Source organism: Alligator mississippiensis, chromosome 5 (genome assembly GCF_030867095.1).
Source record: "Alligator mississippiensis isolate rAllMis1 chromosome 5, rAllMis1, whole genome shotgun sequence".
Taxonomy (NCBI): domain Eukaryota; kingdom Metazoa; phylum Chordata; order Crocodylia; family Alligatoridae; genus Alligator; species Alligator mississippiensis.
In genome coordinates this window covers 60,934,727-61,006,815 of record NC_081828.1, presented here as the reverse complement: position 1 = coordinate 61,006,815, position 72,089 = coordinate 60,934,727, and the positions used below count along the sequence as shown (strand labels likewise).

At 42.6% G+C, this 72,089-nt stretch overlaps 1 pseudogene; it reads right to left on the bottom strand.

Annotated features, from left to right (window-relative positions):
* Positions 1 to 63,780: 63,780 nt before the first annotated feature.
* LOC102563551 (large ribosomal subunit protein uL10-like) lies at positions 63,781 to 64,719 on the bottom strand (annotated as a pseudogene).
* Between the last annotated feature and the right edge of the window lie 7,370 nt (positions 64,720 to 72,089).

Sequence of the window (72,089 nt, the reverse complement as noted above, 5' to 3'; positions counted from 1 at the left end):
GCATTAAATAATCATGAAAAAACAATCATATTTTGATTATTAATACATTTTAATACACACTTTGGTTAAAATACACTCTCTCTGATGGGTTGCTGAATTATTAATACATGATTATATAAATTTACCCTCATGCCTCATTTTATCAATACTCTGGCTACAAATTATAAAATAGCAATAAAAATCCAGGTTATTAAAGAAAAGCTATTACATGGCACTTAAGTGAATCCAACAAATAAAAATTGTCTTGATTTGCACCATTATGGTATTTGCAAAGCAGACTTGCTGTGAAATAGGCAACCTTGCAACATACTCTAAAGCATATGCTCATTTTGTGTTAAAAACAAGAAAACTTAATGTGCCTAATCATATTTGACAGCACGTATAAATTAATTGTACTGAAGATAAAATGATCTGTTCAGCCTTAGGATAAATATTGCATAGAAGAACTAGAAGCTTATCTTAACAAGAAAAGAAACTAACTGTGGATTAGTGGGCAGTCAAACTCTTGTATGCACTCCCCTATGAAATTGTAGCAGGTTATCTTGCAGGACTAGACTATGATCATGTGAAGTTATTATTTTCCCCATTAGTTCTACCTTGTTGATCCTGTACACATCAAGAAAGAGGTGGTGGTGAGATCCAAGGTTGTTGCTAGGGAGTGCACACTCAAGTACATCACAGATGCTAGCTCCACAGGAAGTCCATCTGCATTGATAATATGTCATGACCAGCAAGATGCTGTCTTGTAAGCATTGTTGGAATCCATCTACTGTATAAAAAAGACATACTGCATTATAGGATGAGACATTTTCAAAATTCTGTCATTATCACCTTGGCCACATGAAAGTCATTATACACCAAACTGAAATTGTCTTCTTAATTTACCATCACCTTACACTGTGCATAATCATTCCCACTTGTACAAGCAACCAGTCCAAAATCTCATTTATCCTAAAAAATGCTTTAGCTCTCTTCAGGGCCTTAAAGTGGGTGTACACTGATTGTAATTTAAGAGTAATCATTAAGTATTTCATTCTTCATGTAGGAAATGAGGAAGATCAAAGATCTATGTATTTTTTGAGGCCTGGCCTACTGTTATATTATTTGCTAGCATTTATCTCACCTAAGGTATAACTTCTTACCTGACAGCTACACCAACAAGACTCTAGGTGTAGATGTAATTATGCCAGCCAAATAAGCCCCTTTGGTAGGATATCTGATTTCACTGTGCACCTCACATTAGTTACACCAGCAAAAACAAAAAAACTTCCTGTAACAGAGGGCTCCTAGTGCCTGTTACTTTAAGAGGGAGAGAAGGCAATAGTATGTGTCTTCAATATTGTTGGCGGCTAACTTGGTGCCTGCTGTAAAAAGTCAGGCAACAGGAGGGAGTTAGGAGTCATAGCTCTGCCAGCCACTTACCTGAAACAAGCAGGGAAAGAATAGGCTGCTGAACTCCAGGCATCTATTTAAGTAGCAGCAATGGCAGAAATAATGAGAAAACCTGTGGGCCTGGTTAAGAGAGCAAGGGTGAGGGCAGAGCAAAAGGCTCTATAAACCTGGTTCCTGAACTGGAGAGGGTGTTCAGCAGGGATCCTGGTTTTCTGTGTTGAAAATTTGCAAATTTTCTGATTAAAAAACCTGAAATCTGTGATTAAAATGAAACACCACTATATATAGGTATCAGTTGAGCACAATATTTTATTTATATATTTACAAATTTAAAGCAGTTTGGAAGCCTACTAGTGCCTCAATCACTATAATAAAACAAATTATAAATACCTATAAAGCTTGGTGTTTGATTTTGGGTTTTTTTTATCATGGAAAATCAGAGTTCCCCTGCCCCCTTCATTCACTGGGATGCAGGTCAAAGTACGCCATTCCCAAGCCACAGGCCCCAGCTCTCTTGTTCCCCTCACTCCATTCCCAGACTCCCCTGGGCCTGCTGGTGCCCCTCAGGCCCCACCCACTGTCCCCCCGCAAGCTTTGCCAGAGGGGGACCCTAGCTGCCAGGGCTATGGGGCCTGGGGACCCAGGTTCACAGCCCCCACAGTAGCACCTGAGCCCTGGCTGCCACCTGCAGGAGTGGAGCCTGTCTTTCTCTCTCCCATGGGTTGCACATTCAAAGCAGAGCCTGTGGGGTTGGCTGGTGCAGGTTGTCCACTGCAGGCTCAAACTCCATGCCCTGCTGCCCTCCCCTGGGGCCTCCATGGCCAGGCAAGCAAGACCCAGTGAGGCAGGGCAGAGCGGGGCCAGGTGAGGAGTTTCATGCTGCCCCTGGGAGCTCCACACCACCCAGGTAAGGTGCCCCTGCCTGCCCAGCAGCAGCAGGGGTCACAACTCAATGCTGCCACCCCCACTGCTGCCGGGACAGCAGGGGACATCTCACCATGGCAGCATGAGGCTCACAGCAGTGGCACTGAACTTCTCTGTCCCACTCTGCCCTGCTGCGCTGGGTCCCACCCACTGAGCCATGCAGGCCCCAGGGGAGGGCAGCCTGCACCTGCCCCAGCCCCATGCACAAATCTGGGGGCCTTGTGCCCTCCATGTCTCCTCCAGGAGTGTATGCAGTGGTGGAGAGCCATCCAGCTTCTCCCCACCCTGCCCCACCCCAGACAAGTGACCCATGGCCCCATCCTGCTTCCCACCAGAGCCCTGTGGCCATGCATTCTAGCCTTGGGCCCCAAGCCCCATGCACTACCTGGGCTAGGCAGCAGCCCTAGCCCCAGCCCCAGCCATGCCCAACTCCCTCCCTCCTTCATTATGGGGACTTCAATCCCTCCCCCCTCACCCAACTTACATGTGAGGAGCTGCTCTCCAGGCTGCCTAGCAGCCATGTGCATGTGTGCGTGTGCACATACACATAGCACTCCCTGCCTGACCGTCCTCCTCCCACTCTCCCCAGCCCTTTGCAGGCTGGAACTCTGCCATCCTGCAAAGTGAATCCCACTGTCTTCTGCATTTTTGACCTTTAAAGGAGAAACATCTAGGTTTTTGTCCTTAAAATTTGAAAATCTGGGTTTTTATCCTTAAAATTAGAAAGTCTGGGTTTTGCCATGGTTTTCCATGCTTAATAGAAAACCTGGATACCTGATATTCAGACTCATGATATGGAAGAGAAGATCTTCCTGAAAGCTTGTTCAGAGTTGTCCTTTCCACCCTTGGTGAAGGAGTCCCTGAGAGTGAAAAATATTAATGGCCCAGAAGGGATTGAGACTGATGAGCTGGCACCAGCCAGCAGGCAGGAAACCAGGAAGGCTAGATGCTAGGTAGAATTGCCTTAGTGAGGGCAATAGGCAGAAGTGGGTAAGGGCCCTGGGAAAGGGAAACCCCAGGCTATAACTGAGTGTGTGGGAGAGCCTAGGGAAGGGCAAACCCAAGGCTTCAGTTGAAGATTAAGATGACAACCATGAGACATGGGGTGGCTTGTAAGGGCTGAGTGGGGACTACCAAGGGTGCTCTAGTAAAGGTGCTGTAAAATGTTTCTTTCTTCAGGGTTTGGTAGCCCTACAGAACCACTCCAAACACTCAGTTGCGGGGATGGCATTACAAGAACTGGGGGTAGTTGATAGCAGGCATCTGAGCCCAGGGGCTGCACTAGAGACAGCTGAGATAGAGCTAGGGGCCCAGTAAACGAAAGGCAGGTCTGACGAAGATGTCCAGAGATATCCAGAAGTTTTGAAAGGGAAGCATGCTCCAGAGATGCTGGAGGTCACAAGAGCTCTGAGGACAGTGCTGAGAGAGCACAAATACTGGGTCTACTCTGGCTTCTAAAGGAACTCTTCCCAAATTGATCATAACATTTAATGCCAAAGGCATGGCAGATGAGAAACAGGATCTGTTGACACGGAGGCAGAGGTAGAGGCCCGGTAACATAAATGTGCCTTCATTCTGCAAGTAAGTGGGTGATCTCTGGGATTTAAGCTGACCTTCTAATCAGTTTACTGTTTGACCAACATGAAATTCACGGCTTAATAAATTGGATTGCCTGATTCAAAGAGCTTTGATGCATATATTTTCACTCCAATATAAAATATACAATTTACTCCTTTGCAAATCAGATAATTGTGTTTCTTTATATCCTTATAAAGCATGTACTTCCTTCACTATGAATCTCATTAAATTGTAAACTATGAAGGATGATACAATTAAATAAAGTACACACCATGTTTGCTAGATTTCAAAGAATTATTATAAACCTACAATTATAAGTAAATGGGGCTAAGAAAACTAATAACAATGGTAGAAAACTGACTGATACAATATTTTACTGCTTTTCTCAAAAGTTCTCCCTTGTAATTCATTCTCCTTACTGCCCAGCTTCTCCACCCAGACCCTGATTAATCTGAATGCAGTATGCTAATTAACTGCTTTATCAGCAGCTCATTATCAACTCAGAAATTCATTACTTTAAATGGTAATTGAGCTTTTATGAATGAATTTAATCTGAATTAATACTAAAACATACAGGAAATATCTCAAATGAAACAGACAAGCTAGTCATTGAATGTTAGAGTTTCCTTTGTAAAGTGGAATTGAAAATTTCTGAAAGTATTTCATTATAAATAGAGTTAAGTCAAGCAACTAACTTACTATTAATTATAATGAATAATATACAAAGTGAAGACTCATCAATATTGGTAAATCTGTAGTGAAAGCTAAATCTAAAATTTTAATGAACATTTAATAAACTAGATATCCTATTGCACAGTTCAAGATAAATTGCAATGGAAGGAATATTTTTTTGTCAGTAGATAATGTTTATCCAACTACAGTATGTAGCTTTTTGTAAAAAGGAGATTCTATGTGTTCACTTTCACCTCTTGAAAACTTACAAGGGCCACCACAACAGGGTGTAATATTCATAATTTTATTTTGAATGTACGTAATTACAGTGCTTAATTAACTGTGAGGAGCTGGCCCTAACTCTCAATGAAATCAGAGTGAGGTAGATGCCTAATTGCCTTTGTGGATTTGGCCAGAAACTCTTTGCCTCAGCAGTGTTTGTGTGATGAGGGCCTTTTTAGAGGGGAAACATAGGGGGCTAAATAAGCTGAGCTGCTACTTTCATATCTTATATGACTTGTAGATCAAATGCAAAAACTCATGGGTGCAGGATTACGTTCCAGGAAAGGCAAAAAAAAAAAAAAAGAAAAAAAAAAGAAATCTCATGGGTTAAGGATGTACATGGATACTTGCAGCAAGATATATGAAAAATAAATAAAGTAAGGGAATGTAATTCCTATTTATAAGACACTCAAATTGTTCTATTTTGCTCCAAGTATTTGTTTCTTCTTGTCAGAGAGAGATAAATCACATAAAAAATAGCATGACTTTATTCTACTTGACTATATAGTATTGCCTATATCTGAAACCTATTTTTTTCTGACTGCTGTAAACTATACTTTTTAAATATAGTATCCTACATCCTGAAAGTTTCCAGCAAATTATTTTCATATAACTAAGAGGGTTGTACTACTGGGTAAGTCATTTTCTGTTCAAATGGTGCAAGTGTTCCTGTAGCACAGATAACACAAAGTACTCAGAAGTGAACAGGGTATGACTAATGACATCAATTCATTCATAGCAGAAAAAAAGCCCCTAAACCAGAACCACAACATTTTTTGTTTTTCTTTAGAGCATATCTCTGACTTTTAATTCAGCTTTGTCTATCAGTGTGACTCTCCTAGAAATTTCTCTCTCAATCATCACTGCTGAAAGCAAGATAGTTTGCATCTATATACCATGCCTTCCACCTTCTCTTTTTATGGGGCAACTGTTCAGGATTATTTAAACTGGCACATAGGAAAACAAACAGTGAAAAATAAAAATTCAGACAAGTACTGTGTGATGCAATCCTTTGTTTTGACAGGGCTGAGAAATGAGCTCCCAATAGATTAGTCTGCAAAATGTGAAGCCTGAAGCTGTACTAATTTGGTAAACAATGGCCCTTCAAACACTTCCTGTTATATACCTATTAGGGCTGTGTGATGCTTTGGTGGCCAAATCTCCAAATTCAAATTGAATCAGGAGACCCTTTATAATCTGAACAAATTGAATTGGAACCCTCTGAATCTATTTGGAGAGATTCGGAACGATTCAACGTTTTGGACATAGACACAGCTTTAAATATTTTTTCTATGTACCTCAAGGTACCAGGCAGCTCATGAATGCTGAAAAGGTAGCATGGATGGAGCATTACACAGGAGTGTGTGTGTGTGGTGGGGGGGGTCCTTAGTGCACTTGGCAGCAGACCTGGAAGTGGACCAGAAGCACTTCTGGTCCAATTCTGGGTCTACTGGGTAGCACACAGGGGTCCCCTCACATACCTCCCCAGCTTGGCAACTGGTGCCTCCCAAGTGTACAGGGGCAACTGGGGTCCCCTTGCAGCTGATTGCTGGGCTGGGGAAGCACAGGGGGACCCACTGCACACTCCCCGGTGGCCCAGAAGTACTTCTGGTTCCAAGTTCACTGCCGAGCATGTGGGTCCTGTCCCGCCCCCCACTCTCCTATGAGATGCTCCATCGCCCCCAGCATTGCAGCATTTACGAGGCATGCCTGGTACCTCAAGTATGTAGAAAAAAAAATTTAAAACTGTGCCTATGGCCGAATCACCGATTGTCCGATCAGCATCGAATCTTCAGGTTTGGATTCGGCCTAATTGAATCAGGGACAGTGATCAATTAATTGAATCAATGTTCCTGATTTGGGCTGAAATCAAATCTGAATTGAATACAGCCTGTTTCACACATTCCTAATATGTATGGGAAGCTCAGCTGACTTAAGAGCTCAACCTCAGCGGAAGGGACTAGATACAACAAGAGAGCTTACTGAATGTTTCTGGGACCTTGTCCATTGTTACAAGAATGTATTGGACAGATAAAGTAAATATTCTGAATCACTGAATGTTTAAAGTAATGCAGTAATAAACAGGACTCAGTGTAATATTCTTTAGCTTAGAGATATTAGTAGACTATACTAAGGAATATTTCAATTTAAATGCATTTACTAAATAATGTATAAATAATTACATTTAAATACATTTAATAAATAATGTATTTTGTACTTGTCTAGGTGGCCAATACAATAGTTTTATTTCTGAGGACTTAGGTAAAGCCTTTGCTTTGTGCAGGGCCTCTGTCATTAATTAGCAAATAAATATATTTATAATTTAAAGCAAGGTGAATTTTATATTAGAACTACATTTAGGTAATTCTGTACCACTTTCAAATCTTTTGGTATACATTTTAGAATATGAGCATGTTATTGCTACATATATTACAACAAATCTAAAAGACAGAGGGAAAAATGAATAAAAGCAATATTTTTATATTCCTTATGTTTAAGCTTTTGGCGTTTTAACTATTTTACAACCTAATGGGGAAAACCTTAACTATTGAGCATTTAATCATATAAATGATGCCAATGAAGCAAAGAGGAGTTATATGTGTAAGTGAATGCTTATCAGTGGGTATAATTCTGTCTTGCATAGAGAGCCAACATATGATCCATACATCACTAACATCCTTCATTTATATCATTGTGACTATGTGAGAAATTTTATTTTCCATCCTGTGTAATTCCAAATATTTTCCTGTAGTGCATGGAAAAACAAAAACAAACAAAAACCCCAAACAAGAACCCTCAAGGTTTTCAGTGTTTTTTCATGACAATCAAGATACCTCCATTTCTGAACAATTGAATGACCAAGAACTCCGACTTTTTCATTTAGGGTGAACTTAATACATGACTATAAAAATAAATTATTTTAATTAATTGGAATTTTACTTCATATCCTTAATTTTGATCCAGCAGCACTAGACGCATAATAACTAGGAGTAGAGGGGGGAAATAGTTTTGTTTCAGTTGTACTAAATAGCTTCCATCAGGTAAATGTTTTGCTTCAATAATGTTGAAATAATACTTAAAACAATTTTTAAAATATTTCTGAAGTTAAAAGAAAATTAAAATGTACATACTTTTAAAAGAGCATTTTGATATTACTGAAATAAAATGTGAAAGTTAAAGATAGTAATATTAAAAATATTTCTTTATTTTGACCAAAGTCTTGATGAGAAAATATCTAAGCATGTTTCTGTTATCTTTATATTATTTGTGACACAAATTTGTTCTATGGCCTTGTGAAAGCCTTCAACTCCTATGAAACTGCACAAGACCATACAAAAGATTTGTATGGTCTTGTGCAATTGTATGTCCAATGACAAATAGTTTTTTTCCCAAAATTTAGGTCAGGTCTAATACTGTAGTAGCCCACATCTACCATGACCCAGGTCTGGCAGACTAATAATGATTAGATAAATGTACATTGTATTGTCAGAGGGATTGGGCTTCATTTATTTTCAGATACCATCTGAGCATACTCAGGGTTATAGACAGTAAAAGTCGTGTTATCCGGCACTTTATTAACCAGCATGCTCCATTAACTGGCATGCTGATTGACAGAGGAAAAGCGAAAGTCTCACTTTATTGAGTCCCACTTCGGACAACTTTGGACCACAACCCAGGGCAAACAAAGCAGCCTGCACAGGGCCCCCCTCCCTATCCCCCAGCACATTGATGCCAGGGAGGGGTGGTGGTGCACTGGACATGGTGGTGGCCAGAACAGGCAAAGATGTCTGTTAGCACCTCTCAGGTAACCAGCATATTTGGTTATCCAGCACCCCTCATTCCCCAATGGGTGCTGGATAACAGATCTTTTGCTGTATATTAAATTGCATATGCATGCACATTTTCCCCAAAAATTATCCCTCCAAAATTGGTTTGTCTGTGAGAGGGAGGAATAGAATAGAAGCATAGAGAGGCTGTGCTGCAAAATGGCTGCTGCTTCTCTCAGGATAAGTGCAGGCATTTGAGGGGAGGAGGGAAGTTAGGGCAAGGTTGGATTGGGTTAAGAATGGCCACCTGATGTTATTTAGTTTGCCCTGGGTATGGACCTTACACTCAGACTCAGACTCAGTGATTGGAAAAAAATCTAAAACCATAACAATACGGAAGTTCCGTGCACATAGCCCAGTCTAAAAATGGCAGAACCCAGTCTAAGGTAGACCTGGATTGATGTAGTATCAGACTTATTCAATCTAAGTTAGACTGAGGCATGGAACTTTCCCAGCCCCAGGGCTGCACTTTTCACACACTCACACTGGGCACCAGGCTATTTTTAGCCCCACAGGCCCATCACTCCCCTCCCCCCTCACAGACAAGCTAGCTTCTGCCAACCCACATATCCTGTGTGCTGTTCTGAGTGCTGCTGTTTTTATCAGCTTTCACCATTGCCAAAGCTGAGCAAGTAAGTACTAGGGATGAGAGGCAGAAGGGATGGGGGGGGTGTAGGTTTGCTGAGGTGGCTGGGGGACAGAAAATAGCCTCAGTACCCCCCAACTCCCCCACAGACCCAAAGACCTTTCTGATATTGCCTCACAGGCCCAATAAATCCCCACAGACCATACCCATCCCCCCACTGCACTTAAGGGAGTCCACCCCTGCCCCAGCCCTACAGGGAGCTGCGGGCAAGGCAAGGGCCCCCAAGGGGACACTTGCATACCTGTACACCAATGCCAGGAGCTTGGGGAATAAACAGGAGGAACTTGTCCTCCTGCTGAACATAAAAAATGATGATGTCATAGGGATAACAGAGACCTGGGGGAACTCCACCCATGACTGGACCATGGGTATAGATGGTTATACCCTGTACAGGAGGGATCAAGCAGACAAAAGGGGCAGAGGTGTAGCTCACTATGTCAAGGAGAGCTACACATCCCTACAAGCCTACATCGGCACCCAGGGTGGACAACTAGAGATCCTCTGGGTTAAAATCCATGGGGAACATGGCACAGAAGATACAGTGGTGGGAGTCTACTACAGACCTCCCTCCCAGAATCAAGAGATTGACCAGGAGTTTGCCAGGGAATTGGCTGAGGCCACACACTCAACTTCAACTACCCAGACATCTTGTGGGAAGAGCGCTCGGCCAAATCCAAATGGTTGCAAAGATTCTTCACATGCATGGATGAGCTCTATCTGACTCAAGAAGTCTACAAGCCAATGAGAGAGAAAGCACTGCTCGCCCTGATACTGGCAACTGGGGATGACCTAAATCAGTGACCTAACAATCAAAGGGAAGCTGAGTGACAGAGACCATGAGCTGATCACCTTCACCATCTGCTGTAAAGCTGGCAAGTCAGTCAGCAGTACAGAGGTCCTCAACCATGACCCCAAGGAGAGGGGAGTCCAGGAAGAGTGGTTGCTCCTCAAGGGAGCAATCCTAGATGCACAAGCTAAGGCTATTCTATCTTGGAGGAAAGGCAGCAAGAGGGCACAGCAGCCCCCTTGGCTCAAAAAGGAACTAGAGGACCTCTGGCATCTAAAAAGACAGACCTACAAAGGATGGAGGACTGGATCCACCTCCATGGAGGAATATACCGCCCTCATCTGGACCTGCAGTGAGTGAATCAGGAAAGCCAAGATTGCGATGGAACATCATCTGGCTACAAGTATCAAGGACAATAAAAAGTTCTTTTTTAGATCTGTGGGGAGCCGGAGGAAAAGCAAGGGCAATGTTGGACCCCTGCTAAACCAGATGGGAGAACTGATGACTGACACCCAGGAAAAAGCCAACTTACTAAATGGGTACTTAGCATTGGTCTTTCACAAGTCCCATGGGATGCTCCTGCCCATTACGGGACAGGGGTGCCTGAGTGAGGGTGGTTCCTTACCCTCCATCAATGCTGACCTCGTGAAGGAACACCTTGAGAGGCTGGATGCCTTCAAGTCAGCCAGCCCTGACTATTTACACCGCAGAGTGCTCAAAGAGCTGGCCTACATTATAGCTCAGACCCTAGCATGGATCTTTGAGAGCTCCTGGCACTCTGGTGAAGTGCCTGATGATTGGAAAAAGGCCAATGTGGTGCCTATTTTCAAGAAAGGGAGGAAAGTGGATCCAGCAAACTACAGGCCCATCAGCCTGACCTTTATCGCAGAGAAGGTCATAGAAAAGATTATCAAAGAGGCCATTCTTAATGGACTGACCGATGGCAACACCCTGAGGGATAGCCAGCATGGGTTTGTGGCAGGTAGGTCGCACTTGAACAATCTCATTTCCTTTCATGACCAGGTGACCTATCACCTGGACAAGGAAGAAGGGATTAATGTCATATACCTTGACTTTAAAAAAGCCTTTGATATGGTATCCCACGATCACCTCTTGGCAAAACTGGCCAACTGAGGCCTCAGATCCACCATGATCCACTGGCTGGAAAATTGGCACCGTGGTTGGATCCAGACAGTGGTGGCTGACAGTGGTGGTCAATCGTCATGGTGCCCTGTGACCAATGGGGTCCCCCAAGGCTCTGTCCTTGGACCTATATTGTTCAACCTCTTCATTAATGATGTGGACATTGGAGTCAGAAGCGGACTGGCCAAGTTCGCCAATGATACCAAATTTTGGGGTAAAGCATCCACACCTGAGAACAGGGGAGTAATCCAGGCTGATCTTGACAGGCTCAGGAAATGGGCAGATGAGAACCTGATGGTGTTTAACACTGAAAAATTCAAGATTCTCTACCTTGGGAGGAAAAACCTGCAGCATGTTTATAGGCTTGGCAGTGCTATGCTGACTAGCACTATGGATGAGAGGGACTTAGGGGTCAGGATTGACCAAAAGATGAACATGAGCCTTCAGTGTTATGCTGCAGCTAGTAAAGTGAGCAAAATGCTGGCTTGCATTCATAGATGCTTCTCAAGCAAATCCCAGGATGTCGTTCTCCCATTGTACTTGGCCTTGGTGAGGCAACAGCTGGAGTACTGTGTCCAGTTTTGGGCTCCACAATTCAAAAAAGATGTGGAGAAGCTTGAATGAGTCCAGAGGAGAGCCACGCACATGATCAGAGGTCAGGAAAATAGACCTTATGATGAGAGGCTGAAAGCTATGGGACTCTTCAGCCTGGAAAAGCACAGGCTCAGGGGTGATCAGATGGCCACCTATAAGTTTATAAGTGGTGTTCACCAGGATCTGGGGGAATGTTTGTTCACCAGAACACCGTAAGGAATGACAAGGTCGGATGGTTATAAACTCCTGCAAGACTGTTTCAGGCTGGACATAAGGAAGAACTTCTTTACAGTCTGAGTCCCCAGGGTCTGGAATAGCCTGCCACTGGAGGTGGTTCAAGCACCTACTTTGAATGTCTTTAAGAGAAACCTGTACATTTTTCTTGCTTGGATCCTGTGGCCCCAGCTGACTTCCTGCCCCTTGGGCAAGGGGCTGGACTGTATGATCTTCCAAGGTCCCTTCCAGCCCTAATGTCTACGAAATCTATAAAATCACCTCTCAGGCCCCCAAGGCCCCTCCCACCTTGCTTCCCCTCCCCCCTCCCACGCTAGCTTCCATATCCCAAATTACCTTATATTGGGTGGCCATTTGAAACTTGATCTAACCACTCCCTAACATCCCTGAATGTCTGCACTTAGCCTCAGACAGAAAACACCCATGGTATAGTGTATTGCTAACCCTTTTACAGCCAATTCTAAATTGGCAGCAATTTTTGACTGATCAGCCAAAAGTGCCAGTTTTGTGTCAACTACAAAAGGGTTAACATTGGAATCTTCCCCACCCACCTGTCATCCCAGTAAGTACCTGGCAGCTATCCTGCAACGCAGCCTCTCCGTGAAAAAAAAAGCCAGCTTTAGACCATATCTCTGGAAAAATGTTTTTCTACATTCTGCCTTTCCAAAACAAGGTATGTGTCTTATTATGGGGTTTATAGTACAAAAGAAAATCTGGCTTTTTTCTTGCACTGGACTCCTCGATCTTACTGGGTATACACATGCAAGAAAGGGAGGGGAGTCCATGATGAATGGTCAAGACCCCCCTTAGCTCAATAGGGAACATATGGACCTCTTGAATCTGAAAACAGAAGCTTAGAAGGGATGGAAGTCACAAACTACCACTACAGAGGATTATGCAGCACTGGTCTGCATCTGTAGGGACCAGTAGGGAGTGGACAAGACAAGCCAAGGCTGAAACTGAACTCAATCTGGCTATGGGAATCAAGGACAATAAAAAGTCCTTCTTCAGATATGTGGGAAGTAGGAAAAAAACAAGGACAACATTGGATCCATGCTGAAACAAATGAAACAGCTGACAACCAACACTCAGGAAAAAAGCTAATCTCCTCAATGGTTACTTTGTGCTAGTTTTCAACCAGCCCAAGGGGATCATCCTGCCTAACAGGACACAGCACTACGAGGGTAAGGGTGATCATACACCTATAATTGGAAAGGATCTTGTGAGGGAACAGCTTGAGAGGTGGACATAAACAAGTTAATTGGCCCAGGCGGAATGCACCCAAGACTGCTAAAGGACATGGCTGACATAGCATGACCAATGGCAAGGATATTTGAAAACTCATGGTGCTCAGGAGAAGTTTCTGAAGACTGGAAGATGGCCAATGTGGTGCCTATCTTCAAGAAAGGAAAGAAGGAAGATCCAGAGAACTACAGGCTAATCAGTTTGACCTTAATCCCTGGAAAGGTCTTGGAAAATATCATCAAAGTAACCATTAACTGGCTAATGGAAGGCAGTGTTCTGAGAGAAAGCCAACATGGCTTCATTGCGGGTAGGTCTTGCCTGACCAACCTCATTTCCTTCTATGGCCAACGGCTGTGTCACCTGGACAAAGGAGAAGAGGTTGATGTCATAGATTTAGATTTCAAAAAAGCCTTTGACATGGTCTCCCATTATGTCCTTATGGTAAAATTGGGGAACTCAGGCCTCAACAACCTTACGGTCTGATGGCTGGGGAAGTGGCTCCATGCTCGCACCCAGAGAATGATAGCTGATGGGACTGAGTTAATATAGCGTATGACCAGTGGCATCCACGAAGGCTCAGTACTTGGACCAGTACTCTTTAATATATTCACAAGTGATCTGGATTCAGGTATCAGAAGTGGGCTGGTTAAATTCATGGATGACACCAAATGATGGGGAAGTGTGGTCACTCTAGAGGATAGGCTGGCAATTCAGGCTGATTTCAGTCAGACTCAGAGAGTGACACAAGATGCACGGGTGCAAGCCCATCGTGCCCCTGCACCCCTGAAGCCCTGCAGTGACCCCCAACATCCGCAGAGCACCCCTGATGACCCCCAGCACAGCCTGAGGTAAGTAAGCCCGTTGCGGGAGGGGACTAGCCCACCTCAGCTGCAGGGAGGCAGCTGACAGGAGCCAAGGAGGGTCTCATCCTGCCCTGGCTTCTACTTTGCCCAGCCCCACAGGGAGCCAAGCAACTGGAGCTTCATGAACAGGCCACGCAAACAGGCATGCTTGTCTGCCCAGCATGTGAGTTAGTGTGGGAGCTTGTGCAGAAGGGTAAGTGGGAGGGCCCGAGTCCCTGCCAGTGTGCCCTAGGGAAGCTAGTCCCATCAGCAGCTGGTCTCCCAGAGGCATGATGAAGGTGAGCACACACTGCACCCTGAGGGCCCCCTCGGAGTCTCCGGCCTCCCCCTCTGGCACCTCAGAGGCCTCCATCCAGATGGAACCCTGGAGACGGTGGGTAGACCAAGATCACCTTCCAGGACAAGGGAGGACTCAGGGATCTCCTGTACTGTCCAGCCAGAGGGTTGGACCAAGGTGGTCAGGGGCCCTAAAGCCCACCACATGAAGGTCCCCTCCCCTCTGGGGATTTGCAACAGGTACAAACCTCTTTCAGCCCCAGTAGAGCCTGCAGAGAAGCCAGGTCCTGCAGGCAAGGGAGGATCACCCACCCCTCCCTAAGACAAAATGCAGAGTGCTCGTCATGGGAGACTCCCTCCTGAGGAGGACTGAGGGGACAATATGGTGCCCTGACCCACTAGCTGAGGAGGTCTGCTATGTCCCAGAGGCCCGCATCCGGGACATAGCTGAGAAGATTCCAAAGATTCTCTGGCCTTCCGACCATTACCTTATGCTCCTCATCCTTGTAGGCACAAATGACACAGCTCGGAGTAATCCAAGCTGGGTCATGAGAGACTACAGGGATCTGGGAGTGGGGCATAGGGGGTTGGGGGTGCAGGTGGTCTTTTCCTCACTCCTCCCAGTTGTGGGTCATGGGCTGAAGAAGGAGAGATAGGTTGAGGTAGTCAACCAAAGACTGAGGCACTGGTGTCATCGTGAAGACTTCAGCTTCCACGATCACAGTCCACTCTTTGATGAGAGTGTAGCAAAACCACCAGTTTTTCTTTTTTTTTTAATTTTAAAATGCATTCCCTCCTCTTCCCCAACCATTTCTGACTTTTTCTCCCCCTCTCTATTCCCTAAAGATAAGTATAAGTGAGCTCAGACTTAGGATAAGCTTTAAACATTTTTATTTTGGTAGCAAGTTTTTGGTTTTAGATATCCACTGTTGTATATTGTATTATCATCATTTTCATATTGCTTTTTATTGTTTCATATGCATATTGTATGGTTTAGGCCTGTGTTTGTAAGTGAACCAAAGTCATGTCAAGTTTCCATTTTATATGTCAAGCCTCCATCTTGTGCCTTTTACCTGGGCATCCCATGTTGCAACTGTATGAGTCACGTACCCCTCCCATGTAAATTGGTTCCCAGATGAATGAGAATGAATGGGAATGATTAAAATACAATGGTAGCAGGCCTCTACTGAATGACCTGTAATGACTGGGCCATCACCTCGCATTGATTCATCCAGGAACCATGGCCCTCACCCAGGAACAGAGACAAAAGACCCTGCAGAACCAGCAACTCTCACCATTACAGACACCCAAAACTGCACATCCCTGCATGGAGCACACATGCTTAGCACTCCAGCGGCTGACCCTTGTCTGGGCATTCCTCCTATCACTAGGGTCACACAAGGTCTGCCCCTATAAAAAGGGGCAGTGAAGACAGACCCAGTGGGATGCCCACTCCATCTGGACCAGCACCATGCCACGCCACCTATCCACCCAGAGGCCCTGCCAGCGACCACCCTCTGGACAACACCTACTGGACAAGGACCCTTTCCAGCCTGGATAGGTAGATATTCCCTGCACACCTTCTCCTACAATTTGGACTCTCTCTCTCTCCTCCTGGACTTCAGTGGACTTCAGCCCCTGCACCAAGCCTCTCTAACTCCTGCTGCCATTGTGTGTGTGTAGTGTGTATGGGCTTAAACTGGTGATAGGTGTAAATCCCTTGTAAATCCAGCAGGCTAAGGCACTCAAGGAACCCACCCCTACCCTAGCCCCAGAGCGATCTGTGGGGAGGGCAAGGGACCTCAATGGGACACTTGCCTGCCTGTATACCAATGCCAGGAGCTTGCAGAATAAATAGAAGGAACTGGTCCTCCTGCTAAACAAGAATGACTATGACATCTTAGGGATAACAAAGACCTGGTGGGACTACACCTATGACTGGGCCACAGGTATAGATGGCTATATCCTGTACAGGCATGATGATGCAGATAAAAGGGGGTGTAGCTCTCTATGTCAAGGACTGCTACACATCCCTGCATATTGACACTGGCACCCAAGAAAGATGACTGGAGTCTCTCTGGGTTAAAATACATGGGGGATGTGACATAGACTCCTACCATGATGTTCCCTATTACAGACTTCCTAACCAGAAACAAGAGGTGGACCAAGAATTAACAAGGGAACTGGCTGAGGTGTCACGCTCTTGGTGCATGGTTGTCATGGGAGATTTTTAAGTACCCAGACATCTCACAGGAACAAAACTCAGCCAAATCCAATCATTTGCATAGCTTCCCCACATGTGTGGATGAGCTCTACCTGACCCAAGAAGTCTACGTGCCAATGAGAGGTAAAGTGCTGCTGGACCTAGTACTGGGGATGATCTAGTCGGTGACCTAAGAATTCATGGAAAGCTGGGTGAGGCAGGCTAGTCAGAGGGTGTTTGAGCTTCCCCTCTGGATGGGTGGGGGAAGCCTGTGGATCGATGTGGTGTCCGCAGAAGCATTGGACCATGAGCTGATTACCTTTACTATCCATCGCAAAGCTGGCAAGTCAGTCAGCAATACAGAAGTCCTTGACTTCAGGAAAGCTGACTCTGACAAGCTTGCAAGGCTAGTTGTTGAGACTCTAAGGGACCATGACTCAACAGACAAAGGAGTCCAAGAGGCGTGGTTGCTCCTCAAGGGAGCAATCCTGACAGCACAAGGTATGGCCATCCCATCTCAGAGGAAGGGTAGCAAAAGGGTGCAGCAACCCCCTTAGCTCAGGAGGGAACTTGAGGACCTCCTATGACTCAAAAGAGAGACTTATAAAGGATAGAAGGCTGGAAGTACCACCAAGGAGGAGTACTCAGCAGGGAGCATATCAGGAACGCTAAGGCTGCAACTGATCTCCATCTGATCACACATACCAAGGATAACAAAAAGTGATTTTTCAGATATGTAGGGTGTTGGAAAAGTAGCAAGGGTAACATTGGACCCCTGCTGAGCCAAACGAGACAGCTGATAACCAACACTCAGGAAAAAGCCAATCTGCTCAATGGGTACTTTGCATCAGTCTTTCATTGGTCCAATGGGACCACCCTGCCTAGGAAGACATGGAACGGCCAGGGTGAGGGGGTATTTATACCCAGCATCGGTGTTGATCTAGTAAAGAATCACCTCGAGAGGCTAGGTACCTTCAAGTCAGCTGGTCTGGACAGATTACACCTTAGAATACACAAGGGGTTGGCAGGTGTCATAGCCCAACCATTGGCAAAAATATTGAAAAATTCGTGGCGCTCAGGTGAAGTATCTGAAGACTGGAAGAAGGCCAATGTGGTACCCATCTTCAGGAAAGGGTGGAAAGTTGATCCCAGGAATTACAGGCCAATCAGCTTGACCTGGTAAGATTCTGAGAAAATTATCAAGGAGACCCTTCTGGATAAGTTGGCCGAAGGCAAAATCCTGAGGGATAGCTAGCGTGGGTTTGTTGTGTGTAGGTCTTGCCTGACATATCACCTGGACAAGGGAGAAGAGATTGACATCATATATCTGGACTTTAAAAAAGCTTTTGATCTCATGTCCCATGTCACCTTCACAGAAAAATTGGCCAACTGTGGTCTCGGCTTCATCACAGTCCAATGGCTGGATAATTGGCTCTGAGGTCGGACCCAGAGAGTAGTGGTTGATGGTAGCAAATCATCATGGTGATCCATGACTAGAGGCATCCCCCAAGAATCTTGCCTTGGACTGGTTCTTTTTAACAACTTTATCAATGATGTAGACACTGGTGTCAGAAGCACACTGGCTAAGTTCACCGATGACACTAAACTTTGGGGCATAGCATCCACACTGGAGGACAGGCTAGTGATCCAGGCTGATGTGGATAACCTAAATAAGTGGGTGGATACAAACCTGATGACTTTCAATATAAAATAAATGTAAGGTACCTCACCTCGGGAGAAAAAACCCACAGCATGCTTATAGGTTCTGTAGTGCTACGCTTGCTAGCACCATGGCTGAAAGAGACTTGGGGGTCATGATTGACCACAGGATGAACATGAGCCACCAATGCAACGTTGCAGCTGGAAAAGCAAACAATACCCTGGCTTGCATCCATAAATGCTTCTCAAGTAAATGTCAGGATGTCATCCTTTCACTGTACTCAGCTTTGGTGAGGCTGCAGCTGGAGTACTGCATCCAATTCTAGGCTCCACAATTCAAGAAGGATGTCAAGAAGCTTGAGAGAGTCCAGAGGAGAGCCACACACATAATCAGAGGGCAAGAGAATATTCTTTATGAAGAGAGGCTGAGAGCCATAAAACTCTTCAGCCTGGAAAAGCTCAGGCTTATGGGGGACCTCATGGCTGCTTATAAATATATAAGGGGTGTACATCAGGATCTGGGAAAATGTCTGTTCCCTAGAGTGCCCCAAGGAAAAACAAGAACAAATGGTTATAAACTCCAAGACCATTTTAGGCTGGACATAAGGAAACATTTCTTTACTGTCTGAGCCCCCAAGTCCTGGAATAGACTTCCTCCAGAAGTGGTGTATGCATCTACTCTGGATACACCTGGATGCTTATCTTGCTTGGATACACCTGGATGCTTATCTTTCTGGGATGATCTGACCCCAGCTGACTTCCTGCCCCTTGGGCAGGGGGCTGGATGTGATGATCTTGCAAGGTCCCTTCCAGCCCTAATGTCTATGAAATCTAAGGCATGTTGGAGATGCAGTTGTTAATCAGGCAGTTCCAAACCTTTAAATATTGCTAAAAATAATATGTTTAAAATAAATTATATATTTAAATACATATAAAAGCAGCCACTTTTCTTCATAATGCTAAATACTAGATGAACACTGTTTATAGTTTTGAATAAGCATCAGTAGAACTGACTTTCCTGATTCAAGTTGCATAAAACATTTTTACAGTATTGATGGGAGTGAAACTAGAAACTACTTTACATTTTTAATGATACACTCAAGTAGTCTGATAGATATTATACAGTAGAAAGATAACCCAACTATGAGTACTGAAAGAGTAGTCATCAACTCCCCAAATAGTTCCTTACAGCACTAATGGAGCACAAACATATCCGTGACTGCATATAGATGCTTGTAGGGACGTGAAAATAAATATTTGTAAGACTAGTAAGATCTTTAACACTGACTCTCATGATGACTAGCCAACAATGGCTTAAGTGTCAGCCTGGAAAGAGATATCAAACATGGGTTCCTAAAGAGCTGGCTTAGCTCTAAATGCTGTTCAGACTTTCCAGTAAACCTTTGGAAGAATGAAATCGAGGGTACATTTAGAACTGGGTAGGATAGCTAACATATTAGTGAACAGGATTAGTATCCAAAGGACACTTCTACATGTGATACTATGTCACCGTAGTGATGTGCAATGGTGATGTAGCATCCATGGGCGACCAGCAGCTACTTTGTTATAGCAGTGTACTCCCTCCTTTTAGTGTGCTGCTATCACAAAGTAGCTACTAAAAATAACCATGCACCATGCAGTTATATAACTATGGGCAGTTACTGCACTGTGCATCAGTATTTCCAACACGTAGATGCACCCAAAATGACTTTAATAAAATTAGAAAAATGATCAGATATAATTAGGATGAAATCCAAAAAAGGACAAGAAAAAAGAATTACATGATGGAAAGAAAAATCAAATGTACAAATACAAGATGAAGAATAATGAGCTACGCTACATTTACAGAAAAAAAGGATCTGCAATACTGGATCAATAAATGGATCCATAAAAGTCATCAGTGTTACAAACATGTTTTCCAACAATACTATATATTGTTTGGGTACCACACTTCAAGAAATATGTCTAAAAATTGGAGAAGAAAGCAACAAACAGGATTAGGTCCTGAAAAGATTACATTTGAGGAAACATTTAAAGAGATGGAGTAATTTTAGTTTAGAGAAGAGAAGACTGAAGAGGTGATGGGTTAAAAGTATTCAAATGTAAAACAGGTTGTTATAAAGAAGATAACAGTAAATTATTTTGTATGCCAGAGTGGATGGATACAAATTGCAACAGGGAAAATTTCTAAGGGTTGTGTTACAGGTTACCTTTAAATCATCATAAAGGTACTTAAAATGGGAGTATTCACCCCATAAAGGTTGTTAACCATGTTAAGTATCCTGTAAAAGGTTGAAAGTTATGCCATGCTAGGTGAAGGTTATCCTCGATCTAGTTTACCCAGGTCATTCCATGGTATTGTTAATCTGCTCTGGGAAGATAAAATGCTCTATTTTCATACCTTCAGCATCCCATTCACAGCCCTTGCCACTGTGGGCAAACCATTAACCCTCCTGAGCTCTGCTGTTCAGGGTAGTGGTGCTGGCCCCAAGCCAACACCTGCTTCTGCCCCCCAGGGACATGACCCCAGCACACCATGACTATGCTGAGTGCCCTCATGCAGCTTACCATTTGCTGCTTGCACTAAAACAGCAATCCTACTACCTCACTCTGTGAAAAGAATGCGTGAGAAAATGGAAAACATACTCAAATGTGTTTCAGCTCTCCCCATTGTGGCATGCAGAGAAGTTGCTGGATCTATCAATGTGGTATGCAGATACTGGGTGCATCTACACATGGAAATGCTGCAAGATGGATTTTGTTACCAAATTTGCCCATTACTTTGGGGTGTGCTCATTTATTAGGGATAGTTTCTAGGGTATTGGTGATTCTGTCAATGTGCTGCTTGTGTTACTATACGGAGCTGTATTTCTCCCTTCTGCAAGCCCTCACCCCCAGTGGAGCTATCTTGCAGGACTCAATCTCAATGGGACTGGGTTCCTCCAGTCACCAAATCAGTCATACACACAAACACACACAAATTAACATGACACACCTGACCTGGCCGGGCTGATCAGCATGGACAGGCTGACACCCTCATATGCCAAGAATCAGTTGATAAGAGCAACAATAAAATGCAGTCAGACACAAGCACACAGGTAAACAGAATCCCTCTGAATCCAGCTGGGTGTCCAGCTGACACCCTCATGGGCCAGCATTCAGTTCATAAGGGCACGTCTGAGTCAAACTGGGTCAATCAGCCTGTACAAGCTGATCCCCTTATGTGTTTCAAACTCAGCACGTCCCAATCTTTGGCCTCTTGATGAGCAGACCCCACAATAATTTGGGCTTCACAGGGATCTTTAGCATAGGTAAAAGAAGCGTTGCTGCAGAGCATGGGAGGAAAGAGAAACAGAGAAGGAAAAATATACCCAATTACTACCAGTTTGACTATAAAAGTTATTTATTGCTAAGCATATGAAATATATAATAGTACTAGTAGTAATAGACATGCAAAAGAAAAACAAACACCAACAATGACAATACTACCCTGGTTTCACTAAGTATTTGGGGAAACTTAGCTCAAGCTTAACTAATTCAGTTCAGGTTCAGAAGTTTATGCCTGGAGAGAAGAGATAGAGAAAGCGAGCGCTGGGGTCTCACCTAGTCCACGGTACTCAGGCTGCAAAGCTGACAGGCACAGTCCGTAGCACAATCCTTGAAGAGAGAGATGATCTGCTCTTCCAGCGTCCCAAGAACGACAGGGGATGGTGTCAGCACAGGAGTTTTCTTCTTCTTTCCTTTTCCTCTCCTTCTCCTTTTCTCCTCCTTCTTCTTTTCATTTTTCTTCTAAGCACACAAACTTACAGATTTTTATACCCTCAGTTCAGCTGCTTCGAAGCACTCTCAGTAGTGTAAATCATTGTCTTTTCTATTGACAAGGGGTTATCTGGTTTGGACCATCTCAGGAAACTGATTGATAATCAGGAAACACTTAAGATTAGGGAGTAACCAAATACTTGGGAGCCAGCTTGAGATTCCTATGGATGGCAGATATACTGATGGGATATCTCATGGATTCTTCAGGAACAATAGATAGCTTGCAGAATCAGGATTTTGGATTTTTACTTGTTGTGCACAAGCCTCAGCTTAGCATGACTTTTCCAGATCTTACTATAGTCTTTTAACAGACTTAAAGCAATTATTGGGGTGCTCATAACCTTTTGTGGAGAGGACTCCCACCAGTCGTCTCGGGAAAGATATGACAACACCTGGGATTAGGGCTCCAGCAGGCTGGATGCTGTGATGAACCCTTAACCATTGTTCAAATGTTGCCCGTACCCCCTCTGACTCGGTCTCTTGCCTCAGCATTCCCTAACCCGGCAACCGAGTTTTAGTCAATCAAGTTTAAATAGGCCTCCCATAGTGGGACCGGGGAATGTACGGCCCGAGATGCCTATTAAACTTAGAGCTGTGTGTGTGTGTGTAGGGGGGGGGGGGTGGGAAGTCCTTAGCAAATCCAGATTAGAACTAGTCTGATAAATGCTGAGCTGGGTGTGTGTGAACTTGGGTTGATTAACATTGGAAGCACAGATTCCCCATCATGCAATGCTCTCCTGCTTCTCTGGTCCCAGAATTCACTGCAGTCTCTGCTTCAGACTTTCTGTTTTCCATATCTCATGTAAATGAACGGTCATCTGGTTCCATCTCGGATGTAAATGAGACCTAGGGCAGTTGATTCACTCTTGTCACCCTTATCTGGTGAGGGTTTTAGGTGCGTCTCTCACTGCATCTTAATCAGTTTCATTTAGGAGGAGGGGGGGGGTGAGTCCTTTGTGAGTCAGACAGACTGCATCCTGTGCCAGGGTTGCCCAAGAATACAGAGCTGAGGTGTAACAATTTACTCCAAAGTAATTTACTCTGGAGTAAACCCACCCTGGGCAGGCATTTATTTACACATGGATATATTTGGGAGCAGATTTGCTCCCACTCTGCTCTGCCCCCCTGCAGCAGCCAGGGGGAGCTCTAGGCTCCCCCAGGGTGCTAGCCCAGGGGCTGGCAGGGAGCACACGGCCAGGAGACAGTTGTGTCCTGGTAGGGGCTGGGAGTTTTCTCCCTGCCTGTGGGAGCTGCCTGCTGCTGGGGTGGGCTCTGGTGGCAGAACCGGTTGGGGGGCATTGTCCCCCTGCCCTGACAGTAGGGAACTCCTGGTTCTGACTCCCTGATTGGGAAGAGCTTCAGGGAAGGGGAAGGTCTTAGCCCCCTGCCCTGATCTGCCAGTGGGGCAGCTAGCAGTGAGCTCCCAGCTGGGTGGGGATTCCCTGCACATCTGGGTACTCACTGTTAGCTACCCTGGTGGATTGGGCCAGGGTGCTGGTGGATTGGGCCAGCGTGCCCCACAGCTCTTTCCAAGCCCTGTGCCTTGATTGCCCAGTTGGGGCATGGGGCTGAGAAAAAGCTGCAGGGATGGGACCTGCCCCAGACCAGGACAGTTCCTGGCCAGCCCAAGGCTGCATAGGGAAGTCTGCATGTGTAGCCTGAAGCTGGCTGTGCACTGCCCAAAATGGGACCATCCCCAGCCAGCTCCAGGCTGTATGTGCAGACTTAGCCTGGGACATAGCCTGGGACTGGTCAGGAACTGACCTGGTCTGGGGCAGTCCTAGACAGCTCCAGGCTGGACAAGGAAATCTTCCTGTGCAGCAACCAGCAACTAGCCTCAGTTCTGTGATCACAATTTCAGAGCAGGAGTTGGGAGCTCCCAGGGCAGGCAGACATTGTCCCCACCCAGGCTCCAGGGGCAGAGCCTGCCCGAGCAGCAGGCAGCTCCCAGGGGCAGGGAACAAACTCTTGCTCCCTGCTGCCCAGCTGACCAGAAGCAGTTTGCTCCCAGTCAACCATTTATATGTGCCTTAGTGCTCAGCAGGGGTGTGTGAAACAGGCCATATTCAATTTGAATGAGGCCCAAATCAAGGACAGTGATTTAATTTTTTGATTTGGATCACTGTCCTGATTTGGTTCAGCTGAATTCGAATCTGAAGATTCGATGCTGATTTGGAGAATCAGCTATCCGGCCACAGACACAGCTTTAAATATTTTTTCTACATACCTTGAGGTACCAGGCATGGCTTGTGAATGCTGTGATGCTGGAGTGGATGGAGCATCCCACAGGACCATGGGTGGGGGCCCCCATATGCTCAGCAGCAAACCAGGAAGTAGACTGGAAGTACTTCTGGTCCACACTTCCGCAGAACACATGAGGGACCTCCCAGTGTCCCTCTGGCACAGTGATCAGCCTCAGGGGGACCCCGGGTGCCCACCCAGACCCAGGAGGCACCAGTTGCTGAGCTGGGGGAGCATGGGGAGAGGGGGCCCAGCATGCTCCCCAGAGGGCCTGGAAGTGGACCGGAAGTGCTTCTGGTCCACTTCTGGGTCTGGTGCTGAGTGCTCTGGGCACCCCCTCGCACTCCTGTGGGACACTCCATCTGCCCCAGCATCTCAGCATTGATGAGCTGCCTGGTACTTTGAAGTATGTAGAAAAAGCATTTAAAGCTGTGTCTATGTCTGAATTGTTGAACCTTTCTGAATCTGTCCAAATTGATTTGGAGGGTTCTGATTCGATTCAGAGAGATTAAAGGGTCTCCCAATTTGGTTTGGATTCAGAGATATGGCCACCGAATCAGGTTGAATCTCCACTGAATTGAATGAGCAACTGAAGCTTTGCATAGCCCTACTGCTTAGTAATTACTCAGCAGTTAATTTTCGATGTGCATTTTCAGGTAGTAAATTAACTGCCAATTAGAGCAAATTACTGTGCAGTAATCATCTGCATGTGTAGACAGCAACACTTACTACACATTAATTTGTTCTACTGCTCAGTAAAACATCTCGTGTAGATGTACCCACTGAGCCCACTGGGTCCCAGTCCTGCTGTGAGTGCAAATCCAGCTCCTAACATTGTGTGGCATGCAGCGAGCTTGCTGGGTTTCACCTGTGCCCTGGTGTGAGTACTAACCAAACCCCCGCTCCCCTTCCCACCAAAAAATTAAAAAAATAAAACAAACAAACAAACAAAACACTCAATCCCAATTCAGTGAAACACATGACAGATTTTGTACCTTTTTTTTTTTTTTCCCACTCCTTTCTCTTTACTTTCCCCCCCTGCCCATTCGCTTCAAACAGTTTTTTGGGGTTTTTTTTTCCAAAAGATTTTCCCTCCCATCAGTATTTCTGGCTGGCTCCTGCTGGCTGTGGAGTGAGGGATGCCAGCTAGGGCTGCTCCAACCTGGCTCAATTTACTGTGCCCCCAAGCGCACGTGTAAATGTGGTACTTGGGAGCAATAAACTCTGGTGCATATTCACTGGAATTTATTACTGTGTATTAATACGCACATGTAGACACACCCACTATCTACAAAATCTTGTGCTAATGAGTTCCACGAGTTAATCAAATCCTGCACAAAAAATGAACAAGCAAACAAACAGAAAACTTCCTTTTGCTTGTTTTAAACCTGCTACCTACTAATAAGAATTGCCATTTGCCTTGGCCATTATCAAGGGGTCTGGGTCAAACTGCAGAAGTATGGCTAAGCAAGAGACCCCAAAATCTGTTTCTGAGGGGCCACTGAATGGAAATTTGCAGATGTGACCACCAGTTGGTCAGCAAAGTAAAGAAATCAGTCAACACGTCCAGCTAAACCAGTAATGAGATCCAATTAAGCAAAACACAAAGCCTGAAAGGAGATATTTAAAAGAAGATGTTAAACTAAATAATTCAAATATATTATATCATAACTTTTTCTTAAAACCTAAGTAGTAGTAGTAGTAGTAATTGATATAACCAAGATGTTGTTTTGAAATAATAGATAAGAATCTTAAAAAATATATCCATTGAAAAAACAAAGCAGTCTTGTTTACAGAAGGTAAAAAGAAAAACAGGATGGTACCAGGGAGCATTCCATGATAGTGAAGGAAATTGATAAGGAATTCTTCCCTCCAGAAGTATAATTTTCACAAGAACATAAATCCAAACTAACTGATACCTTTCACATCCAAAAGAGAACTAGTTCAATCCAGTTCCAAATGTTTCAGTAAAACAAAGGCATTTTAAATAAAACCAATCAGAGAACATGTATTAGAATAATCCAACTATAAATATAGGGTAAGTTAGACCCTGACTCCATGCAGTGCCTAATGACTGGATAGCAGCAGGCTGGTACATGCATTGGATTATCAAAGCTGTGGTTTATTGCATGACAACACTTGGGACACTCAAAACCAGAGTGACCCAGAGTATTTATTTAACAGTCTTTTATTAAGCTTGATTAACATATACTCCACCTTGTTCCCTCCCTTCTCCTGCCTTTTTCCCTCCCATTCTATGATCCTACCCCTGTTTACTGTTTACTTGCTTTACATACTATGATATCCTTTATATGGCACTTTATTTCCAGCCCATACTTTGACCGCTGGTACCCCTCATTGTTGCTAAGCAGTTGCTAGGGGTCTTTATCTATAGCACACTTAGCACATTCTTGTTACTTTTGTTCCCCTCTTCCTGTGCATTGGTGGCCTTCAGCATTTCCTCTTAACTTTCCACTATGCTAACAGGGTATAGGATGGATGGAAATTTGACAAAATACCCCCTCTGCCTGTATTTTTGCTACATCCCTCTCCCTCTACCCACCAATCTTGAGTCTTCTCAACTGGTATCAGTAAGAGTCTACATTGTGCCATCACAGATAGCCACAGAGACTTTGGGACACATTTGTTGGTTTTGTGTTTTGAGATATAAGCAATAAAAAGTCAGGCTTTAGACCTGTATCTTGCCTTTTTTTAATCAGTTGTCAATCTGTAAATCTGTCTGTAATTCAGGTAACAAAATCCTTTGGTCTGTTTTCATCTTGTCCACATCTCTTCTGATGTGTGATGCCCAAACCTGGACATAGCATGGCAAGTAAGGCATTGCCAATTCTGAACAAAGTGGAATAAATATTTCCCTTTTATTTTCATGTAATAGTCTTATTAATACATCCTGGAATGCTACTGGCTTTTTTTTTTTTTACAAGAATATACTTTGATTCATATTCAACTTGCACTCAACCATAACTCCCACATCTTTTTATGTAGTCCTGTACCCTAGCTAGTTGTTCCCCAATTTGTATTTGTACATTTGATTGCCCTGTACTTTGCACTTGTCCTTACTGAATTTCATTTAATGAATTTCAGATCTTTTTTTTGTTTTTAACTTAGCAAGGTATTTTAAATCTTTGTCCCATTCTCTCAGGTACCCACTACCCCATCCAACTTGATGCCATTTGCAAATATGAAAAGTATCCACTCAGTTCCATCCTCCAAATCATTAATGAAGGTATTAAAATTCTAGCTCAAGATCCACACTTGAAACCTCCTCCCCAGTTAGACATTGAGCCACTGATAATTACTTTGACTATGATGACTCAACCAGTTGTGTATGAACCTTATGATAGTTTTATGTGGACCAGAGGTCAGCAACATATGACACACAGGCTGATGGAGCCACTGGATCTGACACATGGAGCTGGATGGCTTTGCCACTGCCTATACCCAGGCTGGGGTTGGGTAGTGAGGAACTACACTAGGGTTGAGCTGCTGGAAGCTACAACTACAATACTGCTATATTTCTATGCCTCCCCTACATTCCAGCTGGGACACAGGTGCAGCTTCCAGCCAGTATGGGACTGACCTGAAGCTAGGAAGCTACTAGCTGCACCTATGATGCAGCCAAGGAGCAGGGAGAAGTAACAGAGGTACAACTGAAGCTTTTACCTACCCAGTCCTGGCTCAGATCCCTACCAGCTGGAAGATGTGCCAGCACTGCACCCAGGGAGGTGGGAGAGGCAGGGAGAAGCAGCAGCAGCATATGCACAGATTTTAAATGCCTGGTTTTGGCCCTACCTCATTTCCATACCAGCTGGAAACTGTGCCCGTGCCCTAGCCCATGGAGAGAGAAGCAAGGGGCCGGGGGAAATGGCAGTAGCACCTGGCCCTTGCATAGGTACAGGCAACCCTCCCACCCACCCCCACCTCTTCTGGTGACACATGGCTGAAACCATCCAGAGCAGAAACCACCCAGCCAGTGCTGGACTGGCACCAGGTTTTTTCCACCCTGTGGTTTATAAAGGTTGCCATCCCTGATCTATACTATACTTCCTATGCTTACTAATAAGAATGTCATGAGAAACAGCACTGAAAGTCTTGACAAAATAAGGGATATCACATCCACTGCTTTCCTTCCATCCATAAAACCTGTTACCCTGTCACAGAAGAAAATTGACTTATTTAACTAAGGCTTGCTCATAACTCCATTTGAACTGTTCCTTATCATCTTGTCTTCTAGGCATTTAGAAATGGGTCTTCCTTGTTCTCTTTATTAAATATGGGCACTGTCCTTAAAAAGTCATCTGGGACCTCAACTGACTTCCATCAATTCTCACATAATAACAAATGGCTATGAAATGTTCTTGGCCAATTTTCACATAATAACAAATGGCTATAAAATGTTCTTGGCCAATTCCTTCAGACAAGCTTTGTGTTACAACTGGATCTGCTCTGTCCTCACTAACCAGGGTAAATACCTTAAAGATCTAGATCAGGGAATCCTACAATTACAATATAACCTCCAAACTGTAGCTGATCAAATCTACAAGGTGAGGCTCAGCTCTTGGTCCAATCTGCTACAATACCAACACTGGGACAAGGACAACACAATCCCTTTAGTTGGTACCTACAACTCCCAGACTGAACACCTAAGACACATCATTAACAAACTCCAACCAGTCCTTCAAAAAGATGGCCGTCTCAAGGTAGCCTTTGGAGACTACACTTTCCTGTCTTAGACAGACCCTAACCTCAAATGTCATCTCTCAAACAACAGATTAACAAATCCCACCCTCACTGAGGCACTAGATCTTTCACTGGACCCAAATGCCTACTCTTTCTCCACATTATTACAGACCACATCATCACTGAATCTAATAAAAAGGAGTAAAATACCAATGTTCATTAATGTGTAACTCTACCAACATTATATACACCATCACCTGCTTACACTACTCTTCCGCTGCCTGCATTGGACAGACAGGGTAATCGCTATACATAAAAATGACACCAGATGCAGAAAGATACAAAAGCCTGTGGCAGAACACCTCAGCCTCCCTGAGCACTCTATTGCTGACCTTAGGATTGCTATTCCCATGCAAATAAAATAAAATAAAATAAAATAGACAGTTTGAATGGAAAACTGTAGAACAATAAATTATCCACAAACCAGATTGTGTTAAATATGGCTTAAATGGGACCTGATTTTTATCTTATTAACTGGATCAGTTCTTGTTACCCTCTTTGTTACTATGGGTTTGCAGGTTGCTTGCTTTTCTCTCCTAGCATTGTCCCCCTACTTCTTCTCCCCACTATTTTCCTCTCTCTCTCTCTCCCTCCCTCCTTGTCTTTTATATCCTAGTTTCTCTCTCCTTCTTATACTCACTTGGTGTCCTTTTACAAAATCTGATGAAGGTAACTTGAGTTCACAAGCTTATGATCTCTCTCCCTATATATATATCTTATTTAGTTAGTCTATAAAGGTGCATATCTAGCCTGCCTTCTTTTTTTATTTAAACAGAATTATTTAGTAATTTAATTTTAAAGGAGGTCTTTTATCTTTCACTGTTGAAAATTTAATTTGAACTCCTACAACAAAAGGTCACACCATTTTTTGACTTGAGCAGTTATGTAGAACATAGACCTAACAATATGAAATGACGTGAGTCATGAAACTAAGAGCAGATACCTAACCTTTAAAGAACCAAAAGGCAACATTTCAGAAATTAAAAATGAAACATGCGTGAAGTTAAAGATATTTTTTTACCATAGGAAGGACAGTTGTAGTGACATTACTAATCAAAATGTTGTTAAACCAAATGGGAAATCTAGGCTTTGAGTAAGATAAATCTAAAGCCAAACACATTTTGAAAATAAAACAGAATTTTGAAAGAATAAAGCTTTGTCTCAAAAAAATCTGTAAAATAACAGAACTTGACAATGCGGGAACAGTTCCTACCATTTTTAAAAAATTTTCTGACATTTTTTGGTACAAGATACCATTCTTGAAAAAGATATTGCTCCAATGGGGCATAACAGCTTCTTAACGGTTACTGTTGTTCGTGCCATGTGGCAAATGAAGCCAAGCATCTCCAGCCCTCCCTGTCAGCTGCTCGTCTTTCTTAAATTGACCATCCTCTTACAAATTTCTTTATTTCTTTCTCTCCTTTTCTCTTTCATTTCTCCTTGGGCCTTCTGCTTTTCCTCTTCCAACTGGTTTCCAAAATATCACCTTTTTAGATATTTCTTCATTGTCCATTCTTAGAGGTGACCATTCTACCTCTTTAAAAACAAAAACAAGAACAAAACTTCCGATATTTTTTTGCCTGTTCCCCTGTTATGCCTGTGTTTGTGATAAAAGTTTTCAAAAATTCTTTTGTGACCTCTGCATTTAAAAGAGTTTACCATCTTTCCAAGACTTTTTGCTAGGAAGTTTTGCTTTTGCTGACATATAACAATACTTATTTTTACATTGCAGTTGAGTACTGTTACATTTGTTCCAAGGATCTATTTCTTTCACATCTAAATGCTATTTACTTGTATAAATACTGCTCTTGTCTTTTGTATACAGTTCTGAATATCTTCATCTCCTCCCATTTTGCCAACTTTGGATACCAGGTACACAAGGTTGGTTGGGTTTTTTTCTAATGGGTATGGTTTGCAAGTGATTGATTCTGCTGAAATGATATTGATCCTCATTGTTTGTTTCTTCATGATGTTGATTTCTAACCCTATGCATTCTGTATCTGTGCTCAGTCTATTAGTTTTTGTTTGCTTGCATGCAGTGTTGTTAGACAGAAAGCAGATATCATCAGCAAAATGTAATTCTTCCAATTCTGCCGATGTTGTCCATTTTGAACCTGTGTTTTGCTGCCCTTTAATGTATCTGCTCATTACCCAGGTTACTGTTAGGACAAACAGGAGAGGTGAAAGCAAATATACTTGTTTGATGCCTTTTGATACATCGAAGACCGGTTCAGTGGGATTCTACAGAACATTTTGCTTGCTAGCATGGGCTAGGACAGATGTTACACTACATGCATAAAGAGCTCAGAAAAGGCTACAGCACTGTAACAGAATGACATTCATGGTATTTAGAGCACTTTGAAAATGGTGGATCATGCTCTTGGTTAACCCTCAGTGGACATGCTATCAGAACAAAACACTATGTTTTTTGAACATCTGTGCCACATCCATTTTGCATTAAGCTAAGTAACATTCACTGGCATCCTAGGAGTCCCTTGTCTGATCTGCCCAGGCTGGGCTAACCCAAGTCAGTGACAGCCTCTGATCACAGCCACAGCCTAGCAGGAGGGAAGGAGGGTGGGAAGGAGGGTTTCTTTCTCTGCAGCCACCTAAGCCCTGTGGCACACTGCACTCCAGCCAGGGGGCTCCTTGCCCCCAGCTGCAGGTGGCAGCAGCAGCATGAGTATCTCCCACTGTTTTTTGTTGCACCAGGAACTCGGATGGAGGGATAGAAAAGGAGCCCCCCTGCAGTGCAAGCCCAGCCCTGCCCCCACCAGGGTGAAGCTTGGGTGGGAGGAAGAAGGAGAGGGGAGTGGGGGGGGTGCAACCTGTCAGGGTGCCTCCTTTCCCACCAGCCCCCTCACCAGAGTTCCTAGTACAGTGAAAAGCGGTACTGGGAACTTGCACTGTTGCTTCTGCCTGAAACTGGGGGAAGAGAGACCCCCATAATAAGCCCCCCCCAATGTTCTGGCTGGGGTTGAAGGAAGGCCAAGCTGGGTTCACATGGCAGGGGCATCTCCCTTCCCCCCCACCTCTTCCTCCCACCTGCTGCCAACAGTCCGCAGCTGGCCAGGGGTTGGGAGTGAGGGTGGCACTCCAGCACCCTCCTGCAAGGTATCTGGGAGAGCCCCCAACCTATTAGCCTTGGCCAATGGCCTTGGCCAATGTCTGTTCAGTTGAAACACACTATTGTTGAATAGTTGCTGTAAAATTCTAGATAAGTCTTGGCTGTCTGCTTTATATAGTTCTTCGCATAAATTGACCGTTTCTGGAGATTTTCTTTTGCTTGTGACCAGAAATGCCTTTGCAATCTCTTTTGTATTGACTGGCTGTGTCTACATGAGACACTGACTGTGAAGTTGTTATTTAGGACGAGTACTAAATAAGTGCACAGTAACTGGAGTTGTTGCGCAGTAGTATACCCAAATGGTTTTTTGGTGATACTGACTTGTGCAGTAGCTCATTACTAATGTGAAGTGGCTTGTTACTACTGCCCAGTAGTGTCACATCATTCTGTGTGCCATGCAACACTACTGTGCAGTATTAATGAGATGCTGTGCTGTCAGTGTCTTGTGTAGATACAACCACTGAATTTGTTGTTATAGGAAAGTCTTATTCCACTTCTTCAGTTTATACCGAGCTGTTGGACTCATGGTCAAGGACCTGTCTAAGTGCCCATTATTTCACTTTTTTATCCATTTTAGTTTTCCATCTTTGTTTGAACAAGTTTATTTCTGATTTTTCTCATCACATCAAGGTATAAAAACAACTATAGTGCATGAAAACAAAGAATCAAATGCCTTTGACAGCAACAATGGGGTGAAACAGGGATGTGTCTTAGCCCCTGTGCTTTTTAACACCTACTTTTCTTTCCTGCTTCATCATGCTTTCAAAGACAGCAAAGATGGCATTTATCTTCAAACGAGACTAGATGGAGACTTGTTCAACACTGAAAGGTTTAGAGTGAAAGTCAAGGTGAAAGAGCTGGCATTGAGGGATTTCCTGTTTGATGATGTGTCCTTGGTTTCTTTCCTACAAAATCTCTTGGACAGATTTTCTGAGTCATGCAAGAGTTTGGGGATGTCAGTTTGTCTCAAGAAGACTGTAATCATGTACCTAGGGGTAGAAGTACCACTATCTGACATCATTCTAGAGAATAAATCTCTTCATGTTGTTGACAGTTTTTGCTACTTGATTTCTATGACGAACAGGAATCTTGACCTTTAGATTGAACTGACTACGAGAATCAGAAAAGCATCTAAAATTCCAGGCTATTACAGAAATGTGTATGGGATAACAGCAAACTATCAGCAAAGGTGAAGATGTGAATCTATGAAATCTGTGTGCTGTCATCCCTGCTTTATCATTCAGAAACATGGACTACATACACTAGGCACATCAGGAGAATGAACAGCTTCCACATAAGATTTCTGAATAAGATCCTGAAAATAGAACGGGAAGACAGAATACCAAATTCTGAAATGCTGGAGTGCATGGGACTGACACACTTAGAAACCAGTTATAAAGAAAAGGAGGTTGTGATGGATCTTCCATGTCAGGACTATGGGAAGAGACCATATCCCCAAGAATATTTTGTATAGTGAGATTCAAGACAGCTCTAGAAAGCAGGGTTGTCCTCTGTGGCAGTTCCACAATATGTGCAAAAAAGATACAAAGTCATTGAACAGCAGCATAGAAAGCTGGGAGGAGCATGCAGACTCCTGTCTGATCTGGAGTGAATATCTAGCACTGGGTGCAGCTCGACATGAAGTGGCTTTGATCCAGAGGACGGAAGCAAAGCAAGAAAGAAGAAAGCAGCATGCTGTAAACTTGGACTCCAACTCAGACAGCATATGCATTTATGAAATTTATAACAAGTTGTGTCGCTCTCCAATTGGGCTTGTCAGCTACAAACAGATTCTTCAGGCATCTGACTAGACCTCTTGCATGTACACCATGATCCAGAGGATTGATGGCTTCCTACTATGTCTGATATTGCATTTGTTCATGAGGTTTCTAGTGACTTGGTTTACTTTTGCCATGTCTCCTTTCTTTGCAGCAGTTTTTGCTGTCTCTGAAAATTCCCTTAATCCCCTTTGCCTCTTTTAGTGTTTCTTTTCTACCCCCTCCTTATTCTTTTTCTAATATTCTTTTCTTAGACATTCTTTTTGTTTTGGTGTTTTGTTATTGTTAATGTTTTGTTTGATCTCCTTTCTTTTATGGTCTTCCAAGTTTCTTAGGATATACATCCTTTTCTATTTTCATTTTGCATTCCAAATATTTCCTTTGCTGTGCAAGCTTATCCTTTGATTCTGGAGGCCAGCTCTTCCTTCATCAATTGGATACCTACAGTCCCTAAAAACCAATAATTAGGGATCACTGGAATTCACACCAGAGGTACATGATGTGGTGGCTTCTTTAACCTTGGAGATTTTCCCAAACATTCCTCCCCACACTGATTGGTGGGGAGGTCCCATTGTTCACTGTTCGCTACCTGTGCCTGATGGTCGGGAAGCAAGAACTGCAGTTTTAAATTTACTGTAGTTTTCACCTCCTGGCCATCAGGTGCAAGTGGTGAGCAGTGAGTGACAGGGCCCCTTCATCAATCACTACTGGGAGGGTGCATGGGGAAAACTCCAAGATTAAAGAAGCTGCTACACCATGCACCTCCAGTGCAAATTCGAGATCCCTACTGATAATACCTAAGGGTGTGTGTGTGTGTGTGTGTGTGTGTGTGTGTGTGTGTGTGTGTTGGGGGGGGGTCCTCTTCCTCATCTCTTTTTTCTGACCTAGTCTTACATCTAAGATTGCAACCTATTATAAAAAATTGATGCATTAAGTAGTTTGTAGGGCTTGAACAGGGTGGGATAGGATCATATTCAGATATCTACTAAGTGGAGTAGGATCTGGCCTCAATTTATGCTGCCTGCAATTACACAGCTAGACAACCCCAGACAGAACTGCCTCACCATCATTTTTCAGTGCAGGTATGCTGATACAAGCGATACTCCAGGTGCTTTTAATTAGCATGGCTCTTGGAGCTGTGCTAATTAAAACACCCCCTACCCCCACCCTGCACCTCCCAGATCATGTGTATAAACATCCTAGGAGTCCCTAATTATTACAGGGTGGGGTGATACATTACCAAAGTAATCCAGAGATTCTCTTTTCCCTCAGGATTTCAGTAAGCCTTCACCTAGGGTTTCTATCTGAGGAGCTTTTGCTCAATACTCATAGAGCTCACCCCAAGAAGATACTCACCACAGCACCAAACAACCCACAACCAAACCTATTCACCACCCAGACCCACTTGCACACATTTCTCCACACAGATCAAGGGCTGCTTGGCCTTTTAAACACTGCAATCATGCCACAACTATCAACCAACCTTCAGGCCAAGCATTGCTCCCAAACACCAGTCAATCACTCTGGATCCAATTACACATTTTCAGGTGGCTGTCACTCGCTCACATTTGAAACAAAGATTCACACTTCTAATTCACCATCCAATTATCTTCTATTATCTCATCGGCCTTACTCAAAAGGTGAGCAACACACTTTTGCACCAAAAAGCTGTCTCAACCAAGCATACTCTAAACACTGAGTTAAGGCAATTACCTCACTATAGTTCAAGAGTTCAGTTCTTCTAGAAGCCAGAACTCTATCGACCATGTCCGAACATAACATAGTCAAAACTACTAATGGTACATAACTCACATAAACTGACACCATTAATGTAAACAAAGCAACGGTGGGGGACAGTTCTGGGAGAGTCCTTCCTACACATTGGCTGCATCTACATGAGATGCTGACTGCTCAGTAACCCCTCTGACTACTGCATATTAGTGTTGTGTGGCAGAAAGCATGACACAACTCTACTGTGCAGTAGTCATGGGCTACTGCATAGTCAACATTATAGTCAGCATGCAGATTGCTGGATGTATTTGTGGAGAAATACTGTTTCTCCTATTACAGGTTTTTATCCTTACAGAGGTTTTTTTAACCATTATATTGTTTCTCATGGTCTTCTCATCTCCCCATTTATCTGATTTTCTTTTGCATTTAGGTTGCTCATTATTATTGATGGGTTGTGTGGTGGAACTTCATTGTGACATGTTCCAACATGTTTTGGAAATCCACTTTTTAATTTTCTTCTGAGTAATTTGTGAGTGCATAGCATTTGTTTGTTATTTTTCTGCATGATGAAAGAAATTGTGCACATATTTATTTATAGGTTTCCATTCTAGAAGTATCTTTTCTATGCCTCTAATGTGATTGGTACTCTCCATTGGTGTTCTTGCTACTCTTAGCAGGTTTAAAGTATTTCTCCCCTGCTGGATGCAATATTTCCCCCTGGTTCTTCCCCTCTGTCTTCAATGATGCCAAATTTTTCACATTAGTATCATGTAATTTCTTGGATGAAAGATACTGTTTTTCCTGCTTCATACATTGTGTACTTTCCATATTAGAATATTCTGTTTTGTTTGTAGCAATATCTATATACTGTCCCTATTATCTGTCTCTTGTTTCCTCATTAGGAATTTTGCCAGCAGCATTTTGATTGTCAATTATCTCACTAGGCATTGCTTCTGACTTATATAAGGTATGGCATCTTTCCTGGGTTTCTCTAATTGCTTTATTTTGTGAGTTGGTGGTTGGCAACCTACATGTGTCTCCTTTCTCACGTATAAACTATTTAATTGCTTTGTAAAGAATACTGTAACCATGATTTTTCCTACCACAAAATATAATATACACATTTTGTCTTATTGATTAACTAAAGCTATCAAACCCTAATGTTTTATAGTATTTACTTCTGGAATGAAGATAAATGAGTTAAAAAAAATTCTTCAGTAACAAAAAAGTTATCATTTTGCTATGATTCTGGTGAAAAGTTAGTTGAAGCAGTGGCTGGTGTGGATCAAAAAAATGGAATGATAAGTAGACATTCTTTTCACACCTACCATGTCCTTTTAACTGACTGTTTGTTAAAATAAAAGCTTATTTCACCTCTGCTCCTGCAGATGTCCCCTTAAAGTCTGATGGAGGCTGATTTTTCTAATTCAGTGAATAATGTTTCCCTTTTCTTTTCTCATCCTATGCATGGAAGCTGACCAATAACCACTGTTTGAAAACTCTAAGACAAGAGTTTTCAGATAAATGTCTGAAAGGGGGAAAGATGGATTTTATTACTTCTTTTTTCTTGTGTCCAATAGCTCAGAAAATTCTGTTTGGTTCATCTTTAATTTTGCCAACATTTCTATAATGGTCATAGACTATTCACTTAAAAACAGAGGTAATAACGTCTTGTTTTGAACATTTTAGAAACTAGTAATAGGGTGGGGCAGCTGAGGCAACTGGAAACTTAGGTCATCCAAAGAAAGAGATGCTCTGGTAGCTGGTCAGAGAGTCTCTATGGCTGTCCCTTGCCTTGGTGCTGAAGCATGCTGCCTCCACGTGTGGGGCAGCCTAGACTGGTGCAGGCTGCATGGACCCTGACTCTGTCCAAGTAATAGGGCTCAGGTTGGGTTTATCACCACCTTATTCTGCACCCTAGACCTTCCACTGATTTTAAGCATGACTTTATACAAGCAACCTAGCAGCTTTGTGCTTCAATTTGTGTGTGTAATGCGTATGATAATGCCCTTCCTTTGACAGTGCTTTATTATTTTTGCATGGACTTTCTATGAGGTATAAGGTATTTTTTAAACTGACTTTCAAAACTAGGCAATCTAGAAACAAATGAATTATTAACTAAATCAGCCCACACTGACTGGGTTCAGCACATTGTTTGGGATTTGGGATTACAGTTGAGAAGTGAAAAGCTATCCATTTCTATCTTTAAGTCCTTGTTTCTGTTTTATTAGGTTTTCTTTTTTAACTGAAACAGAAAGGGCCAGTTAAAGGACTATACTTATTAATGCCTGGATTTTCCCAAGGGAGAAGGTAGGGAAGGAATCACAGCTATTTTACAGTAGACAGCTGAAAACACCATTCTCCACTTTATAACTGTGTTTTTTCTAATTAGTGCCTCTCATATCATACCCATAAACACATATTTAAAGCATTCTTAAAATTCAATGCATATCCTATAAAAATTAAGCAACTCTACAAAGTTCATTTGGTCTTATCAGTAGAATGAAACCAGATAAACTACCACTTGATTATCTAATTTTAGACACAAACATTCACACAATAACCAGAAGAAGATTGTATTGCCATCTTGTTCTTCATACTGAACTATTTGAGATTCCAATATGGTAGATTGCAAAAAATGGGAAAATATATATTACCTACTGCTGCTTCTCAACTTTAATTTATCTTCTACTTTTAGAAGACAGAAGATGGGAGTGAATATGAATAAGCTGTATGTTTCACTGTGTGACCCACAGTGGGGGGATTGTACCATTACTTGCTGTCATTCACAATATGCATGAAATGAGTAAATGACAAAGTGTGTGCACTAAACTAGGCTTAGTTCCTGTAAGAGCTTCAGAGACCCAAATGAAGGTTCACAGTGGAGACTCAGAAAGATCACAACAGGAGAGTACGTTTAACACTATGGGGCGTCTATACACGTGCTCTGGGGTGGAGGGCATTTTAACTAGAGCAGCTCTCAGAGGTGCTCTAATTAAAGCACCCACAGTGTCATGCATATTCATCATCCCAAACTTCAAAATGGCTATGGAGGTGCTTTAACTAAAGCTCATTAACAAGCTTCAGTTGAAGTACCCCCACCACCATTTTGAAATTCAGGGACATGAATAGTTGTGAAGCGGAGGCTGCTGGAGGACTCCAATTAGCATCCACCAGCAGACTTGCAGCAGACTCAATTAATAGAGTCTGCTCTGATGCATGCTAATTAGCACATGTCAGAGCAGAAGTCTGTCAAGTGTATAGGGACCCTATGGGTTCCTAGTTGAAGATCTCTGGCTGGATCCATATGTGCAGGCACATGCAGTTTGTGGGGCCATACACCTCTCTGTGATGCCACAAACTGCATGCCTGGCATGCTAAAACCTGCCTGCCACTGGAAATTTGCACTGTGGGGACAAAATTTGGTACAGGGAAATCCTGATAGCAAAAAAATGATTCATTGAAAAACAGTGTGGCATATGCATAGGAACATGCACTGGGAGACAAAGGTTCAGTCTTCCTGGAAGTTTCGCTAGCTCCTGTAACCTGCCAGCAGCCAGGAAGAGCAGGGAAATGGCCGTTTACTTGACATGGGGCATTTTGCCCTACACCAAAGCCCATGTACAGGGGTGTGCACAGTGGCAAAAAGTAGTGCCCCGAGTTTTTTTGCCACTGCAAGTGAATGCCCCTATATGTGGGGACATGCCCTCTTAGTTTATCTTCTGAATCATATTTGCAGACCTAACAGGGCTAACGTTTTGTGGCACCACACAACACTCTTGAAAAGATTTCAAGGCAGCCTGGCTGAGAGCCATTGACCACCTGGTCTGCTTTCAAACGGTATAGATGGGTTAATTAATCTTAACTAGGATACTGGATAAAGGGAGAGGACAGAAAGGAAACCATAGGAAGGTGAAACAGGAAAATAAGTGAGCACATTTAGGTGAAAGGAATATAAGTGAGAACAGATGGAGAGTGCAGAAAGAAAAAAAATAATGGAAGGAAGGGACTGTGATGGGAAAAAAGTGAGATACTAGCACTTAACATCTGAGAACATTGCCATCACTAATAGCTCGCTGAAAGCAGGAGCTTCAGATTCTGTTTAATGCAAGGGTTTGAGGGACCCACTATAGTGTTTGGAACTTCTGATATAGGCAGTATTTTAAGGACCATTTGGAAAGAGAGTGCCTTGTGCTTTGCCTGCTTTGTACTGAATTAAAGAATCAATTTGAGTAAAATATTCTTGCAGATATATCATTTTCTGACCTTTGTTGCAAATAATCAATTAATAGGAATGCAACAGAATTTCCTTTTTTTCTATGCATGTGGGAATTACACTTACAACAGTTTTGTTTTTCACTTATACACAATAACTAATGAAGTTTTTAAAATTTGTATGGATAAGCCTGTTGCAATCTCTTTAATCATCCTTTAATATAACAGTGCAAGTATTCCTCAAGTATTAAGCACTGACAGCTGATATTTTTATAGCCCCGTTTTCACTTGCAGCAGCATAGCACCATTTGCAGTGTTACAATGTAGAGTCTTTGCTTTTCACCTTTTAATGTTGATAATATGACAGAATTTTGACAAAAATTTCATCTTTCCAAAGGAAAGAAATGTCTACTACCTTGGAGAAACTGAATGGTAGGCATATCATCATGATTTCTTCAGATTTAAAGCATTCAGGTCCTTTGACACTGTGAACACCATGAGCTAGTATTCTGTGTAGATAATGCATTTGCAGGTTATGGAGGTGGGCAAAAAAGCTTTAAAAAAGCTTCAAAAGTAGCCAAGCATGCAAGAGGACGTTTGCTTTCCTTTTAAAGAGATAGATCTATTTAGGCAGGTAGAAATTAAAAAGTCTTGCTTCATTTTATTTGAATTTAAAAGAATAGAATAGAATCATTAAATGAATTATTGTATTTTAAGATTTGAGAGGTAGTTTCTTATACCATAATATTTACGGCCATAATTTTAAAAGCATGTTACTGTAGCCTTATAGTACCTTACAGAGTGCCAGTGAAATAGACAACTGTTTTTCGACATACAAAAATTGTTCATTGAAAATTGTGCATTAACTGTCCTTGTTAACATAAAATATCATATTGCTAGGTGAATATTTTTTCTTCTTTCTTACTTTTGCTATATTTAAAACCAACTGGTCATATCTACAAGAGATGCTGAATGCACAGTTGCTACTGCGCAGTCATTTATTACTTGTATACGTAAATACTAAATGACTGCACAGTAAACGGAGTTACTGTACAGTAGTATCACCAATTGGCTTTTAGGTGACACTGACTGTACTTTAGCTCATCACTACTGTGCAGTAGTGTCGTGTCATGCTTCATGCCGTGCAACCCTACTGCATAATAGTAATAAGCTACTGCACGGCAAGCATCTTGGGTAGGCGCAGCCAATGTTACCGAAAATGAAAGAAGAGGGTAAATGGGATATGTTTTGATTCTATTTATTCAATATATTTGCTTTGTTAATTAACAACATATCAGTCTGATAAAAATATTTTAAAAAAATCAGGAAAGTATGAATCTGAAGAAAAAAAAAATGAAAGGGGGAATTAGTGCATGATGTGGCAACTTAAGTTTTTTCACTCCAGTTGCATTTAAACACTGTTTCTTTAATATCAAATCCTGACATCCTAACTATTGGTGGTAGTGCTTTTCAAAATGTAACATTAAAGGTTTTCTATATTTAGCAGAACACTTGAGCATTCGTTTAAAGCTAACACTTAAGTGCGTTAACTTAAATGCAGACCTATAGTAGATAGAAATGGATGTATACTTTTTGGGCTTGCTTTTTTAGTATAGAGTGTCAAAAAGAATATTGACACCTAAATAAATTGGAAGTGGAAGTTTTTAGGTGTGTCAGTTATGAGATGTCATATGAGACTTGACTACTGAGATCTGTAACAGTAGCTCAGAATGTCAGCAAATTAAATGCCATCTAAAACTGGCATGCTGACAGTGACAGGAAAAGTGGAGAATCTTTGCTGGAATCCCCTTTTAACAAGTTTTATCTGAAGTGCAAGATGTTCTGCTTTAAATCACAGGTAGAGCTTGCATGCTAGACCAAGATTATCTCTGGAAAAAAGTGCTGCCTTTCAATTTTGTTTCCTCACAAATCAATTGGAGGGAATATTCAACTACTATAGATATGGTTTGGCACCTCTAGACCATAAGGAATGTAAGAAGTCAGAACAGTTAAAAACCTGCAGGAACCAGCAATGGATCAGAACATTGGGAATTACTCGAGAACATCCTGAGATGAATGGAAATAATACAAATTGGTAGAATAGCTGAGGAAAACCTGTTGGATGTTACAACCAAACTTGGTATAATACATACAAGTAGCATGTAGGAATGTTGTAATTAAATAAGTTTCTTAATCAGAAAATTGGTAAGTTGCATCAAACTAAGCATGATTAATCATGTGTGAGCAAGGAAGCAGGCTTGATGTGAGTTCTTCTAATGTATATCAAGAGGAGAATAGAAACACACTTGGAATTTGTGCATGGTTCCTACCTTCAACCCATCTAATCATCTGGCTGATAATATGAAAAGGGTGCATTAAGTTTATAGCCACTGAATAACTGCTGCATGCTTATTCAAACCACACTGTAGTTGGACCTAATTGGTCCTTGAAGTAAACAGTACTAGGAGAGAGAAAGTAGTTTACTGAACATGAGTTGCACAAAGGTGCTCACTGTTTTTTAAAAATTATCGCTGATGCATTTTGCAAATGAGCAAGATGGATGGAAATGGTACTTAATGATGATAGGCATGTCTACCGGGAGCCATACAGTGCCTTTGTTACTGCACCTTCATTTAGTACTTCCTTTTGGAAGTACTAAGTGGTTTTGGAACCTGTTCTGTGCCTTGCTGGCTGTGTGTGGTTATTTTTGGCTGTTATGTCACCATAGCAACAAGCTATTACGAGGAAGCACGTTGCTATGGTGACATAGTGGCATCATCATGGTTTTTGCCAATGAGTGCTATGGCACTGTAGCGTCTTGTGTAGACATGCCTGATGATAGCTTTAGAGGGTTTTTCAGCTCAGCGTATAAAGGCATATAATCTAATGCAAAGATGTTGAATTTAAACAAATATATGCTGGAAGTAAGGTGGACATTTTCAAAAGTGAGCACAATGAATCAATGGGATAGCTGGCTAAAGAACTATGGGAATTCCAACATTTGAAATTTTTAAATCCGAATGGAATATTTTGCTTAAAGAGATATGTTTTGACTGAAAAAGAGGTTATGGTCCTAAGATATGCAGAAGACAAGATTATAAGATCATAAATATCCCTTCTGGCCATAAAAAAATATGGATAGCATATGAATGATTTGACCAATTGCAAGGACATTCAAATTGAATTGGTTTAAATCAGGGAGCGGGGGGGGAATGTCTGGCCTGTTGGCTGGATCTGGTCAGCTGGGGACTCCATTTCCTAGTCTCCCCAGCCCACATGGCTTGCTCCAGAGCTCCTGGGAATATGGGATGGGGACAGCTTGCTCCGGAGCCAGGCCAGAGCTCTGCATGCTTTGGGTAGGAGCACACATGCAAGGGATCCTGGCTGTGCCCTGGCTTCTTGCATCTGTGGCAGCCTGTCTGGAGCCAGGGCAGAGCCACAATCCCCTGCACGCATGTCCCTGTCCAGAGCGTGCAGGTTACAGATTGCATCTCTGGAGAAAGCTTCCCCCATTCCATGTTCCCAGCATCTCCAGAGTAGCCCCCTGCGCTGCTCTGCCATGTGTACTGCCAGTATGGCTGAGGTCTCCAAGGAGACTGTCACAAGCCATGCGGACAGGGATGGCTGAGAAATTGAGTCCCTGGCTGACTGGCAGCCCAGAGGTTCCCCAGCCCTGGTTTATATATTCAGTGAATTTAGGATCAATTTGGTTTGAAAACAGAACCAACAATAAACATCACCTTCTGTCCTAATCTAGGTAATAAAACACTTTTGTAATCAGACCTATCTTTATACCTTTTTTGTTCACTAGGTTTGGTGTTCAGAGAACTAATGCTGATTGCTTCAACGGCTTGTGCAAACAAGAGTTTAGCTCCTGATTACAGCAAAACACAATCTTCATACACACATTCAAATGATCTGAGAAAATTCTCTAAGGTTTGTTTTCCTGGTAGAAAAACTTACCAGAGTCACCTGTACAGACATTCAAAGGATGAAGCCCCGAAAACTGGAAATCTTGCAGTGCCGACACTATGTAGCCAGGGGAGAGGGATGACCGGGGGATGGAGATGTATTTAAAATTGTGGCCCTGTGCACACTGCTCAGTATGCTCCCTTAGTCTACCTGATGACATATGGCAGCAGTGCATAGGGCAGCCATTGGCTGACTCAGACTGCCCATGGTTAGCCTGTGCTTCCTTGCAGCCCAAAGTGGAAATTGTAAAAGGGGAATGTTCTGCTCCCTGCTGAAACAGCCAGGTCCAATAAGCCACACTGTCAACTATGTGGAGAGAGAGGGGATGCTAGAGGATTATGCTGTCTTCTAAGAGAGTCATAGCCTGTACAGACATTCATTCTCCTAGAAGAAACTCTTCTGGGAGTGATTTAACCCTGGTTGTTCCCAAGGTATTCTTCTCCTGGTCTGACCATTTTTACACCAGGAGAAAAAGTCTGAACATCTCTATACTCATGATTTTTCCTGGGAAAGTGGTGACTCTCCCATGAGAAACTGAATGCCTGTACAAGACAATAATAAGCACAACTAGATCTTTAAGCATAAGTAGTATGAAAAGAACTACACTTGAACCTAAAATTGCTGACATTTTTTTAAGTGACATATGTCTGACACACAGAATTTGGTCTCAAATTTTTAGAAGAAAAGATTTAAAATTGGCAGTACACTAAAGGGTCCTACTGAGATTCTTATCCAGATTCTCTCAGAAGCAGTTAAATATTATGTATTAATGTCTTTAAGCAAATTGTTGAGGCCCTGTAAATACTGGCAATTCCTACGGTGGATTGCAGTTTTGCACAAAATTCAGCACTGGGAACATCCTTAAAGAGTACATATTAAGCTGTCAAAAATTGTAGCAAGACATCTAAGCCCTAGTATGAAAAAAATGAGCGTTTAATTTTTACTGAGCAAGTGAGTTGTTGAGCATCATAATTCTGCAGCTGTTAGGAATCACATTTTCAGATATTAATTCCCACTCCCCAGTGGAAACCCCCCCCCACCAACCTCCCCCTCAACCCCCCAAAAAACCCCAAACCTGAATTGCTGTCTCATATGGTCATATGCTAGTTATCCTCTATGTAATTTTTTAATCAGTAATTGTTAGTTAGTAATTTTTAATATATATGGAATTAAATGCTAGTAATCAAATCTAGATTTCTTAGCTATTATATTTCTGTGGGGTTTTGTCACAATCAGCACTGTCAGCTATATGAAAAACAAATCACTGGATAGTGACTAACTTAAATTACACTGATCTCTGTCTCTCTATATATTGGGGGACATATATGTGTATCTATGCATGCATGTATATATATGTGTGTGTCACACACACACATTCAGGTCATTGTATATTTTGTATAAATTCAGCTTTCAATTGTTGTATGTTCTTAAACTTTTATCTTTTGAACTGACCTTCAGTGTGGATCTATGTATAGCCCTTAACATTGTCTAAGATAAATAAAGTAGATTGCTATATATTAGAAACATTCCGATATATCCTAATAAAATATATATTTCAATAGGAATCTACCTTATTTATCTTAGACAATGTTAAGAGCTATATATAGAGCCGCACTGAAGATATATAAAATGAAGCTTCATAAAAAAATATTTTATTTTTTATGAAGCTTCATTTTATCAGAAAAATTTTGCCTAGATGTTTTCTTAGTTGTTCAAAGAAGTACTTCTATAGTACAGTTCTAATCAACAATTCATGGGGCTATGCCTAAGATAATCCATGAAAACATATGCTAATGAGGATAGCTATTACTATATTGGTATGATTTATGCTGTGACTCAGTTTACCATTGCACCTGCAGTTTATTCCTGTGGAAGGATAGCTTGATGTGGTTGTAGTGCTTTGGTTCTCCAGTCAAAAGGAGAATTTCACTTGCTCTTGGGTAACATGACTGCTAGGTATAAAACATCACCATTTTTACCATCTTAGATCAAAGGCTTCTTCTGCTTAGGCAAGATAAGTACCAGGAGGCATTTTACTTTGTTCAGATAAGCACTTAAACAGTCTTGCTCCTAGGGTCACCCTTCAAACTAGAAATTATCTCTATTTTTTTTAGTAATCAGACTAAATAACCTCTTTAAGGAGTGTATTATTCATGGCAAAGGTATGAATTATGGGTGATACATGAAAGGAACAAACAGTTAAGAAAATCTTGGCCAGAAATCCTAGTAAGATTTCTCCCTTCTTAATGATGAGCAAGTGATATTACATTATCAGACTTCTTATACAAATACAATATAGTTAAGTGGTGTGTGATTTTAAGAATAATGATAGTTCTCACAGCAGACTATACACATCTCATCCAGACATGGGCGGCAGACAATGAAGTTAAAAGAAATTAAACCAATTTAATGATCTGAATGTATAATAAAGGCACTATATGAACATCAGAACTTTATGAACACATATATAGAACTTAATCCCATATACATATTACCTTGGTCTTTCATCAGTTGTTTGCCTTACATAGTGATTGTTGAGAATTCTTGGCTCTCTCAAGCTATGGTTACTACATTATGCTTTCCACCAATATCTTCAGACTACATCTCCCAGAATCCCTTTGTTTCAACTAATTCAACATTGGAACCAGCAGATCTTACATGTAGCCTAGCGCCACATAGTCTGCAAAACTACTTTTCACCCATAGTCAAAGGAGAGAACCTCTGAAACCAACATCACAGTATTTCAGCAATATATTTTCTCTTTTGATCAGTTGTTCATACAGAGGTTTGCAAAGTGGTTTGTGGCCCTACTGAATGAAAATCAAAACAAAAGATAAGAAAGTAATATAGTACAAGAATTATAAATAGTATAACATAATTTATTCTGTACATAGTTCAGTATATTATATTTCATTTATGTTTAGGCTTTTGAAAATTCTTCCATTAAAATCCCATCTGCATTTTTGTTTATTTTTGATAGACACCCTGTTAATGTGTATTACAGTGTGTGCACAATGCCTTTTGTCCCTCATTTTCCTTCTTGATGCTGGCTACAAACCTAAACATGCATATATGGTAAAAGATCCCAGGTATTTGTGATGTCTCTACATTTTACTGCCTTATGAAAGTCCTGTTTAGTGAAAGAGGTTAAGAATTAATGGTGTTTTATTAAATATTAGATGTGCGATGGGATCTAGAGCTTTAGGCAATATTAGGTGCCAAAGGCTATTAAATATTATCTGCTGAACCCCTAGCACCAAGAACAAAACAACAAAAACATTACCTTAGTTTGAAAATGGTCCTTTGTGACATATTCACATTCATTGCCTATTATGAAGAGGTAATTTTTCTGTCAAGCAGGGGAACTTCTATTACACAACAGCTATATTAATTATTGTCCTAACTAATTAGAGAACTATCTGAATCTAAAGCAGCACAGAAGAAAACATTTGAATCACTAATGTTACTTAACGGACGTTAGGAGGTTTCCCTTTATTTTTACACATACAAAAATGCAAAAGAGCCTAGAGGCTTAACAAATCTAGATCTTCAAGGAGTTGGTGCTTCCTAACTAGAGATGTATTTAGAATTTTTTCAACTTGCATTATACTAATTACTTTTTAAAATTCTCAAACCAATTTATGAATTAATTGACCATGGTCAATAGAGAAGAGTAAAGAGCTGATTTCAGATGGGCTCATTACCTGGGAAAATCAAGTATTATGGAAAACAGTGGCAAATATAGAAGAACATTCTGATTTCTCATCTTTGTTTGATGTAAATATTGCTTGGATTTCAGGAAGATATTTAAAGGTGTTCCTAGGGTTTGATAATTGTAGTAAATGGGGACAGTGGCATGTTTAAAAGTTCTGTATGCACTTGATTATCTTATTGAATAGCAGAACCCATAGGATAGAGAAATGACTCTCTGTTTTTCTCCATTGACCTTATATAAACTGCATGATTGGTCATCCTACACAGGCCAAACTCTATGGGTGCCTGTACATGAGCATAGCTGCTCCAACATGCTGTAATTACGATCAATCAAGTTTGCTGGAGCATGGTAATTACTGTGCTCTAGAGGCGCTTTAAGTAAAGATAATCAAATGAGCTTTTGTTCAAGGACCCCCACCACAAATTTGAAGTGTAGGGACACTGATACACAAGATGCAGTACTTAAATTATAGTGGCTTTCAGAGCCTTCCAACCCTGGAACACGTGTAAAAGTGCCCCATAGGATTTATAATGTAGGCCTTGTTTTTCACCCCAAACTGTTTTAAATTAATGTGGCAATAATTGTGGTTCCAATCTTATGAAATATACTCAAATTCCATTAAGTCAACAAATAGTTGAGAGGCTGCAGGATTGTTTACACACTAAATCACAATGGCTTAACTAAAACTATTACTACAATTTAACTACACTGGTGTGAAATCCACAACACACCTATAGGCTTGGCAACACCAAACTGAATAGCATCAAGAATGAAAGGGACCTGGGGGCAATAATAGACCACAGTATGACTATGAGCTGGCTGTGTGATGCTGTAGCCAGTAGGGCAAATAATACTCTGGCATGCATCAATCGATGTATCTCCAGCAAAACCAAGGTTGTGATTCTTCTGCTCTACTCAGCACTGGTGAGACCACAGCTGGAGTACTGCATCCAGTTCTGGGCACCACACTTTAACAAGGATGTGGACGAGCTTGAGAGATTCCAAAGAAGAGCCACCCATATAATCAGTCTTAAAAGGCAAGCCAATGAGGAAAGGCTGAGAGATCTGGGACCCTTCAGCCAGCGGAAAAGAAGGCTGAGCGGGGACCTGGTAACAGCTTACCGCTACACTAGGGGAGTACATCAAGGGCTCAGTGAACAACTGTTCATCAGGACACCCAAGGGGAAAACAGGGAGTAATGGCCACAAGCTCCTGGAAGATCGATTCAGGCTTAACATTAGGGGGTCTGCAGCCCCCCCCCCCCAGCACCCCCCTTCAGAGATGACCACCCAGACAGAACCCATGGTTCTGGGCTCCATGCAGACGGAGCCCCTGGCTCTCAGCTGCAGGGGCTGCCTGTCTCTTTTTCAGGCTCGGGCCTGGGAGCATGGCTACCTCCCCTTGTGGGGTCTGCTCCCTTTTGGGGTCTCTGGCGTGCCAGCTGGAGGAGCTCCAGGCCACAGTCCAGAGACTGCATGCCATCAAGGACTGCGAGCAGGAGATAGACTCCTACTGCCAGGCCCTTCTGCCCTGGGAGCCAGAGGGTAGACCACGGTCTCCCTCCAGGACAAGGGAGGACTCCAGGACCTCCCATTCTGTCCAGTCAAGGGGATGGACCAAGGTGGTTAAGGGCCCTAAAGCCTGCCGCACCAAGGCCCCTGCCCCGCCAGAGCTTGGCAGCAGGTATGAACCTCTTGCAGCCCCAGCAGAGACTGCTGAGTTGCCAGCTTCCTCAGGCAACACAGGCTCAACTGCAGCTACCACCACCACTCTCCCCAAGACACAACGTAAAGTGTTTGTTGTGGGAGACTTCATCCTGAGCGGGACTGAGGGGGTAATCTGCTGCCCCTACCCCTTAGCCCAGGAAGTCTGCTGCTTCCCAGGGGCCCGCATCCAAGACATTGTGGAGAAGATCCCTAAGCTTCTCCAGCCCACAGACCACTATCCCATGCTCCTTATTCATGTGGGCACCAATGACAGGGCTCGGAGTGCTCCCAGCTGGGTCATGACATGCTACAGGGATTTGGGAGCAGGGCTAAAGGGTCTGAGGTCACAGGTGGTGTTGTCCTCAAACCTCCCAGTCTCAGGGTATGGGCTGAGGAGGGAGAGGAGGATTCAGGTAGTGAACTAAAGACTGCAGCGCTGGTGTCATCAGCGCTGGTGTCATCATGTGGTTTCCATGACCACAGCCCGCTTTTTGTTGAGAGAGGCAGTAAGCGCTGGAAAGAGATGGCCTCCACCTCTCTCCGCTGGGGAGGAGGCTCTTTTCAGCCAGACTGGCTGACCTGCTCCACCGGGTTTTAAACTAAGCCCAGTGGGGGACAGGGGGACTACCACTGCTGGCACACTGAGCAATGGTTGCAAAGTCAGCAGGCCAAGGCACTTAAAGGAAGCCACCCCTGCCCCAGCCCTGGTACAATCTGTGGGCAAGGCAAGAGCCCCCAAGGGGACACTTGCTTGCCTGTACACAAACTCCAGGAGCTCGGGTAATAAGCAGGAGGAACACGTCCTCCTGCTTAACACATATAATTATTATGTCATAGGGATAATGGAGACCTGGCAGGACTCCACCCATGACTGGACCACGGGTATAGACAGCTATACTCTGTACAGGAGAGATCGAGTAGATAAAAGGGGTGAGGGTGTAGCTCTCTATGCTAAGGAAAGCTACGTGTCCCTGCAAGCTGATGTTGGCAACCAGGGTGGACAACTGGAGACACTGTGGGATAAAATAAATGGGGAACATGGTACAGGGGACACAACAGTGGGAGTCTACTACAGACCTCCCACCCAAAGTCAAGAGCTTGACCAGGACTTTGCCTGGTAACTGGCTGTGGCTGCATGCTCCAGCAGTGACTTGGACGAGGGAGTGAAGTGTACTCTGTCCAAGTTTGTGGATGACACAAAACTGTGGGGAGAAGTGGACACACCGGATGGCAGGGAATAACTGCAAGCAGACCTGGATAGGTTGGACAAGTGGGCAGAAAACAACAGAATGAAATTCAACAATGAGAAATGCAAAGTGCTGCACCTAGGGAGGAAAAATGTCCAGCATACCTACTGCCTAGGAAATGACCTGCTGGGTGGCACGGAAGCAGAAAGGGATCTTGGAGTCCTAGTGGACTCCAAGATGAACATGATTCAGCAGTGTGATGAAACCATCAGAAAAGCTAGTGGCACTTTAGCGTGCATCAGCAGATGCATGACGAATAGATCCAAAGACGTGATACTTCCCCTCTATCGGGCACTGGTCAGACCGCAGTTGGAGTACTGCATGCAATTCTGGGCACCGCACTTCAAGAGGGATGTGGATAACCTGGAGAGGGTCCAGAGAAGGGCCACTTGTATGGTTAAGGGCCTGCAGGCCAAGCCCTATGAGGAGAGACTAGAGAACCTGGACCTTTTCAGCCTCCACAAGAGAAGGTTGAGAGGCGACCTTGTGGCTGCCTATAAGTTCATCACGGGGGCACAGAATGGAATTGGTGAGGATTTATTCACCAAGGTGCCCCCAGGGGTTACAAGAAATAGTGGCCACAAGCTAGCAGAGAGCAGATTTAGACTGGACATTAGGAAGAACTTCTTCACAGTTAGAGTGGCCAAGGTCTGGAATGGGCTCCCAAGGGAGGTGGTGCTCTCCCCTACCCTGGGGGTCTTCAAGAGGAGGTTGGATATGCATCTAGCTGGGGTCATCTAGACCCAGCACTCTTTCCTGCCTATGCAGGGGGTTGGACTCGATGATCTATTGAGGTCCCTTCTGACCCCAACATCTATGAATCTATGGGTGACTTCAACTACCCAGACATCTTGTGGGAGGATCACTCAGCAAAATCCGAGTAGTCGCAAAGCTTCCTAGCATGCATGGATGACCTCTGCCTGACTCAAGAAGTCTATGTGCCAACAAGAGGTAAAGCACTGCTCAACCTGGTACTGGCTACTGGGGATGACTGAATCGGTGACCTAGTGATTGATGGGAAGCTGGGTGACAGCGACAATGAGCTGATCACCTTCACCATCTGCTGTAAAGCTGGCAAGTCAGTCAGCAACACTGAAGTCCTTCACTTCAGGAAAGCCAACTTTGACAGGCTCAGGAGGCTTGTAAATGAGTCCTTAAGGGACCACGACCCCAGGGGGAGGGGAGTTCAGGAAGAGTGGTTGCTCCTCAAGGGAGCGATCCTCAATGCACAAGCTAATTCTATTCCATCTCAGAGGAAAGGCAGCAAGAGGGCACAGGAGCCTCCCTGGCTCTCCAGGGATCTAGCAGACATCCTGAGGCTAAAAATAAAGGCCTACAAAGGATGGAGGGTGGGATTCATCTCCAAGGAGGAATATTCTGCACTGGTCCGGTCCTGTAGGGAGCAAACCAGGAAAGCCAAGGCTGCAACTGAACTCCAACTAGCTTCGAGTATCAAATACAATAAAAAGTCCTTTTTCAGATATGTGGGGAGCCAGAGTAAAAGCAAGGGCAACATTGGACCCCTGCTAAACCAGATGGGACATCTGAAAACTGACACCCAGGAAAAAGCCCACCTATTAAATGGGTACTTTGCATCAGTCTTTCATCAGTCCCATAGGATGCCCGTGCCCACTATGGAACAGGGAAGTCCAGGTAAGGGAGATTCACTGCCCTCCATCAATGCTGACCTCGTGAAGGAACACCTTGAGAGGCTGGATACCTTCAAGTCAGCTGGCCCTAACAATCTACACCCCCAGGGTACTCAAGGAGCTGGCAAGCATCATAGCTCAGCCTCTGGCATGGATCTTTGAGAACTCCTGGCACTCTAGTGTAGTGCCCAAAGACTGGAAGAAGGCCAATGTGGTGTCTATCTTCAAGAAAGGGAGGAAAGTGGATCTGGCAAACTATAGGCCCAGCCTGACCTCTATCCTGGGGAAGGTCTTAGAAAAAGTTTTTTAGAAAGGCCATCCATAATGGACTGGCCAACACCAACATCCTAAGGGATAGCCAGCACGTGTTTGTTGCGGGTAGGTCTTGCTTGATCAATCTCATTTCCTTCTATGACCAGGCGACCTATCACCTGGACAAGAGAGAAGAAATTGATGTCATATATTTTGACCTCAAAAAAGTCTTCGATCTAGTAATCCATGATCACCTCTTGGTGAAACTAGCCAATTGTGGCCTTGGGTCCACCACGATCCACTGGCTGGGAAATTGGCTCTATGGTTGGACCCAGAGGGTGGTGATTGATGAAAGTCAATCATCATGGTGCCCTGTGACCAGTGGGGTCCCCCAAGGCTCTGTTCTTGGACTCGTATTGTTCAACATCTTCATTAATGACGTGGACATTGGAGTCAGAAGCGGACTGGCCAAGTTCGCCGATGACACCAAACTTTGGGGCAAAGCATCCACACCTGAAGACAGGAGGGTGATCCAGGCTGACCTGGACAGTCTCAGGAAATGGGTGGATGAGAACCTGATGGTGTTTAACACTGAACAATGCAAGGTTCTCCACCTTGGGAGGAAAAACCTGCAGCACCCTTATAGGCTCAGCAGTGCTACACTGGCTAGTACTATGGAAGAAAGAGACTTGAGGGTCATCTTTGACCACAAGATGAACATGAGCCTTCAATGCAATGCTGCGGCTAGTAAAGCGACCAAAATGCTGGCTTGTATCCATAGATGCTTCTCAAGCAAATCCCGGGACGTCATTCTCCCCTCATACTCGGCCTTGGTGAGGACGCAACTGGAGTACTGCGTCCAGTTTTGGGCCGCACAATTCAAAAAGAATGTGGAGAAGCTTGAGAGAGTCTAGAGAAGAGTCACACGCATGATCAGAGGTCAGGAAAACAGACCTTACAATGACAGGCTGAGAGCTATGGGGCTCTTTAGCCTGGAAAAGCTCAGGCTCAGGGGTGATCTGATGGCCACCTATAAGTTTATCAGGGGTGTTCACCAGGATCTGGAGGAACGTTTGTTCACCAGAGCACCCCAAGAGATGACAAGGTTGAACGGTTATAAACTCCTGCAAGACCGTTTCAGACTGGACATAGGGAAGTATTTCTTTACTGTCTGAGCCCCCAAGGTCTAGAATAGCCTGCCATCGGAAGTGGTTCAAGCACCTACATTATAGTGCCTACATTATAGGCACTCAAATCACTATAAATCCAGCTCATCTTGAGCTAGCCTTAAAATTTGATTAGGAATGGTTTTAAGATGTATTAAGAAAAGCTTCTCAGACTGAAATTAGAATGTCTGCATAGGGGTTTGTGTAAGTTTAAACAACTTATTTTAAAAACTGATTTAAGATAAACTAAGAGAAGTGCTAAGCATAGACAAGACGTCATGTTTTTCTAGTGTAACTCTGCATGTTCCATGAATGCATTTCTAAGGCTGAGGAAAGGGGCTGAAGAAACACAGCAAAATACCTCAGCAAATTCTGTTGCTAAATTCAGGTTATTAACCTTACATTAAAACTTTTAGAAAGTGTGACAGTATTTTATTCATTTAACAATTTTGTTTGTTTTGGCCTTTGGTTGTAAATTAGGATTTATGTACGTGTATGAAACATTGCAGGTCCATCAGTATCGCCACATTAGTAAGTGCATTTGAGCAACAATTTAAATGTAATTGCTAATGCTTGTTAATGTGGCGATACTAAACCTAAACATTTAAGTGATGATTTTCATGTCACACAACATCAGGCAACAAAGTAGGAAAGTGAACCTAAAATAAAGGTGATGTAGGTGACCCAAAAACAAATTTTAAAATGTTGGACTTCGTTCAGATTTTTGCCAAAAAGGATATATAAGAATAACTTAAAATAGGTGTCCATATTTGGTTTGGGGGTTTGGGGTTTTTTTTTTTGGGGGGGGGGGGGAGGGGTTTGGTGTTAAAAAGAAGTATTTTCTATTAGCTTTTCTCTTGGCAAACAATATTCTTATGCATTAAGATAAAAATTAAGTTTTCCTTTTAAACTGAAAATAAAAAAATAATAATATAAACTAGGCATTTTTGGTTTTGGTGTATTAGCTTGTAAATCATGTACATTGTGAGCCCTGCCACATTTATTAAGTGACTGCATTTTTAACGGGGACCTCTTTTATCCAAAGTATTAATCAGTGAATTGAAACAAGTTATTTGCAAACATGCTGAAAAACAGAGCAACCAATAGTTCACTAAATATTTCATGCCCTGACATTTATTGAATTATTAGTCACAATTTGGACTCTACTAATGTTATTAGTCCATCAAGGATTCATCTATATGGCAGAATGCAGTGCTGCAAAAGCATAATCCAACTGGCTCTGAATGAGTTTGATCAGATACTGGAAGCAATACAGTTGCATTAGCATGGCTCTTTCCTGGCTAATTAGAAATGGGCAGAGAATTGTGCTAAGCCATGTACACTGTTCTGTCTACCTAAACTCTCAGATATCTCTGCATAGCACTGCCCTGTGCTGTGTAAACGTACATAATTTAGGATCAAAGGATCATTTCTCCAACCAGTGCAAACATTTCCAAAGTGACCAAAAGTGCAAAACATAAGACAGACAAAAAGATACACTTAGATGCAGAGAGGGCCTTATTACATTTTACACTGGGTACATCCACATGTCTGCTTTACTGTGGAATTGACTAATTAGCCCTGCCGTCAAGTGTCGCCATCTACACATGCACCCATATTAGGGTGCAGTAAATTAATTAACTCTGGCAATGGATAGAACTGTCCAGGACAAGTACTATTCTACAATGGAGTAATTTACACTGCCTCAGTGCACTTGTACATAGCGACTAGGGTTGGCTGGGTCACAAGGGTGCTACAATGTGGGGGCTGCCTAGTAGCCAGTCCCACACTGTAGCACTCTTGTGTCCTAGCCAGTCCCTCTGCCACCCAACACTATGATCTGGATCCTAGGGCTGACCCCCAAGCCTGCTGCCAGCCTGGGGCTGCTCCACCTCAGCTCTAACTGCTGTGGTCCTGGGTGCACATGTATATGCTGTACCTGGTAGCCACTGATATGGGTATGAATTGTGCTGGAGTTTATTGCTCCATGCTAACTGCATGCGTAGATGCACCCACTGTGAACCACACAAATGTTGATCAGTGTTAGTGCTAGCTCAAGTTTGGAGAAGTCGCACTTCGGGTCAGCAAGGGCCTAGAGGGCAGCCGGGGGGAGCAGACAGTGGGTGAGGATCCAGGGTGCTGGCAGGGAGAGGCAGTGGGACCAATCTGGGCCAGTGGGGGGGGTGGCAGGGGGGACAGGTGGAGTGTTTACAATAAGGCGTAGGCTAAAGTTCCTACATCTTAGTCATAACATGAGCTGGGTAGCACAGATCATAGATAATCCTGCCCTGGAGTGACATAACTTTGAGCCACATAAGAAGTGCTTAAAACCAGTTTCAGGGGTTAATGTGTGGACAATCTAGGGGTTAAGAGCTCCTGGAGCTGCCCAAAATTACTGTGTAACAAAGCCCATAATCCTTATAACATATGAAAAAGAGATACAAGTCCTATCTTCTTACACCTACATTGCAAGCTATTTTTACATAGATGATGTACTTTACATTGTTTTGGTATGTAACACTGCAGAGCAGTTTCTATTAAGGTATTTCTGTAAAAGATTACAGAGAGGAAATAGTTAAACACAGAATCATAATGATCCTCTGTTTCCTTCATGCTAGATACAATGTGCTTTTGAGAATGGGTAGGTACAATGCAGCCTGAAAATTGAATGCTGTATTCATGCCATGATATTTAGGAGGTTCCTGCAGGAGTTCTAGGATGTGACTAAATAATTAAGTCAAACTTAGCAGGGAGTTTAAATAGAAAGGAATTAGGATTTCATAGTCACAATACAAGTATCCCTAAAGACAGGAATACATTTCACAGTTCCAAGAAATTTAGTAATGGGATTTTACATGGCCTATTCTCATCATGCCTGGAAACAGCATGATACAATTTATATGCATTTCAGACTAGCTTTGGAAATGTATTGTGTCAAGATGGAGCTATTTCAGATCCAGTTTCCCCTGAATCAAGGAGATTTCTTTAAAATAAATTTTTGGTCTAATTGGAAAGCACTTAAAATTTCAAGGGTGCAAATCAGTGCAAAAAAGTGCAAGAAGTGACTTTGGCATAACTCTGCTCCCATAGAAGTAACTGGGAAGGCTTCACTTAGACTAGACTCAGGCTGACTTCAAAGGCTTTTGAACCTCCTTCCCCCCACAAAGTAGATCAGGAAAATGGAGGTCACCTATTAAATACGGCATAATACTTTCAATGTGATTCCAGTTTTGGAACCCATATTTTTTCATCTGCTAAATTAAATTGCATGCATGAATCTGGATACCCGCACCCCTATCCACACCACTTACTGGGCTCTGCCAGTCAGTTGTATAGGTAAAAGTGTACACAATTCATACATTTGCAAACTGCTTACAAAAGACAGGCTTCACTTTTGAATATACAGCCTTCAGTAATATTATATTTTGCTCTAAGTACCAGTACTGCAATATAATTTGTTTTGGTTTTTTTTTAATTCAAGTTCCAGGGTCAATTCATCTTCTCTGATAAACTCAGCCTGGCAACAATTCTGGCATGATACTGAGAATCACACCATACATACGCTTTTTCTTTACTGGACAGTTTAATTGTTATCAGTGCTTCAAACATAAAAAGCACAGAAATTAAAGAAGATAATTTAAACAGCACAATTTCTATTCTAGGGCTTTAAAATTAATAAAAACCCTGCTCACCATTGTCAGCAGTAGGTTAGGAGAAGCCCTCCATGAATTATTAATTAATGCTATGTCAAATGAGACAACACATTTCCTTCCCTTTTGATTACCTTTTGATTACCCTTGGCCTGTTTGAAAGAAGCTGCAGTCAAAATCAATATATATTCACTTAAACTGGGGAGATTTTTTTAGAGGAGAAAAAGCGATAGACAAGTCCCTACTTTATATTTTTCTAAATATTAAAATTTGTGATGGAGTCTATTTTAGTTAGCTGCAGTAAATTGTAGCATTCTGGTGGCTTCCCCCCCCCCCCCCCCCCCCCCCCCGACATACAAATCCTTCAACATAAACTCATGCTTGTCTAGCACAGTCCTTTGATTCCCTAATCATCACATATAGGGTTGCAACTAAAAAAGTCAGTGCATATCATGGGGAGAATAATTATCCAGTTTAAATGTTTAAAATTATCTCTGTTTGGTTTAAGTATCTACATCATGATCATCATTAGATACACCTCAATTCCCTCATCTCTTTATTAAAAGAAAACACACATGATTATAAGTAAACACTAAGAAGACATGTATTGTTCTATTCAATAAAAGAACAAGGTCACAGTAAGCACATAATTTGCTGTAACCCTTATTTCCAAAACCTTCTATCTTTTAACATGGCTCTGGGTGTCATTATCAGGGATCCTGGTTTTCTCTGATTAAAAAAATCCCCAATGTTCAGATTTAAAAAAGTAACCCAAAATCTACATTTTTCCATGATTAAAATGAAACACCACTATATACATATCATTATATTTGTAGTGTTTCATTTTAATCACGGAACATTTTGGATTTTGGGTTACCTTTTTTAATCTGATCATTGGGGATTTTATTTCATCAGAGAAAACCAGGATCTCTGGCCATTAAAAAACAAGTAATCAACTAGGTTACATACAGTGTACAGTTTCAGGTTGTAAACATTGTTCAGTTTGGTACCAACCACACATTTTCAGTTGGTGGGCATTTGATTTTCTGTTTTTAAAGCCCCTGATGTAAATGATGGGACTTACATTCACTGCAGAAACATTGCTGCAACAAAAACCATGTAAAAAATTGGGTACAATATAGGTTTATGGTTAAGATACCCTCTAAAAGACAAACAGTGTAAGGAAGGAAACTTGTCAAATGAGCAGTGTAGGACAAATATTGTTCACTTAAGCTACAATGATTAACTTCCAATGCAGTGTACAAAATTCTTAAGCTTCTAAGGCTTAAAGAAAAGAAAAAGAGTGAAGACAAATGAATTCTAGTTTTGCTTTATCAAAGAATTTTCAAGCAGCCTTAGCCAAGTCAATACAGGGACATAATTTTAAATCATAGAAAATTAAGGTTGGAAGAGACTTCAGGAAGTCATCTAGTTCAATCCCCTGCTCAGTGTAGGACCATCCCCAACTATATCATCCCATACAAGGCTTTGTCTAGCCAGGTCTTAAAAACCTTCAAGTATGGCGATTCAACAACCTCTCTGGGTAACCTGTTCAAGTGCATTCCTACCCTCCTAGTGAAAACATTCTTCTAACCTAAACTTCCCTTGCTGCAACTTGAGACTGTTGCTCCTTGTCCTGTCATCTGCCACTAGCGAGAACAATCTAACTCCATCCTCTTTGGAACCACCCTTCAGATAGTTGAAGGCTGCTGTCAAATCCCCTCTCAGTCTTCTCTTCTCCAGACTAAATAAACCTAATTCCCTCAGCCTCTCCTCGTAAATCATGTGCTCCAGCCCCCTAGCCATTTTTGTTGCCCTCTGCTGGACTCTCTCCAGTTTGTCTACATCCTTTTTGTAGTGGGGGGCCCAAGCTTAGACATAGTACACCAGATGTGGCCTCATCCATGTTGAATAGAGGTGAAGAATCAGTTCCCTCAATCTGCTGGCAACACTCCAACTAATCCAGCCCAGTAGGCTGTTAGCCTTCTTTGCAACAAAAGAATACTCTTGACTCCTATATCATTTCTTCTGTATTCCAGAAATGCTCTGCAGTTAGTAAGGATGGTAGACGAGGCTATAGCCTCATTGCTTCTGAAGTGTGGAGCAGGAACAAACAATGCCAGTTGTCAGTGTCAGGACATGGACATCCTGACCTAGGGACCAACCATAGATCACAGTTACAGGGTTAAGGTAAAAGCCAGGGTCAGAAGAGGCCAGCAGAGTCCAGGGATGTACCAAATCAGGATATCAGCAGGTTAAGAGAAGAGCAAGTCAGCAGAGTACAATCTAGGATCATTAAACCCCTGTTGCCTGGGCACTCCCTGTTCTTATCCCTGAAAGCAGAGGGTCAGGTGATATTAAATATCAACCACCAACACAAACCTAAGAAATGGCAACCTCAAAACCAGCATCCCAGGGTATACTAGGAAGCCTTCTCCGACACCAGCCAATGGACACATTATTCTACTGCTTACCAGAAAGCCTAGGGCCTCCATTGGCAAGCTTAGTTGCCTGTATACTAATGCCAGAAGCATGGGAAACAAGCACAAGGAACTGGCCCTCATACTAACAAGCAATACAATCTTATAGGGATCACAGAGACCCGGTTAAAAAAAGGTTGAAAATCCCTGCACTACTACATTCCCCACTAATTCTTCCCTGTTTGTGAGCAGCAGGTCAAGAAGAGCACAGCCTCTAGTTGGCTTCTCCAACACTTGCACCAGGAAGTTGTCCCCAACACATTCCAAAAACTTCCTGGATTGCTTGTGTACTATTATATTGACCTTCCAGCAGATGTCAGGATGACTGAAGTCCTTCATGAGAACTAGGGTCTCATCCACTAGCTATCTGAAGAAAGTCTCATCTACCTTATCCTCCTGGACTGGTGGCCTATAGCAGAACCCCACCATGATATCACTCTTCATAATTGCCCCTCTGACCCTAACACAGAGAATTTCAACAGGTGTGTCTCATTTTTCATATTATACCTTTGAGAGATCATACAGCTCTTTCACATAAAATGAAACTTCTCCTCTTCTCCCCTGCCTGTTTGCCTGAACAGTTTATACTCATCCTTGACAGTACTCCAGTTATACGAACTATCCCACCAAATCTGTTATTCCAATCACAATATAGTTCTTTGACTGTGCAAGAAATCCCAGTTCTTCCTGGTTGTTTCCGAGGCTCCATGCACTCATGTGCAGACACCCGAGGTAGTTAATTGATTACTGTACTTTCTTAGGAAGAATGGAAAAGCCTCTCCTGTTGCCCCCTCCTGCTTGTGCTTCTTTCAGGTCACCCACTTACCTGAGACCTGTTGTCATCCTACACCTTTAGAAATCAATTCATATGTACAGAGATGCCCCAGTATGGATTTAGGCACCTAATTTTGAAAAATGATTACCTCCCCACCCAGACCACCCCCCCCCTTGATATTAGACCTTGCCCACTTTACTTATGTTTTTGTTTTCATTTTTAACCTATATGTCTGTTTTGACTATAAATTCATTAACATTCATAAAGTATTTTGAATCTTTTAAAATCCTCAGATTGAAAGAGTTATAAAATATTAAGTGATTTGTTTGCACTATTTCTATTGAGATTTATAAATATATTTTAAAAAGATCAACACGCTTCCAGTTGGAGTGGAGATAAACCACTGAATGGATAGTAAGTTGCTTAATCTCAGCTGACTCCAAGTCAAAATGAAGACCACCCCGACCTCAATCAATGAGCTCCAGTATACTGATGATGCTATAGGTCTGTGCTTACTGAGAAGCACACCTTTAGGCAATTGTCAAGGTCTTTACCAAGGGATACAAAAAAAATGGGACTGACAACATTCAGAAGACTAAGGGCCTTCATCAACAAGCTTTTAGGGAACCTATACATGTTCTCGGTGCCTGTTCCAATGCATGCTAATTAGCATGCTCCAGCAGCCTCTGCATCGCGTGTATTCATTGTCCCCACACTTCAAAATGATGGTGGGGGTGCTTTAACTGAAACTCATCAAATGAGCTTTAGTTAGTTAAAGTGTCCCCTTCATCACTTTGATATGAAGGGCGCTGAATACACAAGATGCTGTGGGTACTTTAGAGTGACTCCTGAGAGCCACTTTAATTAAAATGCTGTCTCCCCTCTCCTGCACCCTGAGGCATGCTATATAGACACAATACAGTCCCTAGTTCCAGTTATTCAGATTCATGGTGAGAGAGTGGAGAACTTTGAGTATTTTCTGTACCTCAGAAGTCATCTCTTGCAGAAGGATGACATCAATGAAGAAATCCAGAATTGTCTCAATGTGCAAGTGCAGCCTTTGGATGCCTGAAGACATGGGTATTTGAAAATCATGACATCAGATCTGAAACCAAGTTCATGGCTTATCAAGCAGTTGTGATTCCCACCTTAACGTATGGAGCTGAGGCATGGACAGCATACAGGAGACATCTCAAGTCATTGGCAAAGTACCATCAATGCTGCCTATAGAAGAGCTTTCAAATCCATTGGGAAGACAGCTGCATCAATATTAGTCCTCTATAACTTTATGATGACAACAGGAGATGGAAAAGCAGGAGCAGCAGAAACAGAGTGCTGTGGACCAAATCAAGAATCCAGAGACACCCACCCAGCACAGAAACACATGCTTGAGTTACAACAGAGTGTATTGATCCTGAATCAGCCTTTTCAGCCATCTTCAGACCCACAGATAATCATGGAAGACAATCATCCTCAATTGTGAGGGACTGCTGAAGCAGAGAATTAAATATCACTTAACTATATAATCTGGGCCTTTACTATATAACACAATAAATATCCACATCTAAGCATTAGCCTCCTCTTCAATTTTTATTATTGTGTATTTACTGTGATTACCAAGTATAAATGACCTCCTTTTCTGTAATTTACTCCTACATTTGAGCACTCATTTCAGACACTCAGAAGTGATAGAGACCTGCATTTGTCCATCGTAATCCATTATCTAAGTGTATACCCTATTTTTTCCTATCTACTACATGAATGTGAAATAATGCAAGCTAATCTATGCCAATGAAATAATTAGATTGGGCAAGGGCAGCTTTTTTCTTATGCTCTGTGATGCATACCCTAACAAGACAGTGATTAGTAGGTGAGGAATAGCTAGTTGCTTCTGCCAGTGGCTGGTCATAACAGTACTGTAAAGTAAAGCTGGACAGCTCTCTCTCTTGATATAGGTATTTGTAACAGTTCCTATCATCAGTGTCTTAATCTAATCTAACATATAACTATCCATTATTAGGGCTTCTAGAAGATTTCAAAACAGATTTTTAAGATACTTAATTTTAATAACTTTTTTTGTACTAGATATCTTCATAACTTGATTTTTTTTAACTATTTCTTCCCTTGTACAGTATCAAAGCTTGGAACTGGATATATAAGCTGGCTGTACCTTCAATAGTAAACCACAGGAATTTCTTTTTTTTGTAGTCTCATTTTTTTTTCTTAAAGACATTTTTAAAACATTCTAATTGGTATTATTGAACACTAAGAAATAACTGTGAGCATCCAGTAGACCACTTTAAATCACTTGAAATAAAATAAAAGACAGAAAATGGCTGTATTGAACTTCTATTACAAGACTGGAAATATTTAACTGCAGATTTTCTGGAAAAAAAAATAGATTTGCAGGTTTAGTTAGATTAGGTTTTGTCCTACTAAAGAGTTCTCTCTATTCTGAGCTGAGTTATTCCAGCGGTGGTTGCAAGAATTTTAGCAGTCTAACTCCTTACACTTAATTCTAAATTGTCCCTCCATGCAACTCCATTTGTCAATTCAGGTAAATCCTTACCTCCAGAACCAAAGCTGTTACTTACCTCGATGACTGACAACTCTTGACTTTGAGGCCATTTTGTTACACTTTTAAATGTTATCCCTGACTGTGAGGCATGTTATTTATGCAATATAAATGTGGCATTTATTTTTAAGTTCCAAGAAATGTGTCATTATATGCTATATATCATTCTGACTTGGATGGAAAATCTTCCACAGGTTAGGAATTCATAAAGATAGATTTTTTTTTTTTTTTTTACTAAAAACATGTTGTTTTCTCTCTCTCTCCCCCCCCCCCCAAAGCTCCATTAAATAGTTCATTAAATGTCAATGATACATATATGTTTCAGTCGGAAATCTACCAGAATCTATAGCACAGTTGACTTGAGCCATTTAGAATGTTATTCATAAACATCTGTCTTCCTAAATTTTGTCATGAATTGTTTTCATGAAAGTCTTTTTGTTTGCAGTTACTTTGTAATTTTCATACATCTAGTTGTCTTGAAACTATTCTTTTTTTCCCCATGAGCACTTTAGTTTTTTTTTTTTGGGGGGGGGGTTAAATCAGTAATTTATTTCTGTACTTAAACAGGTGGGTGACAAGAGCTAGTGTTGGCAGGACTCAGTCAAGCAGACTGAATCCCATGTCCTCATCAGACTCCTCCGATTCCTCCTTCACTTCTTCTTTGTCTGGAGCAGCAGCAGGAGCAGCCACTTCGGCTGCCACAGGGGCAGCAGCCACAAAGGCAGCGGGGTCAGCCAGGAAGGCCGTGACCTTTTCAGCTAGTGGGAAGGTGTAGTCAGTCTCCACAGCCAGAGCTAGGACCCACTTGTACTCACTCATGATAGAATAGGGCACAGAAGCAATGGTTGGGTAGCCAATTTGCAGACAAACACTTTCAACATTACGAACACTTTCCAGGAAGCGGTTGTACAGAATCTCCTCAGAGATGTCCAGCACTTCTGGATTGTAAATGCTGCCATTGTCAAACACCTGCTGGATAACCAAAGGAGAATGGGGACATGTTCAACATGTTCAATAAGGTGGCTTCACTGGCACCCACTTTGTCTCCAGTCATGATCAGCTGCACATTGCTGGATTTCAATGGTACCCATGGAGATCTTTGTAGTGATGCCCAGAGCCTGGAGGAAGGAGGTCTTCTCGGGACCCAGATCAGTGTTCTGAGCTGGCACAGTGACATCACAGGGGGCAATGGCACCAGCACGAGCTGCCACTGGCACCTTGTTAGCTAACAGCATGTCCTGGATGTCAGTCAGATCCTCCTTGGTGAACACAAAGCCCATGTTTCCATGTATGTGAGGCAGCAACTTTTTTAGAGCAGGGTTGTTCTCCAGGTAACCCTGGATAGCTTTGCGCATCATGGTGTTCTTCCCCATCAGCACAACGGCCTTCCCACGCAGGGACATGCGGATCTGCTGGATCTGTTTGGATCCAATGTTGTCTGCTCCCACAATGAAACATTTTGGATAATCATCCAGTAGTTGCATGATTTTCAGGAAATAGCTGGACTTCCATATGGCTTGGTCTTCCTTTGGCATCGCACCGCAGCCGCCAAGGATTGCCATGGATGGCTTAAAGACGAGGCAAGGCCTCCACCCGAGCACATAATTTTACCTAAATAACTTTCCATAGAGAAAAAAGTCTGGATAAAAACATTAGGATATAACTTTTTTCAAGTTGCATCATAACCACATATTGTACAATAACTGACTATTTTTCCAACAACCAGATTTAGAAGTCTTTAAATCACTGTTAAAGAAAAACATATTGCTAGCCCCTTTAAAGAATCTGCAAAGTTTACTAGGAGCCATATGTTTTCATCTGAAATAGCTAATGATAATATTATCATGCCACAAATATTACAATTAGATTTTACTCCCAGATGCACCATGTATTTGAAAAAACATGTACAAAGCAATTGTACATTCTTAGCCTGCTTGAGGCAAAGATTGAAGCTTTTAGAAAACCCTTTGGGGGATTTAAGGAACTTATTTTTTCAGGTCTAAAATTATTAGTTTAAAAGCTTTTTCTCATAAGAGGTATTACATGGCTTCTGTCACTAGAGAATATGTCTTACAGTGTCCTTACAAACTTTCCATTACCAGACGAGTAGAGAGCTACAGTTCCAATACATTCCCTTTATTATTCCCCTGGGATGCAACATCACTGAAATATCAAAGAGGACTACCCCAATTAGGGGAGACAGCTGTAGATATGGACCTAAAGGAAGGTGATTGGGACATGTTTCTAACAAATGCACAATAGATATTAAATCAAATATTTAATAAACCAAACCCTCAAACACAAATTGACATTGCTTCAATGACTTCCCTGAAATCACACCGATTTCCACCAGCTGAAAAATCTGACATATAACACAGAAGTTTTTTTTTATGTACAAGAGAATAAAGGCCATTTTGACAAGAGGGAAATAAAAACCATGCAAAAATTAAAGGGCAAGGGATGTAGGGCAGACAGAATGTTTAGTTGCAACTTGTCCTTCTGGGTGCCTCAAGCACCTGAATGCCAGACCCATCGTTCAGTCTTTGCTGTATTGGCCTAGTTTAAACCACAAATACCCTTTTAATTCATTCTGTCATATACAGAAGTTTTGTCTGCACTTACCTGGGGGAATTTAAAACACATTGTTACTTGAAGTATATAATATGGTACAGCCCAATAATAGTTATATTTAGAAAGACATTCAAAGCAAGGCATTCAATTCATGAGTGTCTTATGGTTGCCACTGTAAGATGAATTTGATTCTCTGTCACCCAGCATGAATGTACCAAAGGTGATGCACCTTTTAAAAGAAACTAGAAGCAGCTACTAAGTCATGATTGGTAATACTACAGAGAAATATAATTAATGTACTGCTTTACAACTCAGTTAAGCCTGTTCTTAAAAGTGAAATCTAGTGTCAAAAGGGATAAACTTGAGAACAAATGGAGAATTAATCAGTTTACTTATCCTGAGAATGCACAAGAAGGCCAAACAAGCAATGTGACTGGGGCCCTTAATAACAGGCTATAAGCACCCCTTAGAGATTCTATTTCTATTGTCTCATTCTGATCCTTCTCAAACCAGAACTGGTCTTCTAGGCTAGGGACAGAAGTTACATAAAAACCAGTTCAAGCAATGAGAAACTGGTTTAAATCTGTAACAGAACAGAAGTTCAGTGCACATAAATTGCTTTCAAAATGAACAAAACTGATTTAAGATAAACCTGGCTGGATATAGTATCAGCCTTAACTGATTTCGGTCAAACCAGTTTATGGAATTTTTGTCCCAGACCCCTTCTTGGTTCAAGTTAACTTGCAGCACTTGTGCATCCTAGGATGCTTTGCAGGCCTGGCCTATGCTGCCTGCTCCAATGGAGCAGGGACTGCCTTGCCCCTCTGCTCCTTATCCTGCTTCCTGCCTGTGTCCATAAGCCTGTAGGGATGGTAAAGCAAACAACACCCCCCCCCCCCCCCGCGCCAGGATCTACACAGCACATGAGGGAGGGAAAGCACCTGTGGTGTGAACTTATCAGACCATGACAGCCCTCTGACCTCCCCCTTCCCAGTTGCTGATTACTTCAGTGGCTGCCACACAAGGGAGAACCTGGGACTGCTGTGGGCTGAGGGACCCTAGGACTCCTTCTCCCTCACTCCTGTGGCAGTGGCTGAAGCAATCAGCACCTGGGAAGGAGGATGGGGTGAATTGCCTACAGCTCCCCAGGGCTGCTTGGGCTGGGGAACTAGGCTGGGGGAACCTATTGAGGGGGAAGCTCCCCCCCAGGTGGGACAGCACCCGGACAGAGGGCTTCTGAAGCCCCTGGTTGGGGGGGGCAGAAGAGGGCTGGGGACACTTGGCTGGGCTGGTGGGCAATGGCCATCAGGGTGGGAGATGTGCTCTAGCACCCCCTACTTACTCACCTAGGTCAGTGCAGGCCTCCCTCTGTCTTTCCTAATTAAAAACTGAATGTCAGTTCAGTTGGTTACCAGTTCAACCTACACAGCTTTGAGGAAGCTGCTTAGTTTGAATGGATTCAGCCTCAGCCTTTTTGACTGTCTGTACTTATCCCTAATTTCTGGAAGTATTGGCATAACTGTGGGGTAGATGAACATGGCACCAGCCCTGGGCACCCACTTAGAGGGGTGGCAGAATGGTCACTCCCTGGGGAGTCCATGGAGCTGCAGCATCACCAGCCCCAGCCACAGTTGCAGGTGCCAGATCCAGGGCTCCATGCTGATGTTATAGCATCACCTGTAGGGATAACTGGGCCAGGCAGGCTACTTCATGCCAGATGCAGACAGGAAGTTTGACTTCACAGGCAAGTACGAGTGATCCCTCCCCCCACCCCCCTGCTTTCTAGCACTTAGCACTCCCCACCCTGGTTTTGCCCAGAACTAGACCACTCTTCCTGTGCAGGGTTTGGCCCTGGATGCAAAACCTACTAGCTATACTTCTGTCTGGAAATGACGCATGCTGCTAAATGTTTAATTATGGGCACAACTATCCTGAACACCATACTGTGAGCATTCAAAAAATGAAAGAATAATGATATAGTATAAATAGAAAGGGAAAATAGTTCTGGATGCTCAACATCCAGCAAGGGTCTCAGAAGAATGGAGAGGACAAACCTATATCTTCCACCTGTTCTGAGGAGGCAACAACAGGTAGTCAAGCTAGGAATCTGGGTGAAAAAACAGCCTCTCAGAATCATGGATTCTGGTTCTCTCTGATTTTAAAAAAATCCCCAATTTTCAGATTAAAAAAAGTAACCCAAAATCCACATTTTGCTATGATTAAAATGAAACACCACTATATACATATCTATATATTAGTGGTGTTTCATTTTAATCATGGAAAAATATGGATTTGGGGTTACTTTTTTAAATCCAAAAATTGGGGACTTTTTAAAATCAGAGAAAACCAGGATCCTTGCTCATAAGCTGTCCAGTCAGGGAGAAGGGCTTTTATTGAACTTACAAAATTGAAACATTTTCCAGCTGATCAGTAAAGAAAGAAAATAAAAAAGTACACATGTATATATATAGCTCTTACTAGGGCTAAGGACATACAATCTATTGTGGTACAACAGGGGAGTAGGGCTTCACTGTACCTCAGCAATAACCTGTAAGTAAATTTTTAGCCTACAGTTAACTGTGATCTGAACTGAGGAAGCAGGGGTAAGCTACTGTTTGACTTCCATTTTCCAGGTGGTAATAATTTTCATATGGGCAGTAAAACTGGTGTCCTGTTTTTTCACCAGTCCATATGTAAGTTGTTCTTATGTCCATAATTTAAAATAATATAATCCATCTGTGGATTTTTTCCTTATGTAACTACTAGTTATATGCCATAACATGGGACTCTCTCCTTCATAAAGAGGAACATTTTACTTTTTTACTTCTTTAAGTAGGTAAGTAAGGAAGTTTTTCTTGTGTTATTATAATCCATTAACAGATCTGGGAAGAGTTATGATTGATGTTACTGACACATTGAGTTTTCCTGAATAGAGACTTTTCTGTACTCAGGCTTTATTCTACTCTTCACTTATTTTATACTTGGGGGGGGGGGGGGGGGCGGAATGAGAAGGGACCGTGTGTTTAAACATGGCAATCTTTTTAGTCAGAGTATATAATATTTCTTTAAAGAAGTAATAGTGGAAAAAAGTTTTCAAATGATTCCTTCAGTATTAGGATGTTTAAATCTGTCCCTTCCTTTGTTTGATAGGTTTTTATATACAATCCTGTCAGGTGATTCTAATTGTCAGGTCTGACATGCACATTCCTATCACTGGCTTTTATCTTCCATTCTCATTCCTCCTTAATTATGTGTCTCCTGTCTTTGCTGCCACTTACCTGCATCCTAACTCTAAATCATATAAGGAAGGGACCATCTTTAAATAGGTGTACCATAATAGAAAGGTCCTGATTCTATGCCTCATTAAATAGCAAAGTTGGTATTTAAGGGCTTTTGTACCTGCAACAGAATTGGCCTTTAAGTGGCTTAAATGCCCTTTTGCACCACTTTAATGGCTTTTCTGTTTGCACGCTTGGCGGTGTTAATGGCATTGCTGTTTACACACACAGTGGCATATTGTACTTTAAATGACGTTGTCATGTAGCAAGGTAAAACACCTCTGAGGTGCTTTAGCTTGCTACCTAACAAAGTGCAACAGTGCTTGAGGTGTTGGAAGCCAATATGCTCGGGGCTTGGTGGGCTTCCAGCACCCCGTGCACCATCCCCACTGCCTTCTCCCGCCACCAGCACACCCAGCTGCCCTCCTGCCACCTTGCCACCCTGCCCCAGGGGCAAACCAGCTGCTCCCAGGGGGTCCCAGGTGGTGGGAACAGTGAAGGGGTGCAGAAGCTTACCTGCCTCTCCGGGGGGGGGGGGGGGGAGAATGAGCTACTGCTGGGTCACACAACCCCCTGAGCTGCAGGTGACCCCAGTGCTTTCCTCCATGGTTGTGGGGTGCCCATGCAGCACCACCACTGGGACCCAGTCTGGGCAGTCCCAGAGGGTACCACAGCCATGGAAGGAAGCACCAGGTCCTGTGCAGCTCCAGGGCTGTGAGACCCAGTGGCAGCCTGTGCAGGCAGGGTCCACTGAAGGGGAAAAAAAATGAGAGGAGCCTGATCTTTCCCCCCCACCCTTCCTGGAGCCTCCCTGTCTGTTTGAGCTGCACAAGTGCCTGGTGCTTCCCTCTCTGGCTGGGGGGAGGGGGTAGTGCCTTCCTTGGTGGCTGTAGTGCCCCCTGAGACCATGGGAGTTAGGTGCCAGAGGGTAGGTGCCTCCTGGGGGATGCCACCACCACCACAGAGGGAATCATGGCCACCCTCTGCCTCCTAGCTCAGGGACTGCTCAGGCCACTGGCAACTTGCCTCCCCCACCCCCGCCAGAAAGGCACGTAAGGATCAGCCCCCTACCCTTGTGTACACACCATGGGGTTTACTTCAACTTAATTCTCCCTAAATTGAAGTGGTGGAAATGGTGGGTTTTTAAAAACCTACCATTTCAATTTAGGGAGAAATGAACCGAATTAACTGCCCCCCCCCCCCCCCATGGCATGTACAAGCACCCTAAAGTGCATATTTTCCTTCATAGGTGAAATGACTAGAGGATTTCTCATGCCATTGATTATTACTAAGAGATTCCTACTAATGCTACGGAGGCATTCCACTTTAAAATTAATGGCAGCATCTAACCCAAAATACATATATTACTCCATACATACACTATCCTCTCTATAACTAGATAGCGGACACATAGCCATGACCTGTGATGTACGTGCATCATACATGTAGTTTATTAATGCACATGAATTTCTAGACCACATTAATTTCTATGTTCAATAAAATGTGCCTTTGCTTTTGTTTACAAAAGGATATGGTCTGAATAAAGGGCCAAGTTTGATTATCTGAGCTATATATGGAGTCATTGAAGCAATAAATACATCCACAAGTTTATTAAGAAAGGGAAAAATGGGATGCACGCATCCAATAAACATTTTCAACATCTCTCCATTCTGTAATTGTTTCTGTGAGACCACTATAAGTAAGTCTGGAAATTTAAGTAAGTAGGTTTTCAGCTATCCTGTGCCTTGTGAAATTACCTCTCTAACTATTGCCTTGGAGGTTAATAGACAGCAGCATGATGTCAGAGTAATAGATCCAGTGCCCATAGCAACTAATATAGCTAATTCTCTGAAGGGCTCCAAGCGAATATATAGTACTTCTACTAAACTTAAAGCAGATGGATTAGCAGTAGGTGCTAAAATATTTAAATGACCACAACTTATAACCTAGAACTTCCCCTGAAAGGCCTAAAAAAATCTACTCCTTACCTAAAAGTCCATATATGTGTGCATGTCCACTTAAGTATGGGCAATGAAATTTAGAAGAAAACAAGAAAAAAAAAAAAAGAAAAATGTTAATAGCAAGATGCACCACCAAGTTAACCAACTATGTTACAGTACTGTAATACTGGGGCCTTGCCCTCTCTACCTAATTAGCTGTTCTGCATCCCTCACATGTTTTTTCAACTTAAATAACAAAATCTGAAATGCAGGGTCTTAATAGTCTCATTTGTCTATAAAATGTCATTCACAATTATGGTGCTGAAGGAATAATAAATAATAGAATTGCTTGCTGCTGGTGATAAAAATAGAATGCATTTGAACCTGTGAAGTTATCTTTGAGCCTTCTGGTGTCCAGCAGCTAGGTTTAAAATTGTATTCTACATAAAGACAAGTTTTACAAAGCTGGCAGTCAGCTTAATATTTTTTTCCAGATGGTATCCCAGTTAGAGTCAGTTAATTGGAGAGGTGGTTCAATACATCCCATTTGTTTCTTGTATTGGATTGCTTTGAATAAGAGAGTCAATTGAGCCATTTACAGCGGTGGCCAAAAAGTAAGCAAGGAGATCAAATGCAATTACAAAGTCTGCTAGCTGTGCAGTAGCAGGAGGGCTTCCACCTTTTCTGAAAAACAAATCTGGTAACAAGTTGAACTGAGAATGTGGAACAGCAATTGTTTCCCCATATAGGCTTGACATCTTTTCATGTGGATAACTTTGAAGTTGCCTAATATGGCGTGTCTATAAGCCTAATACAGATACCATGACATGCTATTTCTTGATTGTTCCAGGATGGTATTTAGTACAGAGTTCTTTGAATATGTTTTGATCTAGAAACCTTTAGCTCTTAAAAAATTAGGCCATGATGCATTCATTGCAGAATGTAAAGGTTACTAAGAGCACACCACTTTTTTGAAAAGGGAAAGTTTGTACAGTCTAATCTAATCTTCACATAGGGCCTAGTTACACATTACACTTAGGACGTGTTAACTGAACTTAAAACACCAGTGTTCACACGTTCAAGTAGTAAAACGTGCTAAGTGCCAGTGTACCATAT